At 30.3% G+C, this 71,712-nt stretch overlaps 7 protein-coding genes across 8 annotated transcripts; 4 read left to right on the top strand and 3 right to left on the bottom strand.

The window, feature by feature from the left end:
* The first annotated feature begins 7,679 nt into the window (after window positions 1–7,679).
* LOC108482680 (transcriptional regulator SUPERMAN-like) lies at window positions 7,680–8,731 on the top strand. The gene is made up of 2 exons (XM_017785800.2): window positions 7,680–7,825; window positions 7,918–8,731. Exon 2 carries the CDS (start codon window positions 7,923–7,925, stop codon window positions 8,541–8,543), a length of 621 nt encoding a protein of 206 aa, XP_017641289.1. The 5' UTR covers window positions 7,680–7,825; window positions 7,918–7,922; the 3' UTR covers window positions 8,544–8,731.
* Window positions 8,732–14,986: 6,255 nt separating this feature from the next.
* LOC108480595 (uncharacterized) lies at window positions 14,987–19,163 on the top strand. The gene is made up of 8 exons (XM_017783646.2): window positions 14,987–15,324; window positions 16,556–16,651; window positions 16,789–16,872; window positions 17,045–17,205; window positions 17,436–17,553; window positions 17,734–17,866; window positions 18,142–18,320; window positions 18,677–19,163. Exons 1-8 carry the CDS (start codon window positions 15,001–15,003, stop codon window positions 18,914–18,916), a joined length of 1,335 nt encoding a protein of 444 aa, XP_017639135.2. The 5' UTR covers window positions 14,987–15,000; the 3' UTR covers window positions 18,917–19,163.
* Window positions 19,164–24,357: 5,194 nt separating this feature from the next.
* LOC108482992 (PH, RCC1 and FYVE domains-containing protein 1-like) lies at window positions 24,358–30,673 on the top strand. Its single transcript, XM_017786146.2, has 9 exons — window positions 24,358–24,977; window positions 25,698–25,784; window positions 26,389–26,478; window positions 26,627–26,713; window positions 26,806–26,904; window positions 27,177–29,219; window positions 29,336–29,482; window positions 29,585–29,913; window positions 30,172–30,673. Exons 1-9 carry the CDS (start codon window positions 24,930–24,932, stop codon window positions 30,347–30,349), a joined length of 3,108 nt encoding a protein of 1,035 aa, XP_017641635.1. The 5' UTR covers window positions 24,358–24,929; the 3' UTR covers window positions 30,350–30,673.
* Window positions 30,674–30,905: 232 nt separating this feature from the next.
* On the bottom strand, window positions 30,906–32,866 carry LOC108482994 (60S ribosomal protein L14-1-like). Its single transcript, XM_017786148.2, has 5 exons — window positions 32,715–32,866; window positions 32,505–32,606; window positions 31,486–31,615; window positions 31,284–31,396; window positions 30,906–31,166 (listed from the first exon to the last, which is right to left on the bottom strand). Exons 1-5 carry the CDS (start codon window positions 32,715–32,717, stop codon window positions 31,104–31,106), a joined length of 411 nt encoding a protein of 136 aa, XP_017641637.1. The 5' UTR covers window positions 32,718–32,866; the 3' UTR covers window positions 30,906–31,103.
* A 933-nt stretch (window positions 32,867–33,799) lies between these two features.
* Window positions 33,800–41,759, bottom strand: LOC108482993 (uncharacterized). Its single transcript, XM_017786147.2, has 25 exons — window positions 41,512–41,759; window positions 41,199–41,397; window positions 38,930–39,150; window positions 38,742–38,847; window positions 38,556–38,657; window positions 38,350–38,406; window positions 38,182–38,260; window positions 37,916–38,063; window positions 37,638–37,761; window positions 37,310–37,478; window positions 37,028–37,056; window positions 36,711–36,883; window positions 36,505–36,607; window positions 36,305–36,400; window positions 36,163–36,215; window positions 35,943–36,066; window positions 35,651–35,713; window positions 35,466–35,525; window positions 35,216–35,377; window positions 35,033–35,106; window positions 34,857–34,950; window positions 34,553–34,689; window positions 34,385–34,465; window positions 34,191–34,296; window positions 33,800–34,104 (listed from the first exon to the last, which is right to left on the bottom strand). The coding sequence occupies exons 2-25, from the start codon at window positions 41,370–41,372 to the stop codon at window positions 34,018–34,020; spliced, it is 2,622 nt and encodes an 873-aa protein (XP_017641636.2). The 5' UTR covers window positions 41,373–41,397; window positions 41,512–41,759; the 3' UTR covers window positions 33,800–34,017.
* Window positions 41,760–56,921: 15,162 nt separating this feature from the next.
* LOC108481291 (protein unc-13 homolog) lies at window positions 56,922–61,487 on the top strand. The gene is made up of 5 exons (XM_017784447.2): window positions 56,922–57,736; window positions 57,820–58,704; window positions 59,358–59,813; window positions 59,958–60,144; window positions 60,388–61,487. Exons 1-5 carry the CDS (start codon window positions 57,116–57,118, stop codon window positions 61,356–61,358), a joined length of 3,120 nt encoding a protein of 1,039 aa, XP_017639936.1. The 5' UTR covers window positions 56,922–57,115; the 3' UTR covers window positions 61,359–61,487.
* A 1,841-nt stretch (window positions 61,488–63,328) lies between these two features.
* Window positions 63,329–67,059, bottom strand: LOC108466066 (CRIB domain-containing protein RIC7-like). Of its 2 annotated transcripts, XM_053025247.1 has the most exons (5): window positions 66,648–67,059; window positions 65,800–65,964; window positions 65,534–65,634; window positions 64,762–64,840; window positions 63,329–63,993 (listed from the first exon to the last, which is right to left on the bottom strand). In XM_053025247.1, exons 2-5 carry the CDS (start codon window positions 65,843–65,845, stop codon window positions 63,635–63,637), a joined length of 585 nt encoding a protein of 194 aa, XP_052881207.1. In that variant the 5' UTR covers window positions 65,846–65,964; window positions 66,648–67,059; the 3' UTR covers window positions 63,329–63,634. The 2 variants fall into 2 exon arrangements, with proteins under 2 accessions (XP_052881207.1, XP_052881211.1); XM_053025251.1 differs by lacking the exon at window positions 65,800–65,964.
* Window positions 67,060–71,712: the final 4,653 nt, after the last annotated feature.

Raw genomic sequence — 71,712 nt, 5'->3', positions numbered from 1 at the left:
AGAAGACTAACCCAATTTCTTTTTCGCTTGCCTATGTTATTTATTATTTTTCTAAAATATTTATTTTCTTTTTTCATATTTAATAATTTTATAATTTTTATATAAAATTTTGGTAAAACACAAGGGTAATTTCTACCATTATCCCAAAATTTCCTTCATATAAGCAATACAAAATGAATATGGGGAATTAATTGTTTAACAAAATTTGAGTAATTTAGCAAGTGTTTGGTGAAGACATTACTCAAAAAATATAATGGCCCCATGCTCCATGTGATAATTTAATAGCTTTAATATGCATAGCCAAAAAAAATTGTTAATATATTTACTTAATATTATCAGTAATTATTTTTTTAAAATTAGTAATTCATTATCTTAACTTACTTACTAGGGAATTTTTAGTAGGAATTTTCATTAATTAATTATCAAATATAAATACGTAGTTATTCTATATTAGATTATAATACATTCACGATATGTATAAAAAATTACGTAAAATATATTTGTAAACATTTTATATTGAAATTAAGTGAACCGCTAAATTAAAATTTTAAAATGTGTCTTAAGTTTAAGTTTTATTACAATATTGTTTTATTAAAAACTTGAAAAAAAATAAAAATATCCTCGAATTAATATTTGTTACTTTTTAATGGAAGGGTTTTAGTCATTTTAAATTGAATTGATATCGGTTGACTTATGATATCAACTTAATTAAAAGTTTAATATATAGTATAAATATAAATGTATACGGATATATAAAACAGGGCTCGTAAAACATTTCAAAAATAAGTTCTCAATCTCATGATAGATACTTTAATCTGGTCATTTCTAGTCTCTTACTTTTTGAATTTTAAAATTTTAGCCTTGACCAAAAATTAGGTGTTAAATTCATTAAGTTATAGCAAACATATTATTGCATGTGTAATGTTATGTTTACTTGCTATTTTCATATACTACTCAAAAAAAAAAACAGTTTAATGGATTCAACGGCTATCAGTTGCGTCAAGACTGGAATTTTGAAATTCGAAGAGCATAGGAACTAAGAATGATCCAATTGGAGAATTTGAACTAAATCTACAACTTCATGCATAGTACACTAGTACAGGACTAACAACAAGGGCAAATATAGAATTTTTTTTTTTAGAAAGTCGAAATTAAATTATAAATTTTTTAATGATCAAAATATAATTTTATCATATATTAATGGTTTAAATTGCAAAATGATACCTAAATTATACCCTTTTCCCCGAGTTAGTACCTAAACTTATTTCGTTATCCAAGTGGTGCCTAAACTATTCCCTGTTACCCAATTTACATTAGACACATGACACTTTTAAAACTAAAAATCCAAAAAAATTAAATATTATTTCCTTAAAAAACTTTTAAACATATTTATCTCTTTTGATCTTCACCTACCAACTTCGATGATGAATATTTAAGAAACCGTTGAAAAAATCATTCGAACCTAGTTTCTGGTGACAAAACCCAAATTCTGAAGAGCTACTTTTATATTTTTAAATCTCGATTTTGATTCCTTTCTCATCCTGATTTAAAACTATGTATTATTTTTGTTAGATACAAATTTATCCATTATTTTCTATATACTTTGTATAGAATAGTTAATGTTGGGTAAAACTTTACAATTAATAAAACTCAGGTAAAGCATGAAACTCAAATACTCGAACAAGGTGAGTAGAAATTAAAATGGGAAGAGTATAGCAAAGAAAAGTTATCTAACAGTTAAAAAGGTGCATTAAAAGAGAAGCAATAATCGTATTGGGGAGGGAGAAAATAATGAAAATTTTTATTTTAATTAATTTTTAATTTTTATAATTTAATTTAATTTTAATTTAAAAATATCACATGTCACAAAATGATTGGTTAAGAGATTTTTTAATGACTAGGCTAATTTGGGTAACGGAATATAGTTTAGATATCACTTAGTGTAACAAAGTATAATTTAAGTATCGCTTGTGACAAAAAAAAAAGTTTAGGTATCAACTTAGGAAAAAAATATAGTTTAGATACCATTTTGTGGGTTAAGCCTATATTAATTATGGTTCCATCATTTTTTAAGGGACTAAACAATTTTTATTTTTATTTATGGGAGGTCAAAATGTAATTTTACCATATATTATCTTATAGTTTCATCATTTATGGAGGGACCGTCTTATAATTTTTCCATTGGGGGTAGGGGGCCGAGTCCCTACCTGCCCTTTGGTTTCGCCTTTGACTAATAGTAGGATTAAATTAAACGAATTTAACTACTATAATTGAGTAAAAACTAAAATTTAAATAAATTAAAATACAATGACTAAATCCATAATTTACACAAAATATAAGAACTAATAAAAAATTATTTGAAAGTTCTATTTAAGTTACATAACTATTTGGAAGTTTTTATCTAAGTCACTGGGCTTTTGAGTTTTAATTTTTAAAGTTTAATTAGCGAGCTCTAAGAGACTATTTGACGATAAATACGTTGAATCAGTATCCATCAACAAGTAAACTAATATATCTTAGATCCAAGTCAATCTGACGATCAGTGTCGGAGATCAGAGAGGAAATTTGTTTAGATTTTGATTTGCAGTTTCATGATGTTCAAAGTTATTTCATGAAAAAAAAAATTGAATTGTAGAAGAGAAGAAAAAGAACATTCGATTTGTTCAGGTGATGCAAGTAGAGAAGATTATAGAACAATAATTTCAAAGTCTAATAATTTAAATGAAAATTTTCTAATAATTTAATGAATATTTTGTTGTAAAAATAGCAATGATGTTGTAAGATGATTGTTTGATAGTAACTTGTAGTTTTCAACTTAAAAAGACCCACATAATTAAGAACATGACAATTATGCCATTGGAAATTGGAATCTCCCATCATACTTCCCATTTAAGTGCCTTTAACAGCGAATAGCATCTCTTACCGTATTTCACTATGCAAAACACACCCTTTCAGTTTTCATCACTTAAACCATTTCACATCTGTCAGCTTTTTTATCTCTACTCACCTCTCTTATTCATAGTATCGAATTTATCGTGAATGACTAGGTTTGAAATTTTTTTTAAAGGGTCAAAATTAAATTTTAATTTTTATAATATTAAAAATATAGTTTTATAATTTAATAGTCTATATTTTATAAATTTTAAAAATTAAATTAAAATATTATTATTTTAGGAGGAGAAAAGTGGAATTTTAAATTTATTATTTTTAGGAGGGAAAAAGTGTAATTTTACCATTGTTAATTGAAAATTTTAAAATTTTAAAGGGTTTAAATAGAATTTTTTTCATTTTAAGAGGGGGAGGGGCTCTTTCTAGCCCCTAACTATGCCCTTATTTATCGTGTTTATCTTGATTGTAAATTATTACTAATCGTATCATATTTATTATGATTGTAGATTAATTACGATTTATAAACATATAAAAATTTGTTATCGTTTTTTATTAAATATTGATAGAAATCACAAATAACAACCATGTCTTCAAATAAGGGGTGAAGCTAGGAATTTCATTTAAGGGTTGAGATAAAATTACAAAATTTTGGAGGGGTTAAAACTCAAAAACCGTGTTAAAAAAACTTAAATTAATTTATTAGTTTTTCGTAAGGATCAATGAAAGACTAAAAAAACCCTTAATTTTAATGTTTTAATTTCTGGGAGGGCCCAGAAGAAAATTCTCCCATTTGGCTACGCTAGAAGTGTTTATATACTAGGCAAAGGCAACTTACTCGGCTCAGTCGGTTCGGTTCGGTTCGTTTTGAGTTGGAATTGGATTTACATTTTTTCAACATCAAGCTGACCTGGTCGGACTCGTTATACTATTTATAAATAATAAAAATATAAAACTAATTTTATATTAAAATTTATATATTTTATAATTAAATTTAAGTTAAAATACGTTATAAATCCCTACAATTTTCGTAAATTTAGAATTTAGTTCCTTTATTTTTAATTTTAAAATTCAAGTCTAACTATTAATACTATTAAAATTATTTTATTAAATTCAAATTAATTACAATATCATTTTTAATTATTGCTATCAAATAAGTATTTTTTATTTTAAAATATCACATCAACAAATTCAACAACAAAAGAAATTAATAGTTTTAACAATTGGACCTGAATTTTAAAATTTGAAAAATATAAGTACTAAATATTTAGAAATAAAAGTATAGAGACTAAATCTCAAATTTTTTAAAAGTACATAGACTTGTAACGTATTTTAACCTTAAATTTAAATAATTTTTTTTTAAATAATAAAATAACTTTTTTGAAATGAATTTAAATAGATCGAGCTGTAACTTGAACCTAATTTTTTTTTTTTTTTTAAAAAACCCAACCTCCACCTGACCCGGACATAATACCAATGGCATTTGAGACTCTACTTTTTTCTGTTGATACTTTCCATGCACGGCTTTAACTTGAGAAGAAGAAAACCCAAAAGAATGATTCAGAGTTTGATGAGACATGCAATGCAACCACATGACAAAGCCTGTGTTTGATTCCCATCACCAATCTTATTCATCTAATCACTGTAAACAAATTAATTAAGATTTGAATGGAATAAATAAAAATGGATTAATTGCAATTTGCGCCCTGCATGCCCAAATTTTAGATTAATACTTAAACTTTGAAACGTTCTAATTGAATTTTTGAAAGGGAATAGATCAACTTACATCAGTGTAAAACTAAAGTGATTTTACACTATTTCGTAATTTTTTATACGATTAATATTTCAACAATCCAATCACCATATCTCATTCTCCGTTCATGTAGATCATGCATGTTAAGTTTGGCATAAATTAAAAATTTCTAAATATTGATTTAATGTAAAAAAAAAATTCAACCGTTAAATATATTAATATAAACAATACTTTAGATCGATTAAAAAATTTACATCCATAATAAGTAAAAATATCTTGATAAATTTAACGGTTAGATTGTCAAAACATTAATTGTATAAAAAGTTACGGAAGAATGTAAATTTACTTTAATTTTTACATCGGTGTAATTGGATTCCTCTCATTTTTTGAAATATCAGTATTGTATTAATTGTGTCCTTGTATTGCTCTAGCCGCCAATTTGAGTGTTAAATACTGTTAGCTCAAATCTAACCTGTAACATATTTCAAATACATAATCACATGAACAGTCCAATCTAACATGTTAAAAAAAAAAAAACCCTTCCTGAATTTATCGACATTGCCTATGTTTTTCTTTAACACGTCATATCTAAGTTACTCGCATGGTAAGTATAAATATATTTAAAATTCAATCCACTTTAAATGAATCAATTTAAAACATGTCGAAATTTAGAAACAAAATTAGGATGTGGGGTGCAATTAGATTTGCTCACGGCCTAGGCTAGATTGGACTGATGCAAAATTTCAAGCCTATTTTTTAGACTCGACTTGAAAAATTGGCCTAAAATTTTGCTCAAGTTCGGCCCATTAAAAAAGGTTAAACCCAAGCCCGACCCTGCTCACTTGTATTAATTTTTTATATAAAAACAAATTTAAAAAATATAATACATCAAATGCACCATTAAAATAAATGTTTCCTAATAAATTGAAAATATATTAAAAAATCTTTATACTTAAATAACACAAGATAGTTGCAACTTAGCAAGTAGATGCCATTAAAATAGTAGCAAAATTAACAATAAAATAAGAGTTATACAATATCCAAAAAAACAACAAAAATAATAACAATATAATAATAAAATGACAGCAAAAAAGTAGCAAACAATAATAGAAAAAAATTAAGCAAAATTGGGTTGGGCCCGAGCCAAAAAATTTTACCCGAAGCACAACATATTTAGAAAATGGACATTATTTTTTGTTCAAACATATTTTTTGGACTTATATTTTTGCTCTATTTTTTAAGCGAGCCTAGATAATTCGACTCATCATCAAACCTAGGTGCAACCAACCCTAAAAAATAAATTGATCCCAAAAAGAAAAAGAAGAAGAGTTAAATCAAACCTCAAATCTAAGGAGAGCATGATGGGTGTTAAACACGGCGGGCAAACACTGCAATATCGACCGTAGAACCTAATGAAAGTGAAGCTAAATTTAGCAAAGGGAAGGGATCAGCTAATTGGCTGCTACTCTTTCACTAAATCTCAGCTAAATGTGGCAGTATCTTTTGCCTAATCCACCACCTCTGTTCAAACTTCAAGATGCATATGGTAATTTGGAATGATGAATGGATGGATGAATGGACATGCAGCCCATTAATCTTTCTTTGCATGTATGTATGTATGATGTGATGTTCCCCATGGATTGGTCATTATATATATAACATCTAACATTACCTTTTTTTTTTCAGTAGTAGCCCCCTTGGCTATAAATTTCAACTTCATAGTAAAAAGGTGGAATCAACATATGGAATGTTCTTTTTTAAAAAAATTTCATTTTGGTTGTAGGGTTACTTTTTTTATCTTAAATCTCTATTGTTGTTGGAATTGGATTGGACCAATTGTATCGTTCGAATTAGTAAAATATTGAAAATCGAAACAAAAAATAACGATTAAACTAGTCTACAAAATTTTGATATATATATTTATGATTTTAACTATTTATGTAATTATTGTTAAACCGATAATTGAACTGAAATGATTAAATTAATTTTAAAATATTGCAAATCGAAAAATGATTCGAATAGTTATGTTGAGACAATTTTCATAATATTAGTTTAAAATATTCAATTATATGAATTAAAATGAATTTTATTTTTATTTAATTTATAATTAATTTTAATTTATATGATTATGCATACTTATGATACGTGTGAAACATAAATTTTATGTAAAAATTATATTTATTTAAAAATTCGGGTAAGAAATTAATTAAATTTTAGTTGAAAAAGCACTATATTTATTTTGGGTATAAAATTTATTAATAGATTTTACAAAAATATAAAAATTTAAAATTTTTAAAAATTATTGTTTTATTAATTTAATTTAATTTAAAATTTAATTTTAAAATTTAAAAAAACTATAGATTGAAGTTCGCAAGGACACCCATTTAAAATAGAATTTTAACTTTTAACTTCTAAAATTCATAAAATTTTAAGTTAGTATATGAAATAATTACACTTTAATCCTTTAAAATATAAATTTTTATTTAATCATTTAAAAATTATAAAAATATAAACTATTAAAATATTCAAATTACGTAAAAATATACAACTTAATTCTCCTCAAAAAAATTCAGGCAACGTTTACGAGTCCTTTAACTACTATAAAAAAAAACTCAAGGGTTATTCTTTCGAGCTTTGACTTCTACACTATTCAAATAACTAGAGTTATTTCATTTCAAATCTGAACTAAACTATTTAACTCGAACTGGTTATAAAACTCGAAAAACTTGAAATTTTTTTCTCTTTCCTCTGACCTGTGAATGATTATTGAGGACCAATAGCACCTGGCCAGGTCCCCCCCTTCCCTCATTGCTGTTTATATATTTTACATTGCAAGGTGTCCATCATCAAAACTCATATCATCATCTCTCTCTAATCGAAAAACAGTAGTTAAAATTTCAACAATTTTTATTTTCCTTTTTATTTTTAAACATAAAATAGTAGATTGAGATTATTAATTTCTTAAATTGGAAAAAAGGCAAAAACATGGGAGGACGAGGTTCCCTATATAGTAAGTGGTGACCTAACATATAGATGGGATACCCTCCAATGGTATTTTCACCTTTCTGGCTTAGAATTTGATGGCCTGTTTGTTTGCTAAGCTTTAAACTCACCTTTTTTTTTTCTCAACTCCCTCCCTCCCAAGAAAAAACCCATCATCATCATCACCACCTTTCTCTCTCACAGGTATCAGTTCATTTACTTTTTTAAATTTTATGAGGGATGGGGTTCTTTTGATTCTTTGATATCTATGACTGTTTTTTGTTTATGTTTACTAGAATCAATGGAGAGGAAGACAGCAGCCATCAAAGACCAGACAAGCTGCTACAGCAAAAGCAACAACAAGGTTAAGGAATCATCACCGTGGAGCAGCTGTAATAATCAGGGTTTTGGTAGTGGAGGAGAAGATTATCTATCTGGGTTTTCATGGCCACCTAGATCTTACACTTGTAGCTTTTGTAAAAGGGAATTTAGATCAGCTCAAGCTTTAGGTGGTCATATGAATGTTCATAGAAGGGACAGAGCTAGGCTAAGACAATCACCACCACCACCACCAAAAGACCACCATCATCATCACCACGGTCAGCCCCCTTTTTTGAACCTTAACCTTAACCCTAACCCTAACCCTAATTTTTCCCCTCCATCTTCTCTTACTCTTTCTACATTCCCTCCTCCATCTCCATCACTGTCTCCGGCCAAGAAATGGCTCTTCATCGACCCTTTGAACTCGAAACCCTCTGATTCGCGTAAAGGGGTGGAAAGAGACCGTCATAGTAGCCTCGGCTCTAGGCCGATCCTTGGGGTTAAAGAACTTAAAGATTATGTAACTTTGGACTTGGAGATTGGTTTGGTTAATGATTCTAAGCAAGATTTGGACTTGGAACTTCGATTGGGGTACTCATAGTTCATCAAATGGTGATGCATATATATATATATATATATAATGGATGAATGTATTAGTATACTTTCAGCATCAATCTACCATGTAGTAGTAGTGTATAAATTAAGCATGCCTTTTTGTTTGACTTCATAAATCTTGTTTTTGACCTAAGATTTTAATCCGATTGGTTAATGCAATCACCTTTAGATTAAGTTCGAGTTTTAGTATCCATAATTCTTTTCTTTATTCAGAGAAAAAAAAAGTTTTTTCGATTTTGTATGAATATTATTTCCCTTTTAGTTATTGACATTGTTGGTGTGATGGTTCACTTGTTAGGCTAATTGTGTACTTAATAATAAAAATAGTTGGGTTAATCAATATTGAAACTACTAGTAAAACTCGAATATTGAAATTGTATTAATATTTAATTTCTTTTTCGATAAAAATTTTAATTTATTTAATTTACTCAAAATTTAACGAATACAAACAAAATATAAAGGTTGTATTAAATAAATTTAATTTGAATCCATATTGAAATTGCTAATAAAACTCGAATATTGATACTTTATGAAGGTATAAGATTACTATAAACACAAATACGCTTTCTAAAACACTAACAAATGCTTAGAGAAAGTTAAAAAAGATCAATACTTACATAAAATACTAGTTCACTTTTAGTAAAACTCGAATACTGAAACTTTGCAAAGGTATAAGATTATCGATAAAACACTAACGAATGCTCGATAAAAAACTGGGTTTCGCTAAACACGACCTATTAGCGAAACTCTAGTTATGAAAAAACATTGAAAATTTGAATAAGAACACAAAGTATGACTTGTTAAGATGTTAAAAGAACCAGGTTTTTTGGTAAAACTCGAAATTGCATAATTGCAACTAAAATGAGATGGTGTTGTTAAAAGGAAAAGCATGGCACATTTTTATTTGTTTGGATCGATGGTGTACAAATTGTCACATTATTGAGAACAAAAATAAAAAAAAAAAAATTGTAGATAGTAAAAAATGGGAAAATTTGACTTGCTGCAACTTTTTGAACAAGTCATTTTCCATACATTCACTTATACTCTGCATTATTTGCAGTCACCATTGCAGATATTATTAATATTAATGAATAAAAATATTATTATTGGAACCAAGTTCCAACACCACATGAGTGTATACTACTGATCACAACCCATGATGCCATTTCTTTTTTTGTTTTATTTTCATAATTTTATTTTACAAATATTATTCAAGATACTCTCCAATACTAGTTTTTAATATTTAATATATATATTATAGTTGTCGATTGAGTCTTAACTCGATTGGCATGGACATTGTTATTAATGTAGGAGGATGTGGGTTTGAGTGTGTTGAAACACATTATCCTCCTATTTATAGGTTGGGAAGGGCTATAGATAATTTTGGACATTGTGTCAAAAAGAACAGATATGTGTGTGAAACATGTCGTATTAATTATATTTTTTTTGTACACTTGTAATTCAGACTTAAGTTATTTGGTGATTGTTTGTAATTTAATTGATAATTTTAAGTGAATATTTTTTATCCATTTAAATAAATAAATAAAATTGTTGTTACGATATGATGATGTCTATAGTTTCAAAGGGAATCACAAATAACATATTAAAATGATTTTATTTTTACAAGATCTAGGAAAATCTCTTAACTCGCCTAGACCAACTATATGAGTTCAAGCTATTTCAGAGTAATCATCATGCAGTAATTGAAGAACTTTATCTGACGGTTGCATGTATATTAGCTTGCCTAACGATCTTGAGGATGCCATTCATGCCAATCCATCCACTACCTTGTTTCTTTCCCTAAACACGTGTTTAGTTTGGATCATCCAATCTAGTTGTAAGTGGTCCTTTATAGCTCGTAGCACCATAGAGTGATGCTGTTCAGTTGAATTTATTTGAATCAAATAAATAACTTCAGTACTATCCATCTCAAGTATAATTATAATTACAAATATAATCACAAATAATATGTTTGAATAACTATAAACCAGAATCAAATTATTAAAATGCATGAATAAAATGAGAATCAAAGTATATATTTGGACTTATACAAAAATAAATATGAATAGAACCCACAAATTTAAAGACTATAAACCAAAAATAAAAGTCGAACCTAATATTTGCATATATATATTATTATGTTTAAATGTTTTACTGAGTTGGTGTCACCCTTAGTCAAGGTTATCAACTGATCAATAATGAATTTACCAAAAAAAAAATTATTTTAATAAGCAATAAATATTACTTAAAGGGTAATTTTGTCTTTTCATATAAAATCTAGAAAAATACTTAGACATAATGGGATTTGAACCCAAAACGTTACCCACAACCCCTCTTTAACCCATAAATAGCTGGATAATGCACTTCAACACACTTAAACTCACGTCCTCCTATATTGACAACAATGCTCATACCAATCGAGTTAAGACTCAATCGATTGTTATTATATATTTTTAAATTTGTTACAATAGTGTATATATATACTACTTATATTAATTGAATGATAAATTAGAGCTCCATGCATGCAAAATTGTTAGTGGATTAAACTCATAATAAATTTAAGGGTTTGAAATATAATAATGATTTCCCTCAATCACAAAAAAATATCTTAGAATAAAACCGAAGAAGGATTTTCCATACACAGAAGTTGCAAGTTTTTGGCACCCCTTGTGATAGCGAGTACAAGAGTGATGAAATGAGTTAATGAAAGGAGAAGTTGCATAATTATAATATTATGTCAAAACAAAAAAGTGAGTGAATTTAAGGATTGAAGACAAAATTCAAGCAATCCCATCATCAGCAACATATCCGATAATTTGATTGAGGTTCGTAACTATCCTTTTTAATAATATTATTTTTAAATTTTAAAATACGAGTTTTTAAAAATATGGGTTTTATTTGATAACTTTGGATGCACATATTTATGTTTATAAACTAATGAACAAGTCAGATCATGATTGAGGAGAAGACCCCTCAGATTTTTTTGAAAATTTTAATTAAACTCCTCCCTTTAAAAATTTAATTTCAAGATTTGCTACTGATTATAAATACCATACAAATACAATGAATTGTTTTTAAAAAAAGAATTTAGGGTTTGTGAAAAAAATTGTAGGGATGTAAATTTTTCCAAAAATCAGAAGGATTTGCATGTTCCCGACAATGTCAGGGTGTGGAATGGTATGATGGGTTTTCCTTAAAAGGAAATGAAAAGCTTAGGTGAGTTTAAAGCATTTCAGAGAACTGATACACCCAAACTCTTTCCTATCATGGCATTTAAGGACAGGACACTACACTCATTTACTTACAACCCCCCTCCTCCCTCCCTCACTGTTTTACTTATCTATCTCTATATTATACCTATATGTAATATAGACCTGATCAAAGATCAAATTATCGATATTGAATTATTAATTTAATATTTGAGAAAGTTTGAAAAAAATTGTTAATATCGACCAAAATGAATTTGAATAAAAAAGTGTTTGGTTTACTTTTTATAATCAATGTTTGAATTTAATTCTTTTTTCTTTTTTTTTTATAGTTGGGAATAGTCACGAAATATGTTTTATTTTCACGAGTAGTGATCGAATCTTCAATCACATGGTTAAAGGATGATATGAATAATCACCACATTATACATTATGGTTAGAGCCGAAACTATTATGCTTCACAATATAATGCTCTCGCCAGTAAGGTCAAGAGGTTGTTGGTGACCTAACTCTTTTTTCATTTCATAATTTGTTTAAAAATATATTATTATAATATAAATATTAAAAATAAGTATGAGTTGTTTATGTTTAGAAATTGGGTAAACTACGTTGTAGTCACTCAATTATTGGTAAGTTTTTTTTTGTTACCTAGCTATGAAAAGTTATAAAATGATCATCTAATTATTCGACTTTTTTTTTTCTTTTTTGGCCACCTACTGTTAAATGGTTGGTGGAAAATGACTTATCAACTTTTAAAATTGATATAATAACAATTTTAACCTTCAACACATATACATTATATCAATTTAGTCTTAATTCTAAAAATTTAACTTTCATTGTTTACACATTATGTAATTTTCTCATTTTTTTCTTTTCAATTTTATTTTTTGGGTGACCCTTTCACCTAAAAAGCTAAAAAAAAAGCTATAAACTAAATTTGATTGAAATATACTAAAATGGGAATACCCAAAAATCCAAGATAATAATTTTCATATTTTTTATTCTTTTAAAATTAACTCTCAATGTCACAAATAAAAGTAAAAGTGCAAAAAAGAAAAAGAAAAAAAGAAGACTAGATTATACAATGTGTAAATATCGAGGGTTAATTTTTTTTTAAATTAAGACTAAATTGACATAATGCATAAATATTGAGGGTTAAAGTTTCTATTATGCCAATTTTAAAAGCTGTCAACTTATCTTTCCATTAGTAATTTAATGGTTGGTGACAAAAAAAATTGAATGGTTCACTGACTAAATTTTTTAAAAAAATTCTTTAATAAAAATTAAAATATCAAAATGCTAAATATTAAATAAAAAATATGGACCGAATCTAAACAGGATTAAGTTAGTCATTTATAAAGATTAGTTAGCTTGAATAAAATTTGTAACTCGTATTTTAAGTCCGGCCAAATTTTAGGGACTATGTTTAATATAGATACTATATATAAGCCAAGCCCAAACCTAATCCAATCTGATATTTGCATACCTTTAATTTATATCTGTATAAGATATATAAAATAATAAATGGGAAACATTTTGAAGTTGATGATAATTTTTTAATTAATAATTTGAAATAAAATAATATCTTATTATATATTAGAAGATTAAAAATATTATTTTATGAAGTGCAAATTTTGTAAAAAAAAAATTGCAAACTAAATGATATCTATTTAAAGATTAGGTAGTGGGTTTGACTCAACTTAGGCGGACTTGGATAAAGATTTTATTTTAAAAAATTAAGATAAATAGATTTTAAACATTTCAAATTTAATTTCAATTTAATATTATTTATGTTAACTTTGAGATGATTTTTTTATTTTTCTTTCATTTTAACTAATTTCTTTTCCATGAAAACGTTATGATAATATTAATTAAATAATTTTGAATAAAAATAATTTAATGAGTTCTTCTTAAGATTCAATACAAATTATTTTTATTTTTCTCGCACTTTTAAAATTAACTTTTAATATTAGAAAAAATAAAATTATAAAAAAGTTAAATTATATATATGTAAATATTGAAGGTTAGATTTTTTAAAATTAAGATTAAATTGACATAATTTACACTTATTGAGGGTTAAAGTTGTTATTATGCTAATTTAAAAGCTTTCATTATTAGCTATTTGGCTATCCAAAAGATAAAATTGAATAAATGAATGATCATTTTATAATGTTTTATAGTTAAGTGAGAAAAAATATTAATAGTTGGATGACTGACTTTTTACATAAATAATATAAAATTAACAATTAATTATGAAAATGGTTTGGAAAACAAATTAATTACGAAAATAAGCATTTGCTACAATTTTTCGCTAGTTCTGTTTAAACTAAGATATTCAGGACTTGATATGCAAATTTCTCATTTAGATTGAATGCTGTGTGGCGGCACCAAACTTTAAATAGGGTTAATTGCTTTGTAAACCTTCATTATTTATTATTTTCTTTTTATTCCTTTTCAACTCCAAAAATAGAGAGGCCTCTTATCAATTAGTCCAAAAAAATCTTTTCTACCAAAAATTATTTTGTAAAAAAGCTTATTCTAACTGGAAATAAATTTATTTATTTTTAAAAATAATTTTTCTATTCAAATTATGTCCGACATAACAGTTAACGAAAAATCTTATTATGCATAAATTATAATTATTAGTTAAATTTATAGCTTCCAGATATAATGCAAGCAAAAGAAAACTACTATAAATACTGTTAACTGTTATGTCGGACATAATTTGAACATAAAATTATTTTTGAAAAATAAATAAAATTTATTTCTAATTGGAATCGATTTTTTACAAAAATACTTTTGGACTAATTGGTAAGAGGCCTATCTATTTTTTGTATTGAAGGAATAAAAAATAAATAAATAAGGAGGATTTATGAAGCAATTAACCATATTTATAGTTTAGTGTGGTATTGATCGACGCCTTTAAATATCTAAATTTTTTCTAACCGTCAATTTAAATAAGAAATCTACGTATCAGGTACCTGAATACTTTAATTTATCACATTTTAATTTGGTGTCACTAATATGTTAAGCGACATCGACGAAACACTATAATAAATACCTATTTTCATAATTAATCAGTTTCTCATATTATTTTTATATTATTAATGCAAAATAACCTTGAATGACTACAAATATAATTCACGCGTATTGTAAAATCGGGCTGGACCAAATTTAAACTCGGATAAAAAAAAAGTTTTCAAACCGGGCCGCGGCCCCGTAATTAACTGTCAATGAATGTTTTTTTTTTTTCATTTGGATAAGGTGGAAAAGGATACAATTACAAGGTTCCACTTAATTCAAAGCGAAATGGCGGTCTCCTCTTCCACAGTCTCTGCTTCAGTCCCTCCATATCTTTGCTGCAACACCACCAAAATTCCCTGCTTTAAAGTCCCACACCACACGCCACTACGTTTATACAATGCTAAAAGAACGCAGATTTGGGTCAAGAGGAGCTGTTTCAAGTCACCCATCACTGCTAAAGTCGCTCAACAAAGCGATTTGCAGTATAGGAAGCTCGGCGACTCTGATCTTCAAATCAGTGAAATCACATTGGGAACTGTAAGAGCTTTGATTTCTTGATAATGGGTATTTTTCTGTTTTGTTGAAAGGGATTTCTCTTTTTTTTTTTTTGTTGGGTTTGAATTGTTGGTCTTTTGTTTTGGGGAAGTAAATGATTTGAAGAGAATGAGATTTAAATGAATTTAGCTTGAATGAATGCATCACTTCATGTTTGTTTGTTTAACTTTTTAGGATTATTAGTGTTTGGTTCATGATGATTAAGAATTTTTGAATGGTTAAATGCTGCTACTAGTCTGATTATTTTTAATTTTTTTACTTTTTGAATTACCAAAATGCAGGCTAATTATTAAATTCATTTACTTTTTGGGTAAAAGTACATTAGATCAAAGGTTAATTAGTTCTTCTATTTAAAATTTTATCAAATTCTTGTGTTAAAAATTAATCTTTGACCATATACATGATACGCCACATGTCACAATTTGGTTATTTCATCATCCTTGCCAGTTGTTAACCCTACAAATAGATTAAATTTTTAGCAGAAAGAACATATTTGTTCTTGAATTTAATGTATAGAGATTAATTTACCTATTTTTCAGCAAAGTGGGAAAATGTAATCTAGCTTCTTTTATAGTACTTTTTCCTTAAATTTTTGCTATTCCCAAAATTTGACCCGTCAAATATATTATCATATATGTAATATTGTGTTAGTGTTTATTTTCACATATTATTCACAAAAAGACAGTTAATGGATTTAATTGCATTTGTTTGCATAAAAACTGAAATTTTAAAATTCTAAAATTATGAAGACTAAGATTGATCTAATTGGAGAATATGGATTAAATCTAATATTTTATTCATAGCACATGATAATAGCCGGATTTAACCAACTGGATTTAACTGTTACCATTTGGGTGTAGATGAAATTTCAACAGAGACTAAATTCATAATTTAGGCATAGTGTAGGGACTAATAACATAATTTAGCCATTTTTGAATTGTGTTGGTTTTTTTTTTTTTTTTCCTTGATGAACTTTAAACTGATATTAAACAAGCTTTAAATAAGTTTTGTATAATTTGTTAAACGAATATAAACGAGCTTCTTCTAATCTGAACATGCTTTATTAGTATTTAGTTCATTAAACGAGTTTCAAAATCTTGTTAATATTTATTTTATTTAGCTTGATAATCGAACATAAAGGAACAAAGACCGAATTGTTTATGAACTGTTTATCGAACATTCGGTTTTACAGCCTTATATTTGATTGCTTCAGATGACATTTGGAGAACAAAATACAGAGAAAGAAGCTCATGAAATGCTCAGCTATGCTTTTGAACACGGCATCAATGCTCTCGATACTGCTGAAGTCGTAAGTTCTTTGGTGTGCATATACTGTATACGGGCTGTATTTTTTCTCTAGTTTGGAGTTTGAGTTTTGTTCGATATCTTCACTAAGTTTTTAAGTGCCACTAAAGCTCTCTCTTGCTCATGCTTTCGATTTCCAAGTACCCGATTCCCATGAAGAAAGAGACGAGTGGAAGAACCGATCTCTACATTGCTAGCTGGCTGAAGTCTCAACCTCGCGATAAGGTACTTTTTTCATACCAGATGACATATTTGTGTTCCTGACTCGAAATTTTCGAGATACTGTTGTATTGTCTCATCCCTCGTGAATATCTCGATGAGCTTATGTTTTGTACTACTTGAGTATTGGTTGAGGAATTGATTTGAGTACTGGTTTCTACGTGCATATTTTCCGCAGGTTATTTTGGCAACAAAAGTATGCGGCTATTCAGAACGATCGGCTCACCTACGTGACAATGCAAAAGTTTTACGGGTTGATGCTGTGAACATTAGAGAAAGCGTAGAGAAAAGCCTTAAAAGACTCAACACCGATTACATTGATTTACTGCAAATTCATTGGTAAGGTTACAGTTCTTTTAGGTGCATCCATGTGACGGTAGGCATTTACAGACATGGCATCAACTTGCTTGTACTGGTGTTTTACTATGTAAAAAAGTACTTTTTATTACCGTGTCTTGTCATAATCGTATCCTTATCTCTTAAAAGTTATCGTATGTACCTGAGTAGTATGTCTGCGTATGTGCTTCATTGATGTAATCATATTTTCTTGAACTTACGGTTTCAACCAGGCCAGATCGTTATGTGCCGTTGTTCGGTGAGTATTTCTATGATTCTTCAAAATGGCGACCAAGTATACCGTTTGTGGAACAACTTAAGGCTTTACAAGAAGTCATCGACGAAGGAAAGGTAATAAAAAACAGAGATCAAATTAAATCCGATTGCTGTTGGAAAATCTTATGTTACTCTATTTATATATGAGTGCCAGATATGCATACAACTGTCGGAAAATCTGCTTGTGATATTTAATCAGTTGTTTGAAGATGTCACAAATACTAAGATTTGTATATGAATGCTCTTCGATTTCAGGTACGCTATATCGGAGTTTCTAACGAGACTTCGTATGGAGTAATGGAGTTTGTTCATGCAGCTCGAGTTGAAGGACTATCAAAGATCGTTAGTATCCAAAACAGCTATAGTCTACTGGTCCGGCGTTTCGAGGGTAAAACTTATCCAAAATCTATATAAATGTTATACTAGCATCTCAATATCTCGCTGTTGCATCGATTTAGTTGTTCCTGAAGTTTCGATTCATATGCAAAGACCAACAAACGAAATGACCCCGGGATTGAACCTCTGCTTAGCGGAGCCTTGGTCTTCTCTCAGGATTGAATCAGTTCTGGCTATGCTTAATCTAAATTCGTTTTCTTGTGCTCCTTCCGGGTATTTTCTGAACATAAACATGTTTGAGAATTCAGTAACATTTTCCTTTTGCAGTCGACCTGGTCGAAGTTTGTCACCCGAAGAATTGCAATATTGGGTTACTTTCTTACTCTCCGCTCGCCGGTGGAGCGCTAAGCGGAAAATACTTAGATATCAATTCCGAAGCGGCAAAGAAAGGGAGGTTGAACCTTTTCCCTGGCTACATGGAAAGATATAACAAGTCAATTGCCAAGGTATATATGTATGTTGATGGTTGAAATGCTCCCTCTACTAAAAAGAATAGGCAAATTACTCTTTCTACATTAAAAACTTCATCAATTTGTACAGTTAAAAAACTGGCATGGCTTCCGAATACCACGTAGTAACATGTGGTTGCCATGTGTATCTCATGCTGACGTACTTGGACTAATTTTTAACAATAAAAATGGATGAAAATTTTAACATAAAGACTAGTTTGCTCTCTAATCTAACATATAGGGATTAATTTATCTATTTTTTTAGTAGATTGAGTAAAATGCAATTCTACCCCTAATACCAGTGCCTACATGGTATTTTTACTAATGATTGACGTATTGGTGGGGATTTTCAGGAAGCAACAATGCAATATATTGAGATGGCGAAAAAGCACGGATTAAGTCCCGTTCAACTCGCGCTCGGGTTTGTACGAGATCGTCCGTTTATGACGAGTTCGATCATCGGCGCAACCTCGGTTGAGCAGCTGAAGGAAGACATTGATGCATTTCTAACAACTCAACGGCCTTTGCCACCAGAGGTAATGGAAGATATTGAAGCCATTTTCAAAAGATACAAAGATCCTGCCATTCTCTGAGATCAAAGATATTCATTTTCTTCAGATTTTTTCATTTTTCTTGAAGTATCCATGCTCGTATCTTTGCTCGATATCAACATTAAGCTTGACCAAAAAAGTCAGAGAAAACCGAAACCGGTTCAAGCCGACTATTCGGTTCAGTTTGATATTCGGTTTCATTATTATTATTATTATTAGTGATAAACAAGAAAACAAAATTACATCAATGGAAATTGGACAAAAGCATCATTAGCCTCTTGTTGAATAAGCTCTAAAACTTCATTCGGGGCGCCATTAAAGACTTGTCTTTCCCACTAAGCTCATTTTGGCCAAACAATCAGCACGGTGTTACGAGTTATTTGAGTATTAATTCCATTACTTTAGAAAGTAAAATGATTGTCCTTTTACATCTTTTATATAAAAATAGAAAAGGCAGAATCTCTTATTTAGCCCTTCAACTTTGCAAAAAGGGTCATTTTAGCCCTTCAACTTTTTTCGGCTTCTTTTAGCTCTTCAAATTACCGTGTTTGTCATTTTAGCCCAAAATAGACGAAAAATACATGATAAAATTTGAAGTTAAATATTATAATTTTTAATATCTTTATTTTATCATTTTAACTAAAGTCTCATTTCTTATCTATATCAAATTTTTATAAATATATTTGTTACAAATTTTATTTTTCACTATGCATGAGTCTTATGCACGGTCAACGAACAACATAGCATCTAGTTATTGGTGAAATAAAAATAATGAAATATTTATAAATAAATACGATAACTTTATTTAAACAAACATTTGAAACTCAATATAAAATCATAAATCTTTATCTCGTAAATTATAAACTCGAAATTTAAGAAAAATAATTATAATTAATATTTAATTATATTTAAATTAAATTATTAATATTTATTTATAACTCTTTCACTATTTTTGTTTTATCTAATCGTGTTGTTATTGATGATGATACACTAAACTCATTCTTTGACAAGACCCTCATTATAAATTTATACCTAAATTTCAAAATATTCTAATTAAATCCTTAAACTGTCGATGTTATATCAATCAAGTTCTTTCATTATTAAACACGTTAAATGTAACGTCCCCTACCCGAGACCGTTGCCGGAGTCAAGCAGGAGACATTACAAAACTTATCTTAGCACTTAAACAGTTTTCGTAGTAAACTATCCATCTGCGTCACGGTCGCTAAAAAAATCATATCTCGAGTTACGAAACTCGAAATCCAATTCCGTAAATTTTCCCTGAAACTAGACTCATATATCTACTTACTAATTTTTTTTAGAATTTTTGGTCAGGCCAATTAGTACAGTTTATTAGAAAAAGTCTCCCCTGTTTCAGGGTTCGGCTACTCTGACCCTTGTGCACTACGAATCAAATTTCTTCCTGTACAGAAATCCAATGACTATGCCATTTGTTTCAATTAAAAATAGACACAATAAGGAATCCATACAAATAAAGTTTGAGTCCTAATTCTTAATACACAATTTATGGTGAATTTCTAAAGTCAGAACATGGAATCCAGAAATTGTTCTAACCCTGTTTCACCAAAACGTAAATATCTCATAAAACACAACTCTTTTACCTATTTTGTTTCTTCCATATAAAAATAGATTCATTAAGCTTCAATTACATATTTTATTCATCATCTAATTCACTTTATACTATTTTTGTTATATTTTCAAAGTTGGACTACTGTTACTGTCCAAATCTGTTTTAGTATAAAATGTTGATAACTAAGTTTATAACATCTTCATTTCTTCTCTCTACAACACTTACCAACAATTCCTCTTATTACTCTTCACTAACATATCAAAACATACCATACTTAAGGTTTTGGTAACATTTACAAAACATACCAAAATATCACTTAACAACTTAGATACTTTCAAAATGACCAAAAGACATCCTAGGTACAATGCCATTTTCCAAAAGATAGAAACTTCACCAATTTGAGTTCGGGATCGGCTTGTATTTGAGTCCTTATACTTTCGTACCTAGCTCAAGTAGGAAACAAACCGTATCTGAGAATACTCTCGGTGATATTTCTATAAACAATAGCTTAATCAACTTTAAAACATGGTAATTTAAACACATTATTGCTATTATTCAATATCAATCAAGACTTTAATAACCTTTACTTTATTTACCCTTATTAACATAACTCGGACACTGACGGATACACGGATCCAACCCACACTCCGGGATAAGTACATAGTGCTTCATCGGAATAAATCCGGAACTTTAACATTATAGTACACAAAGTACTTCATCAGAACAAATCCGGAACTTTAACAGTAGTCGACACATAGTGTCTCATCGACTCAATGTCGGAATATCCCAATACTTCCAATTCCTATGACATGTCAACTATATCCGACTAGCCCGATTAATCATTAATAGGGTATTCAAAATCACATTCATTTCAATATGGTAAAAATACTTACCTCATTCACATTTTCATACAATATCAATATCAAATATAAAATTAACATGTGTAATAGCTATAACATAAAATATCTGTAATGAACCAAAAGTTACGGTATCGGAAATTGAGTCTTGAGTCTCTGTTTCAGTGAAATTAATTCATGAATATTTATTAGAAATATTTATGAATTATAGTTGAATGGTTATTTAATGTTTGATTAAGTTAAGTAGCTTGAATTTAGAATAATGACTAAATTGCATACGGTATAAAAGTTTAATTATAGATTAAAGATTAGTAAAAGGGACTAATCTAGCAATTAGACCCTAAGTGCCATGTGTGTGAATGTATGATATAACATGTGTAATAGTTGGTATATATGTGTAATAGCTATAAGATATTTTATGTTATAGCTATTACACATGTTAATTTTATATTTATTATAGTTAATAATAATATAATATAGTATAATGAATAAAGAATAATGAGTAAAGAAACATAGAAAGAGTTACAGAGAGCAAACGTGAGAAAGAAAGAAAGAAAGAAAGAAAGAAATAGAAAAGGGAAATTTGAGGATTAAGGGCCTAAAGCTTGATTGGTAAGTTGTTTTAGCTCATTTTCTTATGATTTTTATGTTTATGGATGCCTAATTCAAAGTTCTACATGTATGAGGTTAAAATGAAGAAAATAGAAAATTTTAGATATTGATTTAGTTGAATAAATTGAGATTTTATGGGTTAAATTGATAGGAATTGAAGTTAGAAGTGAAAATTGAGTGATTTATTAAAAGAATTCTAAGTTAGGTTTAAATAGGGATTAAGTTGAATAGAGCTCAAAATTTATGTTTTATAATGAATTTTATGAGTTAGAAATTGTTAATGAGTTGATTAAAAGAGAATATGAAGCTTAAGTTAAAGAAAAAAGATTAGTAATGGAAAAAGGACGAAATTGGAATTTTTGTAAAAGTTTGATAGAAAGTGAAAATGTGTTTTATGAATTAGTATATTGATGATTTTAATTGTATGATTGTTAGTAGCAAACGTAGCACGGATCGTCATCAAAGAAGGAAAAGAGAAAGTGAACGAAGATATCGATTAAATTCGATAAATAGTGGTTTGTATTTCTATAAACCGAGCTTAATCATTATTGCTATATTTGATATTGATATTGTATGAAAATGTGAATGAGGTAAGTATTTTTACCATATTGAAATGAATGTGATTTTGAATACCCTATTAACGATGTCGGGCTAGTCGGATATAGTTGACATGTCATAAGAATTGGAAGTATTGGGATATTCCGACATTGAGTCGATGAGACACTATGTGTCGACTCACGTTAAAGTTCGGATTTGTTCGATGAAGTACTTTGTGTACTATAATGTTAAAGTTCGGATTTATTCCGATGAAGCACTATGTACTTATCCCGAGTGTGGGTTGGATCCGTGTATCCGTCGATGTCCGAAGTTATGTTAATAAGGGTAAATAAAGTAAAGGTTATTAAAATACTTGATTGATATTGAATAATAGCAATAATGTGTTTGAATTACCATGTTTTAAAGTTGATTAAGCTATTGTTTATAGAAATACCACTGAGAGTATTCTCGCGTACGGTTTGTTTCCTACTTGAGCTAGGTGCGAAAGTATAAGGACTCAAACATACAAGCCGATCCCGAACTCAAATTGGTGAAGTTTCTATCTTTTGGAAAATGGCATTGTACCTAGGATGTCTTTTGGTCATTTTGAAAGTATCTAAGTTGTTAAGTGATATTTTGGTATGTTTTGTAAATGTTACCAAAACCTTAAGTATGGTATGTTTTGATATGTTAGTGAAGAGTAATAAGAGGAATTGTTGGTAAATGTTGTAGAGAGAAGAAATGAAGATGTTATAAACTTAGTTATCAACATTTTATACTAAAACAGATTTGGACAGTAACAGTAGTCCAACTTTGAAAATATAACAAAAATAGTATAAAGTGAATTAGATGATGAATAAAATATGTAATTGAAGCTTAATGAATCTATTTTTATGTGGAAGAAAAAAAATAGGTAAAAGAGTTGCGTTTTATGAGATATTTACATTTTGGTGAAACAGGGTTAGAACAATTTCTGGATTCCATGTTCTGACTTTAGAAATTCACCATAAATTGTGTATTAAGAATTAGGACTCAAACTTTATTTGTATGGATTCCTTATTGTGTCTATTTTTAATTGAAACAAATGGAATAGTCATTGGATTTCTGTACAGGAAGAAATTTGATTCGTAGTGCACAAGGGTCAGAGTAGCCGAACCCTGAAATAGGGGAGAACTTTTCTAATAAACTGTACTAATTGGCCTGACCAAAAATTCTAGGAAAAAATTAGTAAGTAGATATATGAGTCTATTTTCAGGAAAAATTTACGGAATTGGATTTCGAGTTTCGTAACTCGAGATATGATTTTTTTAGCGACCGTGACGCAGATGGATAGTTTACTACGAAAACTGTTTAAGTGCTAAGATAAGTTTTGTAATGTCTCCTGCTTGACTCCGGCAACGGTCTCGGGTAGGGGGACGTTACATTAAATTTTATATAGCATAATTTAAAATGAAAATTGTAAAGTAAGGCAAAACCTTGTCACATAACTATTACAAGTAAAAACTAAAAATAAAGGTAAAAAAAAGAGAGAGAGAGAGAGTGAGTGATAAAGTTTCTATAAAAGTTACAATAAACCTCAATTACAAGATTTTTAAAACCCATTTTTACAATATTCATTTTAAATTATACTACATGAGATGTAATGTCTAATATAATGGTTAAATTAATGATTTTAGTCCCTTCCTCATTATATATCAAGGGTGTAGACAAGGGGATAAGGGGATAGGCAGTGGCCTTGCCCCTCCTCACAAAAATGTTAAATATGCATTTTAGTCCTTTAGAAATTTATGAAATTAGAAATTAATATAATAGTAAAATTGGATTGTGACTCTCCCAAAAATTTTATGGTTCATATTTAGCCCACTAAAGATAATTTTCTATTTTCGTTCCTAATTGATATAAGATGGATAGTTTGAAAATGTATATAAAATATTTTAAAATTTAGGGACTAAATTTTAAAACTCGTATTTATATAAAAGTAGAATTTTATGTTTGGCCAAGTGGAAAATAAAAGGAAAGAGAAAGAAAATTTGGAGGAGGTTAAGTTAGTTAGAAGAAGAAAACTTGGGAGCAAGAAAAGTAGAGCGAAAATGTCTCCTTTCTCTCCCTTTCACCACTTACTCTCCTCTCATTTCGCCACTTCTCCCTCACTCTGTTTTTTTTCTCATTCTCTCCAATCCATTTCCACACCAAATCATCAATCAATCAACAACCAAATCCTAATTCAAATAAATATGCCATTGGGGTCATGTATTTTGAGTTTGGAAATTAGGGTTCTTATTATCATTGATGATAGACTAGTGGTGAGTTTTTTTTTGGATGAAGGTGTAGTAAACTTGGGGATTTTGATTGTTTGATGAACGGCCACATGCATCTATGAAGACAAGGTCAAGGGAGCCGCCATTTCACTACCTGATGATTGAGTACCTTCGTCTTTCCCGGTTTCCTTTTAAATGGAATGGCAGATCTTGTTCATTATGGCAATTCTGAACGCGACATTGAGCAAGTAATTTCCCTTTTTTTTTAAAGCATTCGTATTTGACATTCATATTCAAGTGATATTTGAATAAAATCTTCTATGGATTCTCCGATTATGAAAAAATTAGAAAGGAAATAAATATATTATCTCCTTGTATACTAATGCCATTATTTGATGATAGTGGAGAGGAATCAGTATAAAATTAATTTAGAATTTTTTGAATTTTTTGTATGATTTGTATTTGTATAATTTGAATGTTTTATTTCATATGTTAAATGACTAATTTTAATATTATCTAAGAATAATGATCTCAATAAATACTATATATATTGGATTAATATGAAAATTTATGTGTATGATGAGTACAATTATATGGATTTGATAATATAACCATGCTCAAAGTATATATAGTTTACAATTGATTAAACATCTCTATAATACCAATCAATAATATTTTTAGAGGTTTAAAGGTTGAAAATAGTTTAAACATTCTTCATTTACTTGCAATTTGAATTTATATGAATAGACGATAAAATATAATAATTTGATTAGCGAATATAAAAGGTACAAAAAATGATCAAAACTATCTAAAGCTAAATTAATTTTATATTGATATAATTAAATCCTTTCTCATATGTGTGTTTGTTTATATTTAGATGAAAGTAAGAGGATTCTATAATAATCCAAAAGATTTTGATCTACTTGTATGTGTTGTTTATTTTTGATTTCTTACCCTTTGTTTTGAAGGCAATTATTACTTTGAAAAAGGGCACTCAACTACTCAAATATAGCCGTAAAGGAAAACCTAAGTTTCGAGCATTTAGACTTTCCCCGGTGAGTTACTCTCTCTTCAATCTCATTATATATCAATGTACTTTTGGCTGTGGAATAAATGCATTATCGTTCTATGTTACTCGAACTTGGATGTAAGTGTTAGATACTAGTTCGTTCTGGCACTAGTATGTTCTATGTTTTTCTACAAATTTGGAGGATTTTTAGAAGGTTATATTCCCATATTCATGTTCAGATAGGCATAGGACACGAGTAAAAAATGAAGAGTCGGAGTAACATACTTACAAGGTGTTTGTAGTTCTATAATATGGATTTTTGTTGTAGTACAATCATCTGGGCTTAGCATTTTGGACTTGTGATGATGTGTGAATCAAGGTCATAACTTATCTTAGTGGATGGCTGACATTTTAAGTTTGATGACCAACTATAGATAAGTTCTTCACATAATTTGTTTGAATAAGTTCGAGTAACATAGATAAGCAAGAGGGGCATTTATGTAGCTCTAAGTCATACAAATACATATACATATATGCATGTGCATATGGGTGTGTGTTATCTTAGAAAGCAGGTATTAATAGAAAAGCATATACAGTTCTCTCAGTAATCTTAAGTGCATATATGATTTCAGTTTTAGCTGTATTAACAGGATGAAACGACATTAAGATGGTTATCACATGGAGAAGAGAAGAATCTAAAATTAAGCTCTGTCACTCGTATCCTTCCTGGACAGAGAACTGTAAGTTTAATTTCGGCTTTTCATTTTTCCCAGTTAATGGTGAATGTTGTAGTTTAAATAGCCTTATTTTTCTATGTCATATCACTAAGATTTCAATGCAAAGAAAAGAAAAAAAAGGGTTAAAACCACAGTTTGCTAAATTCTACAGGCTGTTTTTAGAAGATTTTTGCGCCCGGAAAAGGAGTACTTGTCATTTTCACTTCTATATAATAACGGTGATAGATCTCTTGACTTGGTTAGTACCAGTTATCAGGTAATCTGCTATTTATTTTATATTAGTTGAATGGTAAATTTGAATACAGTGATTGCTGTTGTCTACCTCAATAGATCTGCAAGGACAAAGCTGAGGCTGAAGTGTGGTTAGCAGGTCTTAAGGCATTGATTGGACAAAATCGAAATAGGCGAGCCAAAAGTGATTTAAGTGATGTGAGTTCTGCTTTCCACATACATATGCATATAACAGAACTGTAATTCATCGATTAGGAGAGAGCTTTGCCCTGATTTAAAGTGGAACAATCTGTCTGACATATTTCTAGGAAAGAATAACTAAAAATTGCATTTGATACGGTCTTTTGGACGATGTATACAGGTCGAGTGTCCATTATAGTTATAAGAGTTTAGTGAATGTATGCCTATATTTGTTGCGTGCTCATTAGATTTGTATCTTTATTGACTGACTTCAATATCATTTGTGACAGCTACAAGACAGTTTCTTTCAAAATGGTCGCCCATTTGGTGTAGCTCTAGATTTCAGCCCTAGTATTGCCAGCAGTAGTGCGTCTATAGATCTTGGGGGCTCAGATGCGGGGTCAGAACGTGCAAGTATGCAGGTGAGATCTAGCGGTGCAGATGGTTTCCGACTTAGTGTTTCAAGCACTCCTAGCTGTTCAAGTGTTGGATCTGGGGGTCCAGATGACATAGAATCATTAGGTGATGTTTACGTATGGGGAGACGTTTGGGCTGACGGATCAGATGGGACTGTAAGCGCAGTTTCACCAAAAATCGATGTGCTAAGTCCTAAGCCCCTGGAATCAAATGTAGTCCTTGATGTTCATCAGATAGCTTGTGGTGTAAGACATATTGCTCTCGTAACAAAGCAGGGTGAAGTTTTCACCTGGGGTGAGGAATCAGGTGGCAGACTTGGCCATGGAATTGAAAAAGACTTTAGCCGCCCCCGATTAGTTGAGTTCTTGGCAGTAACTAATGTGGAATTTGTTGCATCCGGAGAATATCATACATGTGTTGTATCTACAGCTGGTGATTTATTCACTTGGGGTGATGGTACTCATAATGCTAGACTCCTTGGCCATGGCACCGATGTTAGCCATTGGATCCCAAAGAGAGTTTCTGGGGCATTAGAAGGACTGCAAGTCTTATCCATTGCATGCGGCACTTGGCATTCAGCTCTGGCAACTTCTAATGGCAAGCTATTTACATTCGGTGATGGAACATTTGGTGTTTTGGGCCATGGAGATAGGGAAAGTGCTGCATATCCAAAAGAAGTTCAACTGTTGAATGGCCTAAAGACTATTAAAGTTGCATGTGGGGTATGGCATACAGCAGCCATTGTCGAGGTTTCAGGCCAGTCCGGTGCTAACATTTCATCGAGAAAGTTGTTCACCTGGGGTGATGGCGATAAACACCGGCTGGGTCATGGAAATAAAGAAACTTATCTACTTCCAACCTGCGTCTCTTCACTAATCGACTACAACTTCCACCAGCTAGCCTGCGGACATACTATTACAGTTGCACTTACTTCATCAGGTCATGTTTTTACCATGGGGGGTACTGCATATGGTCAACTAGGCAACCCAGGTTCTGATGGAAAATTACCATGCCTGGTACAAGAAAAACTGGTAGGTGAATTCGTGGAAGAAATTTCTTGCGGAGCATATCACGTTGCTGTACTGACATCAAGAAGTGAAGTATTCACTTGGGGAAGAGGTGCCAATGGAAGACTAGGACATGGTGACATAGAAGATAGAAGAACTCCAACACTGATTGAATCATTGAAGGATAGACATGTCAAAAATATATCATGTGGTTCAAACTTCACTTCCTGTATATGCATCCATAAATGGGTATCGGGTGCTGACCAGTCAGTTTGCTCTGGCTGCCGGCAGGCATTTGGTTTCACTAGAAAGAGGCACAATTGTTACAATTGCGGACTGGTGCATTGCCATGCTTGCAGTTCCAAGAAAGCATTGAAAGCAGCATTGGCTCCAACTCCTGGAAAACCTCATCGCGTTTGCGATGCTTGCTACATAAAACTGAAATCTGCTGAAGTTGGAAATGCGTCAAATTTGAATAGAAAATCTGCTGGTCCACGTCCCTCAATTGATGGCAGGGAAAGATTAGATAGAGGAGAGATAAGGTCTTCCAGGCTTTTACTCTCTCCCAACACAGAACTGGTCAAATACCTTGAGATAATGACAGGTAAACCCGGGACTCGATTCGATGCTGCTTCTCAAATGCGAGGTTCCCAAGTCCCATCGACGTTACTGCTTAGAGATGTCGGACTTCCAAGTACATTTGTTGCTTTTCAAAATGCTTTTAAACCGGCTACTCCTCCAGCAACACCACCAACTCAGTCCCCTATTAACTCAAGATCTAGTTCACCGTACTCAAGGCGACCAAGTCCTCCACGCTCCAGTACAAATACATTTTCAAAGAACGTTATCGAAAGCCTGAGGAAGTCAAATGAACTTCTGAACCAAGAAGTGTCAAAATTGCAAAATCAAGTACCAGTGATTTACCTATTTGCTGTTCTGTTATGATCAATACACACTGCTTGTGTTATCCATGCAGCTTGCCATCAAAAGTAATTTTTTTTTCTCTACTTTTTGAGTGATAACAGGTAAAAAGTTTGAAGCAGAAATGTGATACGCAAGACATGGAGATTCTGAAACTACGGAAAAATGCTCAAGAATCTGCTTCATATGCTGTAAAGGAATCATCCAAGTTTAAAGAGGCCAAGGAAGTTGTGAAATCCATCACAGATCAGGTACATTAAGTTTTAACTCAACATTTCAGTTTGCCTTTAGACATAAATCGGCACCATCTACAACAATACCTACTGATAGTACAATTCGATATTGTTATACAGTTGAAGGAAATAATAGAGAAGTTGCCTTCTGATGTTTCTGAAAGTGAAACCCTTAAAGCTATGAATACACAAGGTGAAGCATTCTTAAAAACTCATGGAACAACTGAAGCTTCAATGGAGTCTTCAAATGATCAGAGGATGGAGTATAGTGTGGACACCACAGCTGTACCATCTAACTATAGCTCAGAAAACGAATCAAGATCATCCGAGGCTTCAGCGGTTAGAGGTGGTGTAGAAAAAGAAATTACCGAGCAATTCGAACCTGGAGTCTACATCACTTATGTTAATCATCGAAATGGAGGGAAGATCTTCAGACGAGTTAGATTCAGGTACTTTTAGACAGGTCCAGGGCAAGTTATAGATTTTTGATTTTGCTTACAATCTTACTGCAGGTAAACATGGTTGGATATGTAGAACTAGTTCTGAAATAGCTCCACATCTTTGTCTCACTCGATTTTGCATATACATGCATCGCACAGACACGAACATACACATGAGAATTGTACCATGGACACCTATTGATTTGCATGATGAGGTCTTAATCTCACTGCCTCATATCGACTCCAACATTCTTTTTCTTTTCACAGCAAACGAAGGTTTGATGAGACACAAGCTGAAGAATGGTGGAGCAAAAATAAAGATAGGGTGCTTAAAAGGTACAGTCCACATGCAACTAAACCGGCTTCTTCAACGGCATTATCCCTTACTCAACCACCACCACAACCAGTTGTTGATGAAACCACTGAAGCAGCACCTCCTCCTTAAACTTAGTTTCATAAAACTTGGTAATGTAGAATAGAAAAAATATAAAGTGGCTATCTTGATTCGCGATTGCAGCAATATTACGGATCAACAATTAGCGGATGTATTCGGTTTTAGAAAAAAAGGATTTAGCTAATGGATAAATTAGGATACAAGGAATTTCCATCACTTTAAGGGAAGAAAAGAAGGTACACGTAACTGTTTGTTACTCATTCTTTGTTTCTTATTCTTTTTGTTTTGATCATGTATTAATCATTTAAACCAAATGCTTGGTTGTATTGGACACTGTTTTATTACTTTATAAATGCATGCTTTTATATACACAAATACATATATATAGGAAAATAAAATGAATGAATGGTTAATATTTATTATCAGCAAAACTTATATATACACACATAAACTAAGGTAAGATAATTAACTCGATATCTAGCTTGAGTAGCTCGAGTTTGTCTAAACAATACATCAAAACTTTTTATTTTGAAGCTTATAAGCTTAAACAGCTTACGTGTCTTATTTTTCATTATGCTATAAAGGGAATATAAAGAAATACCAGAAGTTTTGATAAGAAAAATTGCAGCAAACAAAGCAATATCCTGCTATTAAACTCACTATAAAATATGTAATATAGCAAACAAAGATCTCTCAACTGATCTTTAATCTTTTTAACCATTTGTAAATAAAATAAAAAATTACATAAAAGAAAAACCTGCAGAATGTTTGATGACAAAAACTAACAAAAATCCATGATTCAATATCAAATTGAAGATGCATTCTCCTTTTTCAGCTTAGCAAGTTCTTGCTTGATGACTCCAGACCTCTGCAAAACCGTATTACAGCTCGTCAAGCTTCGATTGAAGTTTTGAGTAAGTGTTTTCAAGAAAAGAACTCTGGTATCAAACGGGTAGACACAATAGGGGGTGTATCAGAAACTGACCTTGATCTTAGCCAACATAAGCTTGAACCTGTCGAAGTCGTTGAGAGATGCTCTTCTCTTCTGGACAATCAACTTTCTACCCCACGAGCTACTTTCCCATTTGTTCTTAACATCTGCAAGTTAACATAAGAGTGATAAGAAAGAAAACATATCTTCAAGAAATGACATTGCAAATGCTGGTGAAAGCTGTCGTCATCCTTACCAGCCTTCTCCATAGCTTCGATCAATGTCTTCTTCTTAGGAACACGGGGAATGTCAATTGTGATATCTGTCAATGTAAGCCTCTTGAAGTTCATTTGGCCTCTTACCATATCCGGGGCATCAACAAGTGCCTGCCATATAAAAGATACAGTCACTTCTTACACGCACATCTCCAAATAACACCTATAGAACTTCAACTAGACTCGCTGGCAGATAAAGCTCCACATTTATCCTTTCTCTAAGCTAACATTGCTAATCATGTAAAATGGCATGCATATATGTACCATTATTAACCGGGTCAACGAATGCAGTAACAAACATTCACACCTAATCCATATAAAGTTAGACCAATGTTTTTCTCCGAATGTTTCAGTTTTCTTCTAGAGATATCCTTGTCCGACACAAACACCTCAAATCCGAGATGGGTAACACAGTCCTGACCCTCCAAATATACGGGAAAAATTATCATGCAATCTTAAAACATACTTATATCCACCATTCTCTCCTAAGTCCAAGAACTTAGGGTTAGCACAGGTCTTAAAATACCTAAGGTTGTTTGAACCGGATCAGACTGACCAAGGCAGCGGTCTGGAGTGGTACATTGAACCAATTGACCCGGGAACTGCTACGAAGAGGTTGAACCAGATTTTTAATGTTTTTATGATTTTTTAATGATTTATTCAATCAAGCCGGACAGACAGGTCGCTTGACTAATTCCACCACCGGTCAGGTTCTAAAAACCTTGAAAATAGCACATGGCACAAGGCAGATTCATTTCTGCATCAACCGCCCATGAATAAAAATATAAACATTGAGAATCCATTTTTATCCAAACTCTAGAGCAACAAAAACCACAAATTAAAATCAATCTAAGGAACAAAATCCATTAAAAACCCTAAAAATCATGATGTAAACATTGAAATTCCCCCTTAAAACACCCATTATATATTGACTACAAAAAGATAAAAAAGCAAAATGCCATATTCTATATAAAATCTGGGGAAAAGAAAAGAAACATACCCTGTTCTGGTCGACGACATCAACGATGACGACCAACTTGCCGTAGTCTTTGCCGTAGTTAACGAGAGCCACTCTCCCGATCTCGACGTATCTCTTAAACGGCTGCAACAATCAAAGAAAAAAAAAATTAAAAATGCAGGTAAACGACTAAGAAACATGGAAAAAAATAGTAACTTTAGTTGATATTGAAAAAAAAAAAAAAGAACTCACCATTTTTGGTGTTTGTGTGTGTGAGATAGTGTTGTATATGGAAGAGAGTGGCGGAGAGGGAATTAAAATAGAGGAGTTAGGGTTTATATATTACAGAGTGGTTTAATAGAGGATTCTTAAACGTTGGTCAACTAGGTTTTTTGGGATAAAGCGATATTTAGTCCTTGAACTTGGTTATTTTTCTTAATTTAGTCCTTGAATTTTTCACATTAATTCTGAAATTTGGTAATTTTTCTTGATTCACTCTCTAAACTTGAATTCTTTTTAAACAAACAAACTCTAAACTTGAATTCTATTAAGATATAATGATGTGAAGCTTTAAAATTTTTAATTTTTATAAAAATTATAGATTTTAGATTTTATACTTAAACAAATTAAAATTAATTTTAATCGTTAACCTCATTAATATTTCATCAAAATTTGCTTACCATTACTCAATAATAAATTTCTTTTGTTTTGGATCATAATAAAGGCGATTGATTAATGGAAAATTTTCAATTCGGGCCCTCTCAAAAGTAATACTTCAATTTACGTCATTTTCGGCTTTTGATTAAATGGAAAATTAGCTTTTGTGGCTATTTAAAAAAATTAATAATTCAATTTAAGACTTTTCAATATTTTTTTTAGCTTTGGCCCCTCTAAAATTTTATAATTTTATCTCGACCCTCTTGATACAACATTCCTGAATTCACTCTTGAATGTCAACTATTCAACTAGGATTTTTATATCGAAAGTGTAAAAATACTTTTTTAATTACTTTGACTAAATCTCAAAATTCACTCAAGTATAAGGACTGATATCAAAATTTGACCAAAACTAAATGACAAGGTGAATGCAAAGCAATGGCATTGCCATTGAGCTAGAGTCCAAAGGAATAGTGTATTTTGTAACTTCTTAGTGTCATCATGTTCATGTCATTTTTTTAAATTTAGGTCTGGACATCAATAGTTCAGTCATATTCATGTCAGGTAATGGTATCCAGACATTTTGAACAGAGTGCGGTATTATGTTAACACTCAAAATCTCGAGACATATACATGCATGCATGCATTCATGTCATGCATAAGTTATGAACAAGGCAACAATTCTTAAAAAGAAACAGATCTCCATACATAAAATCCAACCAGTATAGATATACCAGATACAAACATTTCATTATTAACATACATTATTTGCTTATTTCTTTTTCGCAACGAAACGAAAACCATAACTAAACAAAAGCAGGGGACTAGGTAAACACTGGTACCAGTTTGATCCAGCTGGTTGAATCATTGTATGGTGATCATATATTCAAACACTTTGTTCAATCATCCATGAAGGAATATGCAGAAGGGAAACCTTTGTATGGATCTCCAAGTGTACCGAAATTACCGGCTCGAGAAAATACAACCTGCAATCATATACACCAAGGGATTAATATCTTAGCTTTAACATCTTAGATTCACATTGCATTAACAGATATGTATGGAGTTTTACCTGGTAATCTATAAGGGTTCCTGTCTTAAAACCAGCAGCACAGTAATCGAAATAGTATTCCCATGTCCGCATGAACTTCTCGTCGAACCCCAAAGCCAGAACTTTGCTGAGGAGGAAAACAAGAATATGATAGTTTTCATTGAACCCCAAAGACGATTTCCGTGCGAATCGAAATAGGCACAATGTGCAAGTACCTTGTGTTTTTCAGGAAAAGTTTTCTCCACCATCTCAGTGTGTGGTAATAACTCATTCCTATGTTTTCCACCTGCTCCACACTGCACTCACAATACTCTTTGATCAATTTGTGTTGTAGAACAAAGGACAAAGCATGATTGATTTGTCTAAACAACAATTGATGTTACCTGAATCTTGTTGCAGCAGCCATGGCTGATAAATTCCTATCCAAAGAAAGCAGGGTTCCACCAGGGAATATATATTCCTTAAGAAAACCAGCTGTTTGCTGGATTTCTTTGGAAAGCTCCTCTGGGATTGATATGAACTGAAAAAAAAAAATACAAAACAAAAGACCACTCTTGGACATTAATGAATTGTTTTGGCCTAATATTGTAGAAAAATAAGCAATGAAGAACAGATAATTGGAGTTTTGAAGTTACTATAAAAGCTAATACAAAGGCAACAGTACTATTTTCACCATTTTAACATTACCTGAAGAACGAAAAGTCCATCTTCTTTCAGTAATTGATCACAGCATCTGTAAAATTCCTCAATATATTCTTCACCAACATGTTCTACCATCTCTCTAAAGAATATAATTGCAAAATGTTAAAACTAGATGACATCTAATTACTAATTATAGTTAACTGAGGGAATTTATAACTTACACAGATATGATTCTGTCAAATTGGTGTTCCTTAGGTAACTGGCGATAGTCACAGAGAAGTATTTTGATGTTATCCTGATGATAAGAACTTGTTAATATGGGAAAAGAAGGTGCAGATTATTTTTTCACTAAGTCTAAAAGAACAAGAAGTTTGCAGACAGAAGCCATTTTCAGACATGGATACCTCGAGTCCAGCTTCCTTCACTTTTTCTTGAGCATATTTCAGTTGCTGTTCTGATAGAGTGATGCCAGTATATTTGCATCCTGTTCTTTTCACAGTTTCAATAGCTAAGCTTCCCCAACCGCACCCAATGTCGAGAACTTCATGCCATTTCTCTATCCTTGTCTATATGTATCAGAAAACAACACAATCAAATAAATGATCATAGCAAAGGAAAATGAAGAATGCGGATTAGACCATCATGGATTCTCACTTTCTCAATTAGAGAACTGATTTTTCTTCGCTGTGCAACGTCCAAATGTTCTTCTCCTGTCTGTAAAGCAACTTAATATTAGTGTCACAAATCTCGAAAAGGATAAAATCCCAACATGACATGGAAAACAAGTCCTTCGTTCATACACTTTAAAAGAAAAAAATCATAGAAGTTGGGATACTGACCCTAAAGACTCCAGAAGAGTATTGCATCATTTTGCCCAAGTATAGAGAGAAAAGTTCATTACTCTGCAAACACAATTAGCAGGGAATTAGTTAGCTTTGTTTTAATAAATCCTATAGCAAATAGTCTTCTACGTTGGTAGTACTAGGTAACACCAAATTACAAAGACAACTAGTTCCTTAACAAAGAGTTATCCGGATAGAGTTTGCAACTGTGCAATAAAAATAACATGTTGGAGGTTGAATAATCAATATGTCGTTCTAATACGTTGAAATTGGAGTCATGATCACTTACCAGATCATAATGACGAGAAATGTTCCTACGAGCTTGTGTAATAGTATTTTGTCTTAAGAGATGCTTCATAAAGTACTTGGCAGATGATATACTAGCTGTTAACAGAGCAGGCGACCACCAAGTCCTGCAACCAAATAGATGTCCATGCTTAATAAACCGATTTTATTTATGGACTCTACCAGTATTGCAATCTAGATTCTTCTTCAAGCTTATAGTGAACCTTCTTTTAGTCGACCCTGAGGCAGCTGAGTTCTCTTTATTGGCAACAAGAATCTGCAAAGTTATCAATGAAGATTATGTTAAATCATAACTAACCTAATTTATTGTATGTATAGGAACAGATCTTGATAACCTTTTCTTACCCGGAAAAGATTAAGAAGGCCTTCATTTTCATCAAGAAAAGAAAAATCTCCATGGATGTATGCGTCTGCAAGGCCTATATCAGCTTCTTTCATGATCTGGGGGGAAAGCACATATAATTCTCATAAGCAAACGTGACAATAGAGTTTAATATTAACAACTAAACCAACTGAATTAAGATTAAGTAATGTGTGGTGTGTACCCTCCAGTAAAACTGAGGATTATGCACTTTCAGAACTGTTTTAAGAGGACACTTTTCCATGTTTCCTTTGAAAGTGAAAATTCTGCCTCCTTCCTCTAAAAAACTGATGATAGCCACATGGTCAATTGTGTCAAATTCAAGTAGAAAAACATGCAGTGAACTAACAAAATGCTTAAAACATTGAGTGATAATATTTAAGAACTCACATTACGCAGCCCATAGATATATATTGTTGAAAGAATTTGGTAACAAAGAGGCGTGCCGTTGTTTCCATGAAAGAGGGTGACATATTCTTTGGTAAAGAGGGTGACATATTCTTTGGACTGGGCGGAACAGAAGAATGCTTTCCCAAGATACCATGTGCAGCATCCATACCAGCCTGAGAAAAAAAGAGCACCTTAGAAAAATGCCTTGCGGATTCTTGTACTTTCATTGCAGCCTAAACTAAAGGAATTTATCTTGCCGAAATAAAATTGAATCATTGGTAAGAGTTAAAAACAAACAGAAATTACTAGGTAGGTACCTTTAGTTCATCCTGATTGAAGTCATAGCCTGAAATAATTGTAAACAGATACTCAGATGAGAGGCAGGTGACATGATGCTTTATTATCTTATAATGACAGCTAACGAAGGTTTTAGAACACAAGGAATATGAAATCTCAGCACAATGGCAGTAGCAATAATACTTCACTAATCTATAGCTAGTAGAAGAGTACTAAAAGAGCTAGTTTCATCCCTTGATAATTTACTTTTCCCCAAAATTTTGGTCCAAAATGTCAACTAATTTCATGAGGAAAAATCTCACCACAGAACCAGATTCCTCTCTTTCCCTGAATCTGACCAAGCTCAAGTGAAGCTTTTGATGCAGCAACAGAGGGAATTGCATGGCCGGTTGACCACTTAAGTAAGGTATTCTTTGGGGTATGGTCTGGATTGACAGTCACAAAAAATGGCTCACTTGTTTTCCCAATATTCTGAAAAAAGAATAAGAACCAGTCAGCATTACTCAAGTTATAACTTGATAAACAACCAAGTATTTTAGTCATTCTGATGAAATAAATGGCATCTGGCAAGAATCTTCTATGCTTCCCTAGATGTTAGGCAATATTAGCAAACTTAATTTTTTGACATACCTGTAGTGCATTGAGCCAGTACGTTAAGAATGCATTATTTTTGCTACTATTGAGAAAATTCAATGCACTCCAAGCTGATTTGTTTTGTGGCATTAAAGTACTGTCCTGGTGAAGGAAAATATCACTGCCACCACAAACAATTGATTAGATTTCATGAATTTTAGTAGCTCACTTTAAATAAACTAAAGAACATGTAAAATAGATTAGATTATACATGCTTATTAATTTTGAGACGTTCGAAGGCATATAGATCAACGAGGGAGTACAAATTTTAGTACCTGGTAGCATATTGGAAAGCACCCAGTACTCTTGTTTCTTCAAATGTTGCTTGGTTTCCTAATAATTTTAGGGCAGTGGGAGCATCAACAGCCATAATGCATCCATTGTAAGTTTCTTGGAAACCATCTCCACAGACCATGGCGGTACCTGTCCATCCATTTATACACAACTATCTTTTGAGGTCTGTAAAATCTCTGATATGAAAAACGTCATATTTTTCCTGGTAAATATTGAACGATGGACTGTTTTCAAGGCAAAAACTTACCATTATCAACAGGCAAAACAGATTGTACTTCACAACCGAGTTTAAATTGACAACCTTTAGTCTCCAGCACTTCCCTAACCTGATTTCATCGAATTGGATTATACTTCTAATTAGCTTACATCAATAGAACCTTAAGTGGAGAGTTTAGGAAACTAGAAAAATGCTCACCCTTTTAACAAAATGTGAGTGCCCTTTGATAGTCAACCACTGTGGCTGCCCAAATAGCTGAAGATGGAAAAGGAAAACAAAAAGATCAACAATCGAAACCGACACATTGGGTTTTATATAGGAAGAGTCTAATGCAAATTAAGCCTACAATATGGTAGCCATATCTAAAGACTAAGTAGTATGCATTTAGGAAAATAATCAAACACCTGGTACAAATGATGAGTACGGCAAAATGAAAGGATGGAAAAAGCTGAAAAGCTCGTAACATCTTCCTTGGAGCTTGACCACATTGAACCACATATAGGAGCCTACTCAAATTTCAATATTTTCCATTGATTAATTCCCATAATTAATATAAAAAAAAACCCTCAATAATGAGATAAAATACTCACCAGATAAGTGTTTTGAAAATTTTCAGAGTAGCCCTTTGAGTTTATAAACTGTCCCAAGGTCTCAGTACGATCAATGTCTGGGTTGTTCTCAAGTGATCCAAGGTAACTGCAACACACAAAGTCCAAAATTTTTCATTTGATAAAAACGTGTACTAATGTAAGATAACTCGGAAGAGGCAATAGCTAACCTTTCGACATCATTGCCGAATTTGATGATCTCTCTGAGGCTTTGCCAATTGAAAGGGTTCAACAGTTTCTTCTTTTGAGCAAAGTAATTGGAAAATCCATATTGGCTGCACCATTCATAGCCATTGTTGCCTTTGTCATGGCTTATAGAGAATGAAACATCGGATGTTTCTACATCAACACCAAGGCTGTCGAACACATCCAATAGTGTTGCATATCTTGCCTGTCGTGTTTTATTTCATACAACTAATAAATTTCATGCATTGTTTCGTATGCTACAAACATATATACAATAGCTTCATCAAAAACATTAAAAAAAAGTGTTTGAATTCATAACAATACAATCCATGCATTTGTTTTCATGTTCTATTTGAATTGAATCGGACCTGTTAATCGCTCTAGATATAGAAGTGAACCGACCTTGAATAAATTGTTCAAAACTAATAAAAATGAAATTTTTAAAAAATGTTGAATTTTTATAAATTTTAAATATATTCTTTAATTTTTATGAAATTTTAATTAGTTATTTAATTATTAAATTTTCTATTTTCTATTTTTAATTAAATTTAAAAACATATTTTAAATTTTAAATAATTATAATTATTATAATAATGAGACGGCTCACATTTGTCCGTACACACACGGATGTGAGCTCCCTCCCAAATAATTAATATTTTATATAATACAAAGAGATAAGCTATTCATTTATATATATATATATATATATATATAATTTAAAATGCGTAATGGAGCTGGTAAAACGACAGGTTAATATATTTTTTTCATTATTAAAATTAATTTTTAAAATTCTGATTTTAATTATTTAACTTCTTTTTTATCCGACCAAAAAAAAAACTGTTTCAATAACTTTGACAACAATACAATGGGGAAGCATTTGTCATTTTAGGTGATTTCAACATCCACTTGAATTATAGAACCAATCCAAAGGTACTTCAATGCCATCTTAGTACCCCCAATAAAAATAATTCTAATTTTATTTTACATAATAATGTAAATTAAAAATAAATTTCGACTCGGATTGGGTTGGCTTTATAAAATGTTGACTAAAATTATATTTATTTATTTTAATTTGATCAGGTTTAAAATAAAAATTATTTAAATTGAATCAGATTAGATCGATCGATTAGGGAATTAATCGAAAAAGTGATGTTGAACCGATTAAATTGTAAATTGATTGAATCAATTGAATCAAATTTTTTAAATTTTTAATATTTTTAATCGGACCGACGAGATCGATTTGATGATATGAGTCATTGAGAAAATGACTCAATCAAATTTGTTCTTAGTATTTGTAGTTTGTCAATGCAACCCGCTGTTAGTGCATGTAATTGCATTATTTTTCTAAAGTATAAAAAAAAATGTGGACGGCCAAGCGAAGACAAAATATTTGTTGAAATTAATTTTTTTTAAATGTATGGTTTTCTATTTATTTAAAAATTATTTAAAATGAGTAATAAAAATTTAATTGAATTTAATTAATTAAAAATTTGATACAAAGATAAATATTAGATATTTTAAAATTTTAAAAACACATAAACTATTTATTTACTTATAAATAAAAGCTTTTGGGTTTTGAAAAAAATTGGTTAATGCGGTAGTATTTTAATTTGGTAAAGTTGGTGTAAGGTAAAGCTTGCATAATAAACGTGACTAATGTGACTCAAACTCAGGTCATACTTAAAGCGATGAATACTTTTGACCATCAAATCATTGCATGAAGTTCAAAGTTTAAACTAAAATTAATTTTCAAAAATTATTAAATAATTAATTCTCAATTTAATTGATTAAATTACGGGATCAATAATAAATAAATAAAATACATGCAAAATTAAATTTTTTTATCATGAGCAGTATATTTAAAAGTAATTAATTCTCAATCACATGATTAAAACATGAAGTGAGCAATTATTACGTTATATCTTGTCAAATCCTTTTTGTGAAGAAAATGTTTGATACTATTAAGAATTTAAGGTTAGTACAAATAAAATGACTTAGCTTTATAAGATTATTTTTGTCGAAATCCTTTCAAATATTGAATAGAAAGTAAACTCGGATAAATTATTTGTATTTTAAAAAAGAATACTATTTTTATAATGTAATATGAAGAGAAAAATGGTTTGTATAATTTTAATATTTAAATAAATTTTAGATATTATAATTAAAAAGGAAATACTTGATTTTATTGTATGCTTATTTAATAATAATAATAATAATAATAATAATAATAAATAACAAAGAAAAAGGCCTTACTGGATTGAGAAACAAGAAGCCAAGGTCTAAATCAACGCCGTCGAAGTTAACAGTCTTTGCATGGCCGCCTAATTGTTCTTCTTTCTCGTAAACCACCACGTCCACGCCGGCTTTGACCAGTACGTAGGCCGAAAGCAACCCTTTTATCCCACCTCCGATCACGGCCACTTCCATCACTGCCGCCGGTACACTGCTTTACCTGTATTTACGTCCAAAAAACACCCGACCCAAACTATCATTTTTCGTCAAAAAGTGAAAAATTGAAATGCAGCTGTCATGTTTGAGGAAAAACTACAAAGAACTTGAAACCTACGTTTAAATGGCTAGGAGATCGTAAAAGAAAAATCCAAACGCCAAGAAAAACGGCCAATGGATCCCTTATTGCTTTCCCCAAGGTCATATATATATGAAAAAAAAGCAGCAGGACTTGTTAAAATATATTATCATTGACTAAAAAATAATTCATGCACATAAAAATTGTCATTAAAAATATTATCTCAATTTATTGGAGGATGGTATTGATTCAGTGAGTACTGTTTTTTCTGCTGTAAATAGTCTAGTATTTGTTATAATCCCATAAGTTGGTATCAATCACTCTCCCTTCCCACTAAATATTAAAAACATAAGGTAATTTCCGATTTAATTACATCTAAAAGCACGTGTTTTAAATCAGATTCGATAAAAGCATAATTTTTTTAAAAAAATTTAATTATTTTATTTTGAATGATTTAAGTGAGAGAATCATAAAAAAGTGAGCAAAGATTAATTTTAACAAGTTTTATGAAATGGACATCTAATTTACACTGATTTTGTATTTTGGTAATATCTTGAGCTATAGCACTCCGATTTGGTCGATAATGTACTGTTACAAAGGGAATTAGAAGATTTAAATCAGACTTATTTCACGACTCGATGCCAAAGAAACATACCCAAAATTGGCCTAGAAGTTCAGGATGAAAATATGCTAAAAACCTTGAAAAACTCCTTTAATTTATTAAGGGTATTTTTGTCTTTTTATGTGAATTTTACTTTATAAATACATAGTTTTACCCTATATATATTTCCTTTTTCTTGTTTTCTCTCAATTTTTTTAATACCCAATTTGAAGGAAAATGAGAGGAAATAAAATATAATAATTTTTAAATGTCATTTTCATCCTTATTTATTTTAATATTTTTTCTTTGAAATTTCTCTTACTAATATGCTGAAATTATTCTATTTTTTAATATTTTATTACTTTGTTGTAAATGGTTTTATTATTTTTAAAATATTTTTATGAATTATTACAACTCTTTAAAAATATTTAAACTCTTATTAAATTTCTACATTTTTATAATTATTAAATTTTTTATTTTTAAAATATATAATCAAACTAATAATTTTATCAAATTAATTTATACTTTTTTGGTTAACACTTTTAATTATGATTTTATGAACAACATTAATTTTCTATAATCTATAATTTAATTTAATTATTATATCTCTTTTAAGTAAGGTTATAATTGAAAAAATATCGAAGCAAATCATTTTATTTTCCCCTCTTAGCCAAACAAAAATATTAAAATTATTAAGCATAAGTTATAAATGCAATTCATGTTACGTGGATATGTAGTTTAGTTTAAATAAATTATGTCAATTTGTTTGTTGGCTTTCGATAAATTCATAGGCATTCGTTATAAGGTTATTTATCAATATAAATAATAATAATAATGACATTTGTTGATAAGGATGCGTGCAGAACAAGATCACAAGTTTGACAAGTTGCGAATTTGACCTAGGGCTCTAGACGAATGAAGGAAACTTGCAGCTTGATTAAACCTGAAACGCAACAATTCGAGTTACATCTAATTAAAGAAAGCAACAAATAAAACAAAATAACGAAGAAATTAAGAACAAGGGAATTGAATTAAACTAGGAGAGAGTCTAATTCGACTATGGAGACACTTGTTGTAACATCCCAAATCCGGCCTAAATGTTACGGTCGAATTTTGAAGGCTACATGGACCATCAAAATGGCCAAATAAAAATAGTTCTTTGAACATCATCATTTTTGTCAAGGCTTACAAAACTCGTCATCTTTGTTAAAACATCAAATTTTAGGGTTGTCTTTGTGATTATAGTTCATTTACTTAGTAGTGACATTTTCGGCGAAAAAACGCAATCAAATTGCAAAACAGTTTATATTTTCAAAATCGATTTCTTTACTACGCAGCGGAAAATCATAATTTTTACTTAGGCCCAAAATTTTGCAATTACCGATTATTAAGTCAATTCAAAGCAAAAAAAAAAAAAAAAACATGCAAGCAATTAAGCCCAAAATATTAACCCAAGGCACAGTCCCAATAAAAAAAAACATTTACAATTCCAACCAAAAATTAATTTTAAATTCAAAATTTTAAATAAGTCCAGTGTCTGATACGAGAATTCCAAAGGCCCAAACCCAGTCCTTAGCTCATGGATTACCTGTAAAGTTTAAACTAAGGGGGTGAGCTTCAAGAGCTCAGTGTGAGCCTAAACAAGGCAACTAAAGAATATTCACAATTTCAACTAGTAAGACAATCAATAATCATGTAGCAATTTTACAAAAAAATTATGGCATCAATTCAATCAATTTCTCAAAGTCATGTTCATGGCACACTTTATGCAACAATGCAAGTCCTACACATACCATTTGCTGCACATTATGAGTTCCCTAGAACTCGTCATCCAAACACCAAACAATTGGAGCCGAAGCCCAGCGTGGTTGAATCTTAGAAACAAGATGAATCAACAACCTCTTCAAACGACTCTAATTTTCCCTCTAAGAAAGTGTTATTCGCAAGAAAAAACTTGAAGACGATTCTCATAATCTAAAATATTGTTAAAACTTCTTTTAAAAGAAAACTTAAGTGAAATTCTTGAAGAGAAAAACTTAAAAAGAATTTGTAGGGTATGTCTCGTATTTTCAGTCAAACAGATAGCGATGTCACGACGAGAAGTTTCTCGACATTGCAATGACGAACAACGTCGTGATGACGTGAATGAGGACGTTGCGACGTTGCGACGTGTTCCCCCTATAAATCGAGTTTTTTCTCGCAATTAAACTTTGTTATCTTTTCTCGGTCTAACTCTGATTATTCTAGGGATGTTTTAGTGATATTTTCACACGAATTTCAGCCTATAAATAAGCCTTTTAGAAATCCTAGATAGTTAGAATAATAACAACAAAATTAAGAGAGAGCTTATGGGAATTTCGGGAAAACTTTGTAATTTTAGGTTCGAGTTTGTTTATTTCTCCATCTTGTAACCCCCTTTTGATTTTTGTCGTTGTTAATGAAATTTTCTTTACTCATGATTTTTTATCATCTTCAGAAAGATTTTTCCACATAAACATTTGTGTCCAATTTTATCGATTTTCGTTCATATTCGTTATATAATCGAATTCAACCTAGATTTGAGTTTTTTTTTAACCCATAAGTATCAATATATCTAATGAAAAATAAATACAAGTAAAACAAATGATGACCCACAAACAGCTCAATGATATTCATAAATAAATTATTTAAATCATATAAATATCCCAAAAAGGAGATAGGTCCACGATTCCATGGCCATTCGGCCAGAATTCTTTAAATTTAATTTTGGGGCGTTAAGTGAAACAAACTTTGGTGCAAATTGCAAATTTATGAGGGGGGTCAGGTGGCAATAATATCAAATATTACATACAAATTGAAATAAAAAACTAAAGAAAACAAGTTGATTGTGGTGATTACTTAATGCCAGCATTCGATATTAAATGTAGTTAGGTGCTACTCCGACAAGTATTTTTATTATGCCACCACCATCTTCAAAAATTATAAAATAATTATTTAACTATTCGAAAATTTTTATTTAAATTACTAGGTTGTTAAGTTTTTTTTCTTTTAAAAAGTTTGATTTGCGATCTCCAAGAGACGATCTGATGATCAGTATAGTGGATCGATACCCGCCAATTAGTAGAAGAACATACTTATATCTAAGTTGATTTGACGGTCAATATAGGAGATTGAAAAAAAAAGCTATTTGGATTTTGGTTATCAGGTTTAAGGCATTCAAAGTTGTTACATGAAAAAGGATGAATTATTAAAGAGAAGAGGAATGAGAGCTTTCGATTAGTGTAAGCATTGTGAACATAAGGCCATACAGTAGTGACTTTCGAATAGTCAATGATCATTTTGTAACTTTTTGAAGTTGAGGACCAAAACATAAACTTACTAATAGTTTTGTGACATTGGGTATAATTTATCCTAAAAATTAAAAGGTTGCAATATGATTCAAGTTATTGTACTCTTTGTACTTTTATTTTCAAGAATTTAGTTTCTTTATGTTTCGAATTTAACACTGTTAAAATTATTCTATTAATTCGCTAATATAATATTTTAAGGTTTTAAAAAAATACTCATTTGATAGTAATGTAACAAAAAATGATATTGTAATGGACCTAAATTTGACAGAAAAATTTAATGGTGTTATCAATTCTTAAAAGTTTGTATCAATATTTTCCCTCACTATTTGCTTCCACTCACTTGATAGTCATGTAACAAAAAATGATATTGTAAACAACTAAATACTTCCGCTCCTGTTTCTACTAATAAAATTTTCTGTCATATTAACATCATACCTTTTCTTTTCACCCTTCTTCCTCACCAGATCCACTTCACTTTCGTATAACTTTCGACTATACCTCAATCTTTCACACCCCAAACAAAATCAAACCATTTATCATATCTGCTTTTTGTTGGCTCTAGTGCTCTAAGTGTAGTATATTCGTTTTGTATACTTGTATTTTTCAAACAAATTGATTTAATAAAAATATTCATTAAGTACATTAATGCATTTTTTTTATTGTTCTCATTGTTTTTGCATGCAAAGCAAAATAGAAGCAAATATTGACTCGTTGGTTATCTAACATTTCACTAATACTAAGCAATATTACATGGTTGGATTGTAATATGAAAAGACAACTTGTCTTAGTAGAAGAACCTAAACATGTCCCTAGTTTAATCGAAAATGAACAAATCAATTTAAAGACTAATATGTTGTCTATTAAGTCCAATTGGGGAAATGCTTTTGTTTTAAGCATCGGAGCATATGATTCCCAGAAAATAGAGACATAGATATGACTGACTAGATTGACAGTACATCAGACAATACTTAAGTAGAATAGATCTTAGATCCATTTATAGATTTATTCACTTGTGACATTCATAATGTGACATACATTAATCTTAAGTGGATAATGGATTATGTATGCATGACTCGTATACTTTGCTATAAGTAAAAACCTGAGTGCAAATAGATAAAAAAACTGAAAGCTAGTGTGTTGAATACACGACTTCTGTAGTATGTGGCATCGTTTACAACAGTGGAATTCGTAGCTCAATTAATGGATAAATGATATTCTCTCATTGGCATTACATGATAGATGGAAAGTAAATGTTTCTACGAGTTGTTTGTCTTTGTGAAAACTATTTAATAATAATTGACTTTTCATTAAGGATTATATAATGATTATTATGAGATAAAATATGATAATATTAGGAGAACATATAGAAAGGGAAAATGATAATTTTATATAGCGCAATGGGGCAGGAAAGCAATTACCATAAACATTTCATATCCACCGTCTAAAAGAAAAAATTCACTCTGTCTCACCCCACATCCACTTTTCAAAAATAATTTTCCCTCATTTCCTCTCACTTTATTTATTTTGAAATTTTCATCTACTTTTTTATTTTATTTTAATATTTAAAATTTTCTAATATTTTTAAAACAATTTTTATCATTTTATATATAATCAATGTCAAATTGACAAAAAAAGTATAAAAACAGAGGAATAAATTTATTATTATACAAACTAAAAAGTGCCACTTAACAGTTGGGTGACAAAAAAAAAATTTCAAAAACTTTAGTAATTAAATTGTAACTTTTTTTAGTTAAGTACCTAAAACAAAAACTTTCTCATAAATCACTGACTGATTGTAAAATTTACCCATAGATTATTGTATTAATTGAGTAGCTTTGTATCAAACCCAGCTTTTTTATTTAAATAACCCAAAAATTTAATTAATTTTTAAAATGACCAATTTTTTTAATTAAACACCAAAATGACCTAAAATCTACAGTAAAAGTTGTTGGCGCTAAATGATTTGGCGCCACCAACATGCCACATCAGCATCCATGAAAAAAAAATTTAATTTTTTGGTGGAGCCATGTAGAATGACGCAACATGTATAAATACTATAGAAATACTGCAAGTTCTAGAAATATGAGGGACTTCAAAATAAATTTTCCCTTTTTTGATGGAACCAATTAATATGGCCACCAGCCTGACACCACCTGCCGCCTTCTTTCTTTTTTTTTTTACTTTTTTACTTTCGTCCCTTTTTTTGTGTTTTTATATTTATTTATTTTATTTTATTTATTTTACTTATTTTTTTATTAATTTTAAAAATTTTGAAATATATATTTGAAATATTTTATAATATATATTTTTAAAATTTAAATATATATATTTGAAATTATTTTTAAAATTTTAAATATATATTTTTGAAATTATTTTTGAAATTTTGAATATTATTTTTAAATATTAAATATATATTTTAATAATATAAAATATTTAAATATTTAAAGATATGACCTTTCAAATTTATTATTAGTTTTTAATATTTTAATATTATTTAATTTGTTTTATAATATTTTAAATTATAATTTTTAAATTATTTTTAGAGATATTCGACTTTTTAATAAAAATAATCTAAAAATTTAATTAATTACCACATGCCCACAAGGATAATGTAGTGTTTAGAACATCCCGCACTCACACCGCCTGTTTTGAAGATCAACTCCTTAGGGCCGTGGCGGGATCCCCGACCGACGACCGATATATTCTGTCAATCGAAAAGTTTCTAAATTTCGGGAATATAGTTCTGCATTCATCGACCTAGCCCTTTGAGCGTTCTCTTTCATGGCATCCCTAATTTTTGGTAATTAATTAAAATTTTTAGGTTATTTTATTAAAAGAAGAAAATCTTTAAAATAATTTAAAATCATAATTTAAAATATTATAAAATAAATTAAATAATATTAAAAATATTAAAAACTAATAATAAATTTGAAAGACCGTATCTTTAAAATATTTAAATATTTTATATTATTAAAATATATATTTAATATTTAAAATAATATTTAAAAATAATATTCAAAATTTAAAAAATTCAAAATATATATTTAAAATTTTAAAAATAGTTTCAAATATATATATATTTAAAATTTAAAATATTTCAAATATACATTTTAAAATTTTTAAATTTTTAAAATTAATAATAAAAATAAGTAAAATAAAATAAAATAAAGATAAAGATAACAAAAAAAAAAAAAGGACGAAAGTAAAAAAGGAAAAAAAGAAAAAGAAAGATGGTGGTAGGTGGTGTCAGGCAGATGGCGCCATAACTCCACCATAAAATGAAAATTTTATTTTTAAGTCCTTCATATTTTCAGAACTTGTAATATTTTCATAATATTTATACAGGTAGCGCTATTCTACATGGCTCTATCAAAAAATTAATTTTTTTTTATGGATGCTGACGTAGCATGTTGGTGGCGCTAAACCATTTGGCTCCACCAACTTTTACTGTAAATTTTAAGTTATTTTAGTGTTTAATTAAAAAATAAATTATTTTGATAATTAATTAATTTTTTAGGTTATTTAAATAAAAAAGCCATAAGAGAAATTTCTCTTGTCCAATCATTCAAGCATTAAATATTGAAGAGCCAAGGAATGTCAAGTGGTGAATTAGAGAAAAAAAAAGATTTAAATATAGAATTTGCCTTCAAATTGTATTATTTTTTTCATTTAGTTACTTAAAGTTTTTTCAAGTCCAAAGTGATATTAAACTACTAATATCGTCTCATTTATCTAATAAAAACGTGACACATAGTACATTCATACAAAACGCTTTGTATGGGATTTGAGTAAAATAAAAAGATTGATAGTTTATGTATTACTTTTGGCGAAACAAACTTTAAATACCTAAATGAAAAAAAATATAATTTGGGAGGCTAAATTTATAGTTAATCCAAAACAAACAAACAAAACCAAGCAAGCAAATTGCCAGCCAAATTGCTATTTTTTTTCCCACTATATCAGTATTAGATCACTCAAGTCCTTTCATTAGTCTAGCCATCAATTTTGACGTTAAATATCCATTCGAATATGACATAGACCATATTTAAAACACATGCAAACATAATATCTCGAGTTGGATTGAATATGAATTCAAATATATATTTTTATTTTTAAAGTTTGGTTCAAGTTGAATAGAATAAAGATATTTTATTTTATTTTAAAAGTAAAAATTGATATATATATATATATATATATAAGTAAGTCAGGAAAATTTTTAGTGGGCAAATGAAATTTTAATTTTAATACTCTATATTTTTATAATTTTAAAGAATTAAATCAATTTTTATAATTTTAAGGGTAAAGTGTAATTTTACTTTTATTAATTTAAAATTTTAAAGAGCCTAAATAGTAATTTTCTATTTTAGGGGGGCTGAGGCCCCTACCAGCCTCCCTAAGTTCGCCTCTTATATAGATATATGCATATATAGTGAGTTATAGTCAATGGCGAAGCCTATTTTTTTTTCTTTAGGAGGTTGAATTAAATTATATATTTTTACGATAGTAAAAATACAATTTCATCATTTTAAGAGTTTATTCCTTTATAATTTTTAAAAGATTGAATTAAATTTTAATATTTTTGGGGGCCAAAGTACAATTTTACCATTACTAATTTAAAATTTTATAAATTATAAAAAATAAATTAAATTTTAATATTTTAGGAGGACCATGGCTCCACTATGCTCCGCCACTAATTATAGCCTTATCCTAGATTTTTCACATTAAAATTGAAAATTATTGACCAAGAAAATAAATTCCAAATGTCTTATAACTTAGAAAGTGAAGCTTAACAATCAACGTTCAACATACAACCACCCGATGGACCCGATGGCTCTATTTGTATAATATTATTCAAGGGATGTTATTAATTTAAGGGTAAATTGTAAGAATAGTCATCCAACTATTTAGTTTGTTCTATTTTGGTCACCTAATTATTAATTTATTTGTTTTAGTTACTAATCTTTTCGAAATTAAATATTTTAGTTGATAGCTACAAATGTGCTTAAAATTTATATGTGTGTTTTAAATATACTCCATGTTAGATCCTAGTTGACATTTAATACCTAATTTATTGGCTAGATTGGCAGAAGGACTAGATTGATACGATGTTAATATTTCAAGGACTCAATTAAAATATTTTGAAGTTCAGGGACTAATTTACAAGATGACTCATTGTTGGCGCTTGGTGTAATTAATCATTTAATATAAAAAGTGATTTAGAAATTTTTATTTGATATAATTGTACATATAATTTTTTTTATATAATGTCTAGACTACCCATAACACTTCCCCATCCCAATCCTTAAATAACGATATTAATAGTATATTAATTAAAATTAAAATTTTATATAACAAATTTTAAGCCGAACTCTAAGTTGTAGTCCATTGGTCTAGTAATCGGGTATTCACTTCCTTTAGGAATTACTTAAGTTTAAATTGCAAAAGTGTTACCTATTATAGTATGTGTCGGTAGTAATTTACTCATGCTAAAAAACTCAAAATCTAAGCTTAATTATAAACTCTTTTTTTGAATAATCTCGTTATAGGTTATGGCCATATTTACTCTTTTTAACACAATGCCCAGAACTACTCATAGTCCCTCCCTAATCCATAAGTAAAAGGAGAATGCGCTTCAGCGCATTCGAACCCACATCCTACTGCATTGACAATAATGCTCATGCGCTAGTTTTAAGTATAATTTAAATAAAAAATGAAATTTAAAACTAAACCCTCATTTAAAAATTATTCTTTTTTTTTTCAGCATTAAATTATTGATAATGAAAGAAAATGATTGGTACATTACCCAAAAAGATATGTTCGTTAAAAAGACAAAAAGAAAAAATTAATTTAAGATAAGGCCAAAATACCTGTGTAATAGGATTTTTTTAATTTTCATATTTAAATATATAATTTTCTTTTTTATATATTTATACATACCTGTCACCGACAAACATTTATTAAAAATGTCGTTTTTTTAAAAAATTAATAATTTATACTTCTTTTTATATTATTTAAGAAAATAAGTTGATTTTAAAAATTAGAAACTAATGTGATAAAAATTGCAGAAGTGCTTTTCAAAAAACATTTTACACCAAATGCGGCTTTTGGTTTGTTGGTTAAATGCATGCATTTTCTACCGTTTAATCTTAGTTTGAATCTTCCTCCCATATTTATTTGGTTTTCTTTTTTTAAAAGAATTAATTGATGTTTTTAATTTTATTTTTAGTTAACAACTTATTTATTTATATAGACAAAATAATAAATAATATAATTATATAATAAAAATAATTCTTATGTTAAATATATTTTAGGGTAAACTGTACTCATGATCACTTTTGTTTACCTTATATTTTATTTTAGTCACTGAGCCGTTAATTATCGTTAATGGTGTAATGATAAGCTGACGTGACATATTAAATCATCATTTCAAATAAAAATTTTAGGTTAAATTATATAATTTGTCCCCATATTTTTTAATTTTGAGCAATTTAATTTTTTTGTTTTTTATTTTCCATTCTTTTCTACTTTTTCTTTTTTTTTTTTAACTATCCAACCTAATTAAAGTTTTAAATTAGCACTACTTATACAGTGAAATGATAAGTCAGTTCCATTACGTCTATAATAAAAAATAATTTATAAGATTAATTTATTATTTTTAAAATTGAGTTGCTGTTATTGCCCTAAAAAGATTAGATGCTTTAACAAAGTCCACATTAAAAATAATTACTTTTTGTCTCATTATTATATTTTTCTATTTTTCTTCCAATTGTGCTTTTGAAAATGTATCCCATTTATTACACATCATCTTTTCCAGGAAGAATAATATACAAAGAAACAAATCTTGAACTGATATTTTTACTTTTATTTTTTGTCACAGCATCTTCCTAAAGTTTTAAAATGGTAAAATTTCAATTTAGACCCTTTATAATTTATAAAATTTTAAATTAGTAATAATAAAATTATATTTTAACTTTTTTTAAATGATAAAATTTTAATTTAACTGTTTTAAAATTATAAAAATATAAACTATTAAAATGACGAAATTATATTTATTACTCATCATCTTTTCAAAAAAAAAAAGAGAATAATATATAAAAAGAGACAAAATTTGAACTAATATATATATTTCTAACTTTTGTCACATCATCTACTTAATTCGGTTCGGTCCACCTAAAAAGCAGTGGCGAATCTAAGGGCATGTCTCTTAAAATAGTAAATTTTAATTTAGATCTTTTATAATTTAATAAATTCTAAATTAATAAAAGTAAAATTATATTTTGACTCTTTAAAAATGATAAAATTTTAATTTAACTCTTTAAAATTTATAAAAATATAGGTCATTAAAATAACGAAATTACATTTATTACACGTAATATTTTTGAAAAAATAATATATAAAGAGACAAAATTTAAACTAATAAGTCTTTTTTTTATATTTTTGTCACATCATCTACCCTATTTTGGTCCACCTAAAAGTATATTTATACATCAATTATTTGGGGGACTAATTCACCTTTCTCCTATTCATTTCCTTTCTCCCTATTTATACATCAAAGTTTAAATCCAATACTAAAAGAAGAAAGAAGAAGAAAGTAAGGAAGCTCTTGAAGTATCTATATTAATATTATTATAAGGGTATTTTTATCTTTTCATATTTATATAATTTTAAATAAAATAATTAAAAAAATCATTATTTTTGAATTGAACGCAATATCAATAAATTCGTGTTTTAAAAATCTCTTATCAATAATGATAAAATCTAGTTATGATATTAAGATTATAAATGTCCGATTCGAGTTTAAATAAAAAAATTAAATATTTATGACAAAATTTACGTTTATATGTGAAAATAAAGGAGAGGTAATTAAACCTAAATATAATATAATTAATTAAAATTTAAATAAAATTAAATATAAAAATAAATTAGACTCAATAAAAATAAACAAACAAAATTAAAATTGAATAAATCGATGTAACTAAAGCTCTAAAATTGAATAAATGTAATTATTAAAATAATCCTAATGGTTAAAAATCTTGTGTTTCACTTCATTTCTCATGTAAAATTTTCATTGTATTCGCATCTCGACTTGTTTTTAATGCATCGATAATATCGTACTTACATCGAAAATTATCAATAAAGTATCAAAATTAATAGAATTTATGTCTAGAAATAATTAAAATGAATAAAAAGTATCTCAATTAAGCAATGTATCAAAAGGATAAAAATAAAATTTACCAATTTCCTTTCCTCTCATTTTATCTCAAATTAGGCATTAAAAATAGAGTAAAATAAGGAAATATTATTCTTTGCTATCAAATTTTTTTATTTATTTTGATCTATTTTTAAATTTTGATAAAGTTTGCCACAAAAAGGTTCATTTTGAAACAAATAAGTATTGAAGAATATTGGGGATTTTTCTATTTATGACCAAAACTAAATGCATACTTGCAAATTTGTCCATTTCAATTTAATTACTAGTAACACCTTGAAATTGGGGTTAGAAGAATTAAGGTATGTTGGTTGAATCAGAGTTTCGGTTGGGCTGTTAAGTTAGTTTTTGTGTTTAAGGAAAAGAATGAGTCTACTAGTTTAGTGGTAAGACTTTAGCTTACGTTTAGGTCTTGTGTGCGTTAAGTGAGTTTTTTTTTTTTTTGGCTTTGGTTTCAAATTAATGTTAAGCGATATTTAAATTGCTAGAGAAAATTATTTTCAAAAAGAAATTTTGAAATATTGATCAGCGTTTTGTGTTAGGTCATTTCGATGGCCAAAGTGACCTTTGAATTTTGATCGAAACTTTTGGGCTGGGTGAAGAAGAATAAGAAGAATAGATTTTAGGTCTCATGTGATATCCAAAATGAGTTAGTAAGAAATATGTTGGTTAATAGTACTTAGTGTTTCCAATTTATGATAAAAATTCTCAATTAGTCTTCAAATTTTAAAATGTTCTAATTGAATCCTTAAAGTATCAACATTGTATCAATTAGCTTTTTCTGTCAGCCTACCATAATCTTAGTCTCTTAGATGTTAAATATAACATCAAAGATGACATGAAGCATATTTAAAATATGTGGATCAAAATTTCAATACTTGTGTCTTACCATAAGGACAACTTTAGAGATGACGCATTAAAAAACAAATAGTTCATGAAAATTTACAAGGGATGTTTCTTTTTCTTTTGTTTTTCCTTTTAACGCGTTAGATCCAAATTTTCCATGTGATAGATTTAAATGTGTTTCAGATTTGATGAATGGGCTTTAAATATATTCCAATTCATATTCGAGTTAACATTTAACATCGAAGCTAACGGCTAGATTGACAGAAGAAGTTGATTAATATGATATTGAAACTAAGGACTCAATTAAAATATTTTAAAGTTTAAAGACCAATTTAAAATTTAATTTAGAGTTTAGAAATGTTTGGTGCAATTAACCCAAATTAGTTTAATACTTAAATATTAAAGAACAAATTTAACAAATCTATATCAATAATCTCTCTATATTTGTATCTATATTTTTTCACTAATTTTCCCGAATAAGGTAGGTCGAAGCTAAAATTTATTTTAAGGAGTTGAAATTAAATTATAAATTTTAAGGGATTAAAGTATAATTTTATCATTGTATATACTTATTTTTTAGAATATTTAAATGGACTAAAATGATATTTTATCATCTTAGAAAGCCTAAAACAAAACGTTACTATTACATTAACTTAAAATTTTAAAGGGACTAAAATAATATTTTGTCCTTTTAGGATACAAGATCCTTACCCATCCCTTGGGGTCATCCCTGCAAATAATGTTTTTTTTTTATTTTCCTTTTAATACATTAGACGTGTTAAAAAAAAATCAAATTTGAGAAATTGAATTTAGATTGATTGGGTTTGAATTATTTTTAATAAAATATACTTTAATTTAATTTTAATTATAAAATATATAATAATAGTATATTTTAATGCGCTTTATTTTGATTTTTATTATCATTTATAGCTCAGATAATTTATTTTTCTATATTTTCTCTGTAGACATTGAATTTCATTCCGACCGAAATATTAAATCTTATTTAATCTAATTTTAATTTTCAACTTAATAGTCCACAAAATCACCGATTTATTGAATTATTTTCATTTGAAATAACTTAATTGAAAAATTTTCAAACTTTTAAATTTAATTTTTTTTTACTGGACTTGCATTAAAATTTAATTTTGGACTTGTTTGTAATTTTGCGAAATTTGATTTGAATCTTTTGAATTTTAAAGTATGTGTAATATGGGCCTTTATTTTACTATTGGATCAATTTTGGGCTTTTAACCCATTAGTTTTTGAGTATCTACATCTACATCTCTCTCTCTCTATATATAAAATATAAAAATCAAAAAGGGAAATTACAAAAGAGTCTCTCTCAAGTTTTCAAATCTTTTCAATTTAGTCCCTTCTCCCTTGTAACTTTGATTTTACAAAATCAAAGAGGAAGACAATTTGACGGTTTCTTCTTTCTATTTGGACGATGTTGCAGCTGATTGGTATGATTGGATACACTGTAACAAATAGTTGGCAGCTTGGACTGCCTTTATCGATGCTCTTGTCAAGCATTTCCGATCTGGTGATCTTAAAGAACCAGAGAAGTTATTGGCTAAACTTCAACAAGTTTCCACAGTGAGTGATTATCGCTCTCGATTTGAAGCAATCACCAACCGTACCATGTACTTGCCTCCACAATTACATAAGCAACGTATTACTTTAGAGAAAGGGCTTGTTAAGCCGACATGTTATCATTTAGACAAGTTTACTCTTATTTAATTTTAATGTAAATAAATAAATTTATTCATTTTAACTCGAATTTTATTTCGCTCAATTTGATTTAAAAAAAATTTAAATTGAGTTAAGACAATAAAGTAAGACTCACCAACTCGTCTAATTCAAAAAAATTTCATTTAAACGCATATACCTCTACATACAGTAGTGTATCTAGCATGTAGGCAAAGGTCTTGTCCTCTCTTATTGAGTTGAGGGATCAATCTATATATTAAGTAATAATTCAACTAAAACTCCTAAAAGATATTTAACCAATGTTTGAGTTGCTAAATCTGAACTGAACCTAAACTCTCTTAATAAGACTTAGTATGCCTTTGGACGGACGATTGGTATGATGCGGTGGAATCTTTTACCTCACAACTATAATAACTAATCTTATCGTCACCGTTATTCTTAATCTTATCGGAGGTAAACACACCGCCCTTCTAAAAACACCCTTAATAACTAGTCAATATAAAGACTAAAGCATGCTTTTTCACTAGGGTTTTTGTAAGAGTCTTAAATGCCATGATTGGCAATATGTGTTTAATTTAATTTTGATGGAACCAAACGTGAGCAAATGAAGTCCATTGAATTAATTGGGTTTAAATTCCATGTTTTTTGGACACTACAATGTTGGCAAACCTTAAAAAACCATTACCACCACCACCAACAAATATTTTTTTGTTTGTTTGTTCGTTTTCTTCTGTCTTTTTTTTTTCTTAACACAAAAATGCTGGCATCATAACCAACAAAATCTACAAAATCTCTGTCTTTTTTATTTTATTTTTCTCTCTCTTTATTCAAAGAAATGAAAAAATCTTTTGTCCATCCGTTTTCTATCTTGTCGGATTCTCCCACCATTTTTCCCGTTTGTTATTGAATTCCTCTTTTCCTCAATCCCCAACAACCTTTTTTGTAGCCATGGGCCGGCAATCTCACCGGGACTATTTCTCCGGTCATGTACATGGCGCTTCCACCGCCATTAGCCCTACCTCTACTAGTACTTCCATATCTGATGACAACAATAACACGGACCTTGTATGGCCCTTTGGCAAGCTGGAAGATCTCGATCACGATGACATCCGTGAAGCGGCGTACGAAATATTCTTCACGGCTTGTCGTTCATCGCCGGGGTTCGGAGGTCGGAATGCTTTGTCATTTTACTCTTCGCAAGATCATCATGGGAATGGGGATGGAGGATCAATGCACGGGTCGGGCGGGCGAGTGAGCGCGGTGGTGACGATGACTCCTACGAGTAAGGTTAAAAAAGCCTTAGGGTTGAGGATGTTGAAAAGATCGCCTTCTAGGCGGATGTCGATGTCGTCAGTTAATGGTGGAGGTTCGACGCCGTCGGTGTCACCCATTTCTCATCATGGACACAGTAATTCCGTTTCATTTTATAGCTCCGGAGGGTTTTCAACGGTGCCGACACGGCCAAGGCGACCTTTGACGTCTGCCGAGATTATGAGGCAACAAATGAGGGTTACCGAACAAAGTGATAATAGGCTTAGGAAAACTCTCATGAGAACCCTTGTTGGCCAAGTAAGTATACTACATATCAATGCAATATGTATATGATTGTATTGATTGATTGTGATTGTAATTTCTTCTATTATTTTCAATAGATGGGAAGGAGATCGGAGACTATCATCCTTCCTCTTGAGCTTCTTCGTCAATTAAAACCATCGGAGTTCAACGACATGAGCGACTACCATTTTTGGCAAAGGCGTCAACTCAAAATCCTAGAAGCAGGCCTCCTCAATCATCCGTCGATCCCTCTCGAAAAATCGAATTCTTTAGCGAAACGTCTACGAGAGATAATCCAAGCCAGCAAATCCAAGCCTATAGACACTGGCAAGAACTCTGACACGATGAGAACGTTATGCAATTGTGTCGTTTCTTTATCTTGGCGAAGTGCTAACGAAACTTCTAGCGATGCATGCCATTGGGCCGATGGGTTCCCTCTCAACATCCACATATACATCTCCCTCCTTCAAGCCATATTTGATATTCGAGATGAGACATTAGTCCTCGATGAAGTCGACGAATTGCTAGAGTTGATGAAAAAGACTTGGTCTACATTGGGGATCAATAAGTCAATCCACAACGTTTGTTTCACTTGGGTGTTGTTCCAACAATACGTTGCGACGAATCAAATGGAGCCTGATCTTCTTTGTGCCGCATATACTATGTTGACGGAGGTGGCGATTGACGCTAAGAAGATTGATCGAGAGGCGGCGTACGTGAAACTATTGATGTCTATGTTGGTTTCGATGCAAAAATGGTCGGAAATGAGGTTACTTCACTACCATGAGTATTTCAACAAAACAACAGTTGGTGGAGTGGAAAACCTTTTACCTTTGGCCTTATCATCAATGAAAATATTAGGTGAAGATGTTACAATAAAGGAAGGGGAAGGGAGCAAGAAAGGGGACACAATGCTTGTGGATTCAACTAGTGATTGCGTTGATCATTACATTCGATCTTCTTTGAAAAATGCGTTTGCAAAGGTGAGTTTTATTTTTGAATTTTAAAACATTTTAATTAAATACTCAAAGCAGCAGTATTAAAATCAACCAGTTTCTTCTGTCAATCTTGTCATTAGCTTGAGTTTTAACACTGAGCATAACTAAACACATGGATAAAATTGTACCTACTTGTGTACGTATTCACAACTTAGATTTAGGGATAAGTAAAAGCTGAATAAAACCAATTTAATGACATGTTTAATTTTTTCGATGTGGGTTAAACTGGTGATGGATTAAGGATTCTATTAGAATTATTAAGTTGATCGGTTATTGGATATTAAAATTCATACTCAAATTGATTGACTTAATAAATTTAATATATATTTATTTTAAATTATTTTAAACTATTTTTAAATAAGTCAAATCCAAACCATCAATATGATATGATAGGTACACTCATCTTTATATATATAGTTTGATCCACATGTTTTAAATATGCTTCGATCAAGTATAAACTGACATTTAATGTCTAAATAGATAACTAAGTTGAAGGAAGAACTTATTTAATACAATATTAATACTTTAAATACTCATTTAAAATATTTTAAAATTTTGATATCAATTTAAATTCTAAACAATACTATATTTTACTGTCAAATATAAACTCATTTGTTTGCATAACGTTTGATATATAGATAATAGCAAATGAAAATTTGAAAAACGCTAAGGTCGGCGAACGGGCGGAAGTTAGCGAAGCTCTGCTGCAATTGGCTAAAGAAACCGAGGATTTGGCCGTAAGGGAGAGGGAGTTATTCAGTCCGATATTGAAACGGTGGCACCCGACCGCAGCCGGGGTCGCGGCAGTAACGCTACACCAATGCTATGGTGCAGTGTTGAAGCAATACTTAACCGGGACGAGGATACTCAATAGCGAGATTGTTGAGGTACTACAGCGAGCCGCAAAGCTAGAAAAGGTGTTGGTCCAAATGGTAGTCGAGGATTCCGAAGAATGCGAAGACGGAGGTAAAGGAATTGTCAGGGAAATGATGCCCTATGAAGTCGATTCAATCATAATGAAGCTTTTGAGGCAATGGCTAGATGAAAGGTTGAAGCAAGCCAAAGAGTTGCTTTGTAGAGTAAAAGAAACCGAAGTATGTTGCAAACATGGTGCATTGTCAGTGAACAAGATGATGGCACATCATCTAATTTTTGGACAGTGCATAGCATTATATACTATCAGCGCATCAAATATGAAATATACCATTATAGTGATTAGGGTTTTTAATGTGTTGCAGACATGGAACCCGAAGTCGAAATCCGAGCCGTACGCACAATCAGTTGTGGAGCTAATGAGCATAGCCAAGGAAATGGTGAATGGTTTCTTTGAGATCCCCATTGGGATTACAGATGATTCAGTTCTTGATCTAGCTGAAGGCTTAGAGCAACTCATCCAAGAATACACTACGTTTGTAGCCTCATGTGGTGAGTATAAAACCTTTGCATTGTGTTTTATAGACCTGTCTGAGTGTAGGGTTATCTATCTGAGAATAAATGAAGTCGAAAACTTTTTCTTAAAGTGGGAGTGGGCAAAATTCAATTATTAAGTTATGAATTTATAATTTTTGGAGGGATTAAACAAATATTTAACCATTTAAGGGCTAGGATTGAATTATAAATTTTTAGGGATTATATGCAAATTCACCATTACATTAAATGCAATTTCAGGGTCAAAGCAGAGTTATCTCCCTTCACTTCCTCCTCTAACAAGATGCAACGGAGATTCGAAGTTTTTCAAGCTTTGGAGAAAGGCAAATCCTTGCACCACTAGAGTGACAGAGGTAACCCAATTCATGAAGACGGAAGGTCAACATCCTCGCCCGTCGACGAGTCGTGGGACGCAACGTCTTTACATTCGTATCAACAGCTTGCACTACCTAGCCTCCCACCTACACTCACTCGACAAAACTCTTAGCCTCTCGCCAAGGGTCTCGACACGGAACCGTTTCAGTGTGCACCTTGGTGTTGGTTGCACTTCGTCTTCCTACTTCGAACACGTCAACGCATCCATTCAAGCAGCGTGTGATCACGTGTCGGAAGTTGCCGCTTACCGCCTCATTTTCCTCGATTCAAGTCCCGTATTTTACGAGACCCTATACGTGGGTGATGTAGCCAATTCAAGGCTACGACCCGCGATCCGGATCCTAAAGCAAAACCTAGCACTCCTTACCGCTATACTCACGGACCACGCTCAAGCATTGGCAATGAAAGAAGTGATGAAAGCATCGTTCGAAGCTTTCCTCATGGTGTTGCTTGCGGGGGGACCGTCTCGGACATTCCAACGGTCTGACCATGAGATGATAGAAGACGATTTCGATAGCTTGAAAAGGGTTTTTTGCACTTGCGGAGAAGGGTTGCTATCCGAGGACATAGTCCAAAGGGAGGCCGAAGTAGTTGAAGGTGTGATATCATTGATGGGACAAACCACCGAACAATTAACTGAAGATTTCAGCATCGTGACATGCGAAGCCAGCGGCATTGGCTCCATCAGTGGAGGCCAAAAGCTACCTATGCCACCGACGACGGGTAGGTGGAATAGAGCGGACCCGAACACGATCCTAAGGGTGTTGTGCCATAGGAATGATAGAGCAGCCAATAATTTTTTAAAGAAATCATTTCAATTGGCAAAAAGAAATTGATTGGGGGGAAATCAAATTTGTATAGATATCGCATATACATGACGAAGATGAGGTTTTCTAGCATTGATTTTTTTCATAGATGTAAAATATACTAAAAAATTAAAAGGAAATCAATGGTTTAACTTAAAATGTTATTGTCAAGATCTTGTTAGTTGGGCTAGAGAGAGCAAATGTACATTTTTTGTTTCATTTTTAGGTTTCTAGCATTAGTTTTTTTTTTAGTTAAAATCATTAGGTATTTTTAATTGGGTAAACTATTAAAATAGTCACTTCTGTTTGCCTCGAGTTATATTTTAGTCACTTATGTTTGAAATGTTACGATTTAGTCACTTACATTATCATGTTGTAATATTTTAGTCACTGAGTAGTTAATTATCGTTAACAGTATAACAGTAAGCTGATGTGGCACGTTAAATCACCATTCCGAACAAAAAATTTAGGTTAAATTCTACAATTGGTCTCTATATTTTTTTCATTGTAAGCAATTTAATTTTTTTTTATGCTCCTTCAACTTTCCTTTTTATTTATTTTCCATTCTCTTCTGCTTCTCTCTCTGTTTCCCTACTTTCTCCATTTCTTTTAACATAGTTTTTCTATGTTTTCCATTTGTTAAAACTAGCCCACAAGCTAGCCTCACTCGAAAAAATTAAATTGCTTAAAAAAATAAAAGTGTAGGGACTAGTTTTAACAAATGGAAACATAGAAAAATTACATTAAAATAAATGGAGAAAGGAGGAAAACAAATGGAGAAGCAGAAAAGAATGGAAATTAAAGAAAAAAAAAGAAAGTTAAAAAATAAAATAAAAAAATTAAATTGCTCAAAATGAAAAAATATGGGGACCGATTGTATAAATTAACCTAAAATTTTTGTTTGAAATGATGATTTAAAGTGCCACGTCAACTTACCATTACACCATTAACGGTAATTAACGACCCAGTGACTAAAATATAACATGAAGTAAACAAAAATGACTATTTTGATAGTTTACCTTTTTAATTTCTTCATAGAATGTAATTAATTGCATATTAAAAAATAAGAAAAAATTATAAAAAATGAAAGTCATGGTTAATTGCCTAAATACGACCTAATTGTTTTTACCCAAATCATACCTTTAAAATTATTTTATGACTTGAATTAGGGTAAGATATTTCAATGGGATTTTCATTTGAAAATTTTGATAATTTTAGAATTTTTTTAAAATTTTGAGAGAAGATAGAATTTTCTTTCCTAATTTTTACAATAAAAACTAAAGTTTCCTACTATATATTTGGTGCCAATGAATTTGAAATTATTTTTTGATATAATGCTTTCTACCTGTAACCTCAAACTCTTAAATCAAAGAAAATTGAGCTTAAGTATCCTTGTCCAGGCTTAGGGGTCTTGACCTCAAAGTTTTAAAAAATTTTAATTAGACCCTAAAAATTTTAAAAATTGTATTAAATCTTTGAAATTTTAAAAAAATTCAATTAAACCCTTCAAATTTTTTGTAAATTTTCATTAAACCTCCAAAATTTTTCAAAGTTCTAATTAGACCTATCAATTTTTTTAAAAAATTATCATTAAAACCCTCAATTTTTTAAAAATTTTAGTTACCCAAAAAAACCCTTAATGCCAAAATCCCCACTGGTAATCAACTTCACGTTTTCCTAATTACTACAATAGTAATAATGTCAATTAAGCTAAAGTTCTCAGCAATAAATTTTGAATTGATTAAATCAACCATAAATATATAGAATAAAAGAGAACAAAAAAAGTTACTAAAGATTTCATCATAAAATTACTCTTTTATAACTAATTGAGTTTTAACTCGACTAGTATGAGCATTGTTATTAATCCAAGAGGACATGAGTTCGAGTGCGTTGAAATGCATTATCCCTTTATTTATGGGTTGGAGAAGGGCTATGGATAGTTTTAAGCATTGTATCAAAAAAAACAAATATGATTAGAACCCTAAAAAAGATACCGTAGCTTTTACTAAAGTTGACAACTGTTATTTTAAAGTTTCAAAATAATGTTTTAAGTAGCTCTAACAATCGCCAATACAATACAATGGTATATGCTCTCTCTTTTTTTCTTTTTTTTTTAATTTAATTTCAACGAATTTCCCCAAGATTTTAATTTCGTTGTTTAAAAAAAAATGTTTTCTGTTGACGTTTAAGCCATGAAAGCCATGTAAGCCATGCAAAGCACTATCACGTACGTTGTTATCCTCCTCTCCTCTCTCTCTCTCTCTTTTTTTTTTTTTTTTTGGTTCTTTGAAAGCTTCCGTAATTCTTTAAGATTCGAGCTCGGTGACATCTGGCAAAGAGCCTTCTTTCGTTCTCGACGAGATCGAAGACCTGTCGGATCCGCCTGATGATGCCTTCGACTTCTTTCGTCGAGATTTCTTTGGAATGTCGGGTAAGTCTTGTGAAGGTGACTCACTGCCGTTGCTGCTACGATTGGAGTGGCGCCTGCCTTGGGAAGACGATTCTCGGGCGGGGGAATCCATGGAGTTGTTGGATGAACGGTTGCCCCTCGAGCCTTTCTCGCTGACTTTCGACGACTCTACGGCTGTGCCATTTTCTATTGATGCTTTGCACCTTGTCTTCTTTGGCTTCTCATTGCTTGTCGGCGGCAATGACTCATGATCTCCTGCACCAAAAAAAAAATCATTAGCCGGTTCAACAATAATTAATTAATTAATTAATTATATAAGTCATAAAATTTAAAAAATTATAAAAACTGATTTAATGGTCAATTTTTTATCTCGATTTTTTTCCAATTTCGAATAGTTCACACAACAGCGGGTTCAATCCTATGTTTGAATTAATACAATCATCAGTTCTAAATCCAATCGGCCAAATTGAAATGACTTTTACATCAAATTTATCTAACAAAGTTAGCATAAGTGATTTAAGATCCAAATCTCAACATTATTTGCATGGAATGAACAAATTCTTCTACTATCTTTAAGGTCAAATTATTGTTTACATCTTCGTATTATACTCTATTTGAGAATTAATTATTATAATTTGACATAATTTGATCCTTCAACTTAATCCAAATCAGCAATATTATTAAAAAATCATTTGTAGAAAAAAAAAGTTGAAATAAAGAGACTTGAGATAAAAACTTTATTTACATGATAAATTATTGAAAAATAGCTATATATTTTGATAATTATAATTTCAATTTCAAGTTTCGATTTTCGATTTTTTTTTTTTAAATTTCTACAAAAGTGAATTAGTGAAATTTTTAATAATGTTAGCAATTTTAACTAAAAATAACACTAGTCATGGTACGAAAGCCAAAATAATGTCAAATTAAGTTATAGAGACTAAACCCTCCAAGTTAATCACAGTATAAGGACTAAAACTGTAAATTGACCTATTTTAAAGAAGCAAGAAATAAGGAGCAAACCTGCAGCTGAAGGCGTCTCTTGTAGATTATTAGCTAACGTATCCGATGAGAGCTCTTCAGCTGAATTAAACTCATTCATCTACATGAATTTAAATAAAAAAATCACTTACAAATTATAAGTTACATATATATAACTCACAATTACGACTAGAGGTGCCGAGACGGGTCAGATTCGAGCTAGCCTAGGCATGATACTAACATACTTTATGTTTGTCTAAGTTCGGTCCGGTCTGAAATATGGGCTTAAAATTTTGTCTAAATCCATTCATATTTGTAAAAAACTAATCCAAGCCCATTTTAGGTCCACCCTAGAGTAGTATTATTTATATTATATTATATAATATTTATATTATATTATTTTAATATTTAATAATTTTATACATTTTTATTTATTGAAATTTTTTATATAGTCATCTTAACATTATTTTAATGATTACCCTAGAGTAGTATTATTATTTGGTATAAGTTTATTTTTTTAATGTATTCTAAATTATATAATATAATATAAAGTATTATAAACTTAAAAACAGGTCGGGTTAAGCTTGACCCTTGAATGTTTAAACCCGAGCATGATCCATATTGTAAACAGGCCTAATTTTTTTTACCCAAACTCATTTTTCGAGCCTAATATTTTTACCTAAACCCTCCCCAAACTTTGAGTAGGCTTTTGAACTTGGGGGTAGCCCGGTCCGTGAATAAATCTAATTACGACGTATCAATTACAACAAATATCAACGACAAAAAGAATTCTAAAAAAAAAAAGAAATCATACCCAGCTAGGCTTATTGGCAGAAGGACCATCCATACCAATATGAGCAACATGTTTTACATCTGTAGGATTCCCTATTTGCATTTCTTGTTCCTTTTCCTGTTCTGCAAAATAAAATAAAAAAGTGTCAAATCTTTTCGTATTCGATATAATTCTTCTACTTGCATACAAGTTATCGATACATGAATTAACCGAGTTAAGCTTAATTACGTAAAAAATAAAAAAAAGGAGTTGAAAGTGAAAAATAAAAATTTGGGGGGTATACTCACCAAATATATCGGAAATGTATCTTAAACCTTTTAGAAGACCCTTCATATTTTGGTGTCAAGAACGGTGGAAAATTCCCTTTGGCAATTTGTCAATATGAAATGTTCTTCTCCAAGGTTTGTTGATGTCAAAATCAGAATGAAACTAATAACCCACAATCTGTTTGGCTTTATAATATTAAAAAAAAAAAATAAGGTCTAATTTTGTCGACTGAGTCTTAGCTCAATTGACAGTAATATAGGAGGACGTGGGTTCGAGTGCGGGTTCAGGAGGGGCTATGGGTAGCTCTAGATTTTTGTGTAAAAAAAAACACATATGACCAAAACCTATAATGAAATTGTTCAAAAAAAAAAGTCTAATTTTGATTTTAATCCTTTAATTTAAGTATAACACTAATAACACTGATTATTGTTGCCGTTGTGATCACATGAGAAAGAAATCCACATAATCTTTTAAAAAACGTGTTATTAATTTGAATTTAGCAGATAATTAAATTACGTTTAATTAAAATAAATTAATTTTGTACCTGTTTTTTTTCCTATCTATTCTTTTTCAATTTGATGCTTGAATTCACTTGGTTTCAATTAAGTACATAAGTTTGGTTTCAATATTCAATTAGGTACCTGAGATTTTTTAAATGTTTGTTTTTTACTAAAGCACTCGTTTCAAACATTTATTGGGTTATATGATGCCGTTTAATCTAAGAACCAAATTGAATATGAAAACCAAACTCAGCTATCAAATTAGGACAAAAACAAAAAGAAATCACGGATATCAAATTAAGCATTAAAACCGAATTCATATACCAAAATTATATTAACCCTTGAAAGATAGAAGGGAAGGAAAGTACCTACGAGGAAAGCTGCATGAGCTAATGAAGAAACGATTCTCAATCAAAATGAATTCATTTGCACTCTAGAATCTCTTCCTTCAACAAAAAAATATAATCATAAATCATTCAAGGAAAACCAAAATTTTTCAAAGGGTATGAATTTTCATACGAAAAAAAAAAAGGAAAAAAATCCAAAACTCAAGTGGGATGAAAAAAAAATTAAAATAAGAAAAAATTAAAAACTCTCCTCCAATTCTTGATTGTAATTAATAAAGATGTTTCCTTTTTTTTAATTTTTTTTTTTTACAATCAAGAAAAGAGAGGGAAATGTGGGTGAAAGGGAAATTCTCGAAGTATGAAAGTGAAAGGGAGGAAGAAGAGAGGAAAGCTTCGCTTTCCCATTGTTGGGGTCAATAATAAAACCGCATTTTTAGGTGGAAAAATCATGAGAGGAGGAGGTTTTAACTTTAACTTTCTCTATTTTTGGGAGGTTTCTAATTTTTTTTTTTTTTGCTTATTAATGATTTCCCATGAGGGAAATACAATTAAGGAAATTAACGGCAATAACCTACCTTTGCCTTTATCTATCTATTTATCTAAATCTATATATCTACATATCTATATATATATATAGAAAAGTAAGAGATTCTGTATTAAGGGTTGAGATTAATGTTATCGGTCACCGAACCGTTTATACCAATTTAAAAAATCAATCAGTTCAAACCGTCAAATTTTTTTTTGTCTCGATTTATTTCTTTTTACCTAGGAAACCTTCTTTAAAGCGGTACTTTCTTGCTAAGACAAGGGTGAAACAAAAAAATTGCTTTAAGGGATAAGAGATAAATAATAAATTTTGGGGGATAAAGTGTAGTTTACCATTATTCTAATATGTAATTTCATAAAATTTTAAAGAATTACTTGTTTTCGCCGCTATTTTGAGGTCTCGCTAGAAAGCCCACTCTCTTTTTGAATCATCCTCCATTGCCTTGCAAGTAAAGCTTGGTTCATATGCTCATAATATCTCAGCCAAGACCACCCTTTCATCTTGAGATTTTTTATGTTATTTTTAGTGAATATGAACACCTAATTAATAGACCACAACTTGGGGCTTACACTTTGATCTTGATTGACAAAGTTTATCCCATCCTCTAAAATGCATATTTTAAAAAAAATATTCTTGTAATTTCGCTAAAAGTTTCTAATGGTTGTATTAAGAGTCTAAGTAAAAGACATTGGTGCTTTGAAACAAGAGAAGATGTAATTTGGGGCATTGGCAAGGATTGACTTAATCATAATGGATTTTGTAGAAGTCCAAATTAGCCCGGGCCTTTTACAAAAATAAACCCAAAATTAAACCCAATATTACACCCAAATCCAACAGATTTAACCCAACTAAACCTACCCAACCAGCCTACATCCACCAAAACCCCAACCCACTAAATTAATCCAACTACCCAAACCCAAAATAAAAAAAAACCTAACTACCCTCAAAGCCCAAAACAATGTGGCCCAAACCCTAATAAAGAAACAACAAAATTTCCAAACCCTAGGTGCGCCGCACCTAAGGCCTTCTGCCGTCTGCCATGGTCACCTGCTCCACCGCCCATGCCCATCCCCTACAAGCAGTAACAAGAAAAGACAGAAAAGAAAGAAGTAGACAGTGTAACAAATGGGCTATAAAGCCGAATGGAAACTATTGTAAAAGGGGATTTCTTTTTCAGTCATTTTTCGATCAATACAAAAGGATTTAAACACAAACACAAACAGTAATCCGAGAGAAATCAAAAGAACACAAGGATAACACCAAATCAAGCAACCAAAATACCGATATAAAAATCTTAAGGTGATTTAGTCTTTTATTTTCATTTATTTTCAGATCTACTTCTATACACTTCACATATATATATTAAAACAAGTAAAAAATATAACAAAAAAAAACTTACCTTTCGGGATTCCGGCCACCGCCACGGCCGGCGGCGCCATGACATGTGAAGGTCCAATCGATCGACGGTGATCGGCCCATGGTCGAAAATCTCTTCCCTCCCCCTCTCCCTTTTCTCTCCCTTTTTTTTTCTCTTTTCCCCATTTCAAATGATTTTTAATTTTTTTTTTGTCTTTTATAGGGACCAAAACAGTTCGTTTTGGTCCCCCCGCATTTAAAAGAAAACGACGCCGTTTTGACCCCGGGTCAGATTGATCCGACCCAACCCGCTAGGATTCGCGAGTTTTTTTATTAAATGGGCTAATTGCGCAATTGGTCCTTCCGCTTTTTCTATGTTTCACGATTAAGTTTCTGTATTTTTTAAAAATCCCCCCACAATTTTATTCGCATTTCAAATAAATCCTGATTGATACGATGCAGTCTTAACGACTTGGAAATATTGCGCTTTTGGTCCCTCTAGGTCATGCGCGCGTTGCAATTTGGCCCGATTTCCTATTTTATTTCTAATTTCACCCAAAGAATTCTGTTTTGGTCTCAATTTCATCCTTTTTTGTTTTTGTTAAATAGTATTTGTAATATTAATTTTGCAATATTATTATTATTTATTGTTACTTATTATTATTATTGTTATGTACATATTATTTATACTATACTTAATATTATTATTATTATTATATTTACTATTATTATTTATAAATATTAGTGTATATTTTTATCATATATGTATATTTGTATACTCTTTATATATGGTATTTTTTAACATTATTATATTTACTATTATATTTATTATATTTAATATATTATTATTTACTTTCCTTACCTTATTATTATGTCATACTTTCTTTTGTATTTCTACTATTATTGTTATTATTATTATTATTGTTATATCCAATTTTGGCCTGGCCAACAAGAAATAAAAACCCAAATTAATTCCAAAATATAAAAGTCCCAAAGTCCATTTTACAAAAAAAAAAAAAACAGCCGGCCCAATTTCCACATTGAATAGCCCAAACCCAAAACTAAATGACCCAAATAATACAAAATCCTAAAGTCCACCTAACCCAACAAACTAAACATTTTTCAGCAGCAAAAAAACCTAGCCACCAAGATTTCAGCCGTCACTCCCTCGCCCTTGGCCATCACGCGCACCACCACCACCGCCTGGGCACCAACCACCGGCCTTCCACGCGTCGACACTGCAAGATGAAACTAGCTCGCGAAACACAAGAAACGAAGAAGAAAAATTAGCAAACAACATGGAAACGATAAAAAGAATAAAAACACAAAAAACGAATCTTGTATTTTTCGGCTTTAAAAGCCACATCTCTCCTTATAGTTTTTTTTTTTACGCACACTAAAATCAAAAAAAGGAATAAAACCGAAGTTTAAAAGGTTTAGTTTTGTTTCTTTTTCTCTTTTCTTTTGGTTCTTCTTTCGTTTTCAATTCATCTTGTTTTTTATTTATTGATTTTCCCTTTGAAAAATCGATTTTAACAAAGAAACGTAGACAAAAAAAATAAAAGAGGCATACCTGGGTTGCACTCTTCTGCCGTATACGGCGGTCACCGCCATTGTCGGCCGGCGGTTGCGTCGGACTATCGAACGGCCCTATAGGCCGAATATGAAGGGAGTTTTGAGATGAGAGGAGGAGAGAACTCCAAAGTTCTTTTAGTTTTTTTTAACCAAAGGCTGAAAAATGAAATTTCCAAAAAAAAAACTAGGCTTTTATAGAACACTAAAATGACGTAGTTTCAGACCCTCCCCACACGCCTCAAAATGGCGTCGTTTTGGGGGGGAGGGAACCTGAATCCGACCAGCTCCACAAAGGGGATCCGCTTTTTTTTATTTTTTGGGTTATTTTCGTAAATGGGGCTCCCAATTTTGCTATGTGCTTCGATTAAATCCCGCCTTATTTTCCTTTCTTTTTTTAATTTGACCCTTTTATTTTATTGCGCATTCAATTTAGTCCCTCGATTTACCCAGGGAAATGGCTTACTTGATGAGTTTGGGACATTTTCCCTATTAGACCCTTGCTTTTAAACGCATTCAATTTCAATCCCCGGCGCCCCTTTTATTATTTGTGATTTATACCCTACATTTTAATCCTTTTCCAACTCGATCCTTAGCCTTTTAAAATTAAACCGTTTTATATATTCTGCTTGTTTATTATTTATATATATATATTTTATTTTAAACAATTTTATATATACTATTATCTTAGTTTTTTTACATGTTAGTTCTTTTCAACTATTTCATGCATTATTTATTTTAAAATCGTTTTGTAATATTCATTTCAAATTGTTTTATTATACATTGTTTTAAGTTATTTTATACTTTTATCTTAAGTTTTTCGCATAAGTTATTTTAAACTCCTTTACATATTATTTATTTTAAATATTTTTATATGTTATTTTACTTTAAACTTTTGATATGCAATCTTTTTTTATATGTCGTTTAGTTATACCATTTTATATGTAAACTTCTTTCAAATATTTTTTATTATTTGTTATAAACCTTTTATTATTATGTATTTTAAGATTTCATGTATTATTCATATTAAATTATTTTATGCACATTTTTCATATACTGTTTGTTGTGAATTTATTTTATTTCAAAGCCTTTTATATGTTAGTTTGATTTGTTTTATTTTAAGTTGCTCTAGATATTACTTTATTATTTTGAATACTAATGATTTTAAATTACTTTATATTATTTATTTTAAATTGCTCTTATAGTACCTATTCTAAACCTTTTATATATATATATATATATATATATATATTATGTATTTAAAATATTCTTATTATTTGTTTTAAGTAGTTTATATTATGATTTCATTTCTATGTTTATTAAAGATGATATTAAAAGTAATGTACGTCGTGTGAATATTGTCATTACATGTTATTGAAATTATTTATTTAGCATCCTCATATTGTTGACATTCATTAACTTTGCATTTGATTCGTGTTTTATTATTCCATGCTCTATGTTATATTTTTTGTTTTATTCCATTTAAATCGCATCGTGTATGAAGTTCAAACGTATTCATCTAATATAGGTCGTTTCGTTTTTAGTTTAAACCAAATAAATACACATCGTTTTAAATTTCATATTTGCTATTATGTCATGAAAAGAAAATTC

The sequence above is a fragment of the Gossypium arboreum genome, chromosome 1 (genome assembly GCF_025698485.1).
Source record: "Gossypium arboreum isolate Shixiya-1 chromosome 1, ASM2569848v2, whole genome shotgun sequence".
In the NCBI taxonomy this organism is placed as follows: Eukaryota; Viridiplantae; Streptophyta; class Magnoliopsida; order Malvales; family Malvaceae; genus Gossypium; species Gossypium arboreum.
Note: the sequence above shows the minus strand (reverse complement) of the source record. Positions and strands in the feature narration are given on the sequence as shown.

Excerpts from the sequence above, each read along its gene's own strand:
- LOC108481291 (XM_017784447.2), top strand. The coding sequence starts at position 57,116 with ATGGGCCGGCAATCTCACCGGGACTATTTCTCCGGTCATGTACATGGC. Across the intron at positions 57,737-57,819 it reads TGAGAACCCTTGTTGGCCAA|ATGGGAAGGAGATCGGAGAC; the intron begins GTAAGTATACTA and ends TATTTTCAATAG. Across the intron at positions 58,705-59,357 it reads TGAAAAATGCGTTTGCAAAG|ATAATAGCAAATGAAAATTT; the intron begins GTGAGTTTTATT and ends TTTGATATATAG.
- LOC108480595 (XM_017783646.2), top strand. The coding sequence starts at position 15,001 with ATGTTTTTTTTTTTTCATTTGGATAAGGTGGAAAAGGATACAATTACA. Across the intron at positions 17,867-18,141 it reads ACTGGTCCGGCGTTTCGAGG|TCGACCTGGTCGAAGTTTGT; the intron begins GTAAAACTTATC and ends TTCCTTTTGCAG. Across the intron at positions 18,321-18,676 it reads ATAACAAGTCAATTGCCAAG|GAAGCAACAATGCAATATAT; the intron begins GTATATATGTAT and ends GGGGATTTTCAG.
- LOC108482994 (XM_017786148.2), bottom strand. Across the intron at positions 31,616-32,504 it reads ATGTCGTCGACCAGAACAGG|GCACTTGTTGATGCCCCGGA; the intron begins GTATGTTTCTTT and ends TTTATATGGCAG. Across the intron at positions 31,167-31,283 it reads TTATGTTGGCTAAGATCAAG|AGGTCTGGAGTCATCAAGCA; the intron begins GTCAGTTTCTGA and ends ACGGTTTTGCAG.
- LOC108482993 (XM_017786147.2), bottom strand. The coding sequence starts at position 41,372 with ATGGAAGTGGCCGTGATCGGAGGTGGGATAAAAGGGTTGCTTTCGGCC. Across the intron at positions 36,608-36,710 it reads ATATCTATGGGCTGCGTAAT|TTTTTTAGAGGAAGGAGGCA; the intron begins GTGAGTTCTTAA and ends GGCTATCATCAG. Across the intron at positions 36,401-36,504 it reads ATCCTCAGTTTTACTGGAGG|ATCATGAAAGAAGCTGATAT; the intron begins GTACACACCACA and ends CTTTCCCCCCAG.
- LOC108466066 (XM_053025247.1), bottom strand. The coding sequence starts at position 65,845 with ATGAAGGGTCTTCTAAAAGGTTTAAGATACATTTCCGATATATTTG. Across the intron at positions 65,635-65,799 it reads ATACATTTCCGATATATTTG|AACAGGAAAAGGAACAAGAA; the intron begins GTGAGTATACCC and ends TTTATTTTGCAG. Across the intron at positions 64,841-65,533 it reads CTGCCAATAAGCCTAGCTGG|ATGAATGAGTTTAATTCAGC; the intron begins GTATGATTTCTT and ends AAATTCATGTAG.
- LOC108482680 (XM_017785800.2), top strand. The coding sequence starts at position 7,923 with ATGGAGAGGAAGACAGCAGCCATCAAAGACCAGACAAGCTGCTACAGC.
- LOC108482992 (XM_017786146.2), top strand. The coding sequence starts at position 24,930 with ATGGCAGATCTTGTTCATTATGGCAATTCTGAACGCGACATTGAGCAA. Across the intron at positions 29,483-29,584 it reads TGAAATCCATCACAGATCAG|TTGAAGGAAATAATAGAGAA; the intron begins GTACATTAAGTT and ends ATTGTTATACAG. Across the intron at positions 29,914-30,171 it reads TTCAGACGAGTTAGATTCAG|CAAACGAAGGTTTGATGAGA; the intron begins GTACTTTTAGAC and ends TTCTTTTCACAG.